Source organism: Schistocerca nitens, chromosome 2 (assembly GCF_023898315.1).
Source record: "Schistocerca nitens isolate TAMUIC-IGC-003100 chromosome 2, iqSchNite1.1, whole genome shotgun sequence".
NCBI lineage: Eukaryota > Metazoa > Arthropoda > Insecta > Orthoptera > Acrididae > Schistocerca > Schistocerca nitens.
In genome coordinates, this window is record NC_064615.1 from 915,596,119 (window position 1) to 915,668,207 (window position 72,089).

Below are 72,089 nucleotides of genomic sequence, written 5' to 3' on the forward strand. Positions count from 1 at the left end.
CGAGACCACCGCGGCCGGCGCTAGTTTGAAACTCGCAAGGAGTCCGATGACAACCTTTGTCCGTTTAGAGGCGAGAAATGGGCACTCTGAGATAATAATGTTTTGAAGTATTGAGTATATCGAACCAAGAATGAATGGTCGTGCTATTATGGAAAACTTTGAAAGAGTTCGCAAGTGTGAAATTTGGTTAATCTTCTAGTTCTTTCTGCAACTGCTGCCTTTCAGTCAGCGTGCATATGCTGGAAAGGAAAGTGCATCATATTAGACCATTGGTCCATGAGGTAGGTGGGAGTGGTGCTTTAAAGAAAATTACAGTTCTGCCGAGTTGTAATTGACGCCAGTATATTACAGTTTTTTTAATTGGAAACATTAAATGTTGTGGTTTTTGTGTACCTTTTTCCCTATTCGCTTTGAACTGCTCTCCTATTTTGATTTGAATCTGATGGTTGGCAGGTGTTGCTGTAAACCAGCTGTAGTCGGTGCAGTGACTGCGCTGTGTAAGTTTCCCAGTCTAGGGCGTACACCTAGGAGTCCTTCTGAAAGCAGTTATATTGCTACAGAGTATGTGTTAGTGGTATAGCGGCAATGATTATTTTAAACTTGTCTCACGTGTCAAAGCAAAGCTGGCGACCTTTTTGTAGACTGATTCAATGGCGTAGCAATGCTGAGGTCTAGTCCTCACCCACAAATAAACGTTTCCGAATAAATACATGGAACAATACGTCGCGTAAATTATTCTGCGAGTCGCGAAGAGTGTATGGATTCCGATTGCAAATCTATCGGAGCTGCGACGTTGAGGTGCAACGAACATTTCAGTGGCTGACGTAAAATTCGAAAATACTTTGTACCGAAACACTAATGACACTGCAGAAAAATACCTCTTCTCTTAAGTACACCTCTAGCAACAATGTAGTGTTGCTTAGCGACAAGACTCTAAGCTATTCGTTATGTAGAATGTGAAGTACTGCAAGAGGTAGCAGAAAAAAGCAGATGCTGACAGTAGTGAACACTGCCGTACAAACAGTACGTACTATTCCCGTCTCGTCAGTTTCCCCTTTACTCCTTGCGTAGGTTGCGTGGTGAGATCGTAACGTCTCGTCAGTAACTATTTTCCAAACCAAAAAGGAATATCCCAAGTTTTTAATTGTAGTTGTATGAGTAGGACTTAAAAATTGGCCCCGTGTTCCATATAAAGTTAATTACGTACACAGATAGTTCATGCAACACGGGAGTTGAGAATCTCGAAGATTTTTGCCTCTTATCGATATCGATTCTTGCAAGATGTTGGCCCCGGCAACTTCAAGACAGTATCAAAATCTCTACATTAGTTCCCGGTTCCCGATGGCTGAAAGATGTGGAGGAGAGCGTTGAAAAAAAAAAAGAGACGAGAACGGGACGAGAGAGAAAACAAAAAGATGGCGGGAAATCAGGAATAGATGGCGAGGCTTATGTTTCAAACAGACCTAGTATGGAGTTGGAAACTGTTTAAGATAGGTATGATGGTGATGATGATGATGATGATGATGATGATGATGCTGATGGTTGATGATGGTAAGTTCCTGAGACTAGCCTGGACATACAAAAAAGGAGAGAGCAGGGGATTTCAGTTTATGTATGTAGAGAGAGAAGTTTTAATAAAATATTCTTATTTGTTTATTAAAATATGACAACTATTTATATTTTATGTTAGCATGCAGTAATATTTTTCTATTATGCTTCTAATGCATGATGAATGTAATGTAAGTTCTAATGGTAAATTCCAAATTTCATAATATTGCGAAATCTCATAATCTAGATCGACGTAAAATGCCCTGTAGGCTTCAACGAGTTTGTGAAATCGAAATATGCGACATCAATCGCCGTATCTTTTGACTGCACTGATTTAGAAGCTTAGATTTTTTACAACACTTAGGGACAGTAACTGATTGTACTTGACCTAAAATTCTACTTGATACCTGTTCCTGAGAAAAAGTCATTTCAACAGATGGATGAACAGAGAGACAGTCAGATACCAAACAACCAAGAATGAATGTGACATAATTACAAATTATCCGCTATCGAATTTTGCCATTTGTTTGTACTAAGAGACGTTTCTTCTTGCCAAATGCCATAATTCTAGAGCAACGGGAAGTAATTCTAGCGTAACAGGAAGTACCCTATAGGTTTTGATGAGTGAGTTTACGAGTATCAAAATACACTGAAGAGCCAAAAAAACTGGTACACCTCCCAATATCGAGTAGGGTCCCCGCGAGCACGCAAAAGTGCCGCAGAAAGATGTGGCATGGACTCGACTAATGTCTGAAGCAGTGCTGGAGGAAATTGACACCATGAATCCTGCAGGTCTGTCCATAAATCCGTAAGAGTACGAGGATGTGGAGATCTCTTCTGAACAGCGAGTTGCAAGGCATCCCAGATATGCTCAATAATGTTCATGTCTGGGGAGTTTGGTGGGTAGCGGAAGTATTTAAACTCAGAAGAATGTTCCTCGAGCCACTCTGTGCAATTCTGGACGTATGGGGTGTCGCATTGTCCCGTTGGAATTGCCTAAGTCCGTCGGAATGTACAATGGACATGAATGGATGCAGGTAATCAGACAGGATGCTTACATACGAGTCACCTGTCAGAGTCGTATCTAGACGTACCAGGGATCCCATGTCACTCCAACTGCACACGCCCCACATCCTTACAGAGCCTCCACCAGTTTGAACAGTTCCTGCTGACATGCACGCTCCGGAAGCCCATATCGATGAAGTTTCGTTGAATGATTCGCTGGCATTTGTTGATTGCCCAGCATTGAAATCTGCAGCAATCTGTGGAAGGGTTGCACTTCTGTCACGTCGAACGATTCTCTTCAGTCGTCGCTGGTACCGTTCTTGCAGGATCTTTTTCCGATTGCAGTGATGTTGGAGATCAAATGTTTTACCGGATTCCCGATATTCACGGTACACTCGTGAAATGGTTGTGCGGGAAAGTCCCGACTTCATCGTTACCTCGGAGATGCTGTGTCCCATCGCTCGTGCTCCAACTGTAACACTACGTTCAAACTCACTTAAATCATGATAACGCGCCGTTGTAGCTGCACTAACCGGTCTAACAACTGCGTCAGACACTTGTCATATATATAAGCGCTGCCGACCGCAGCGCCGTATTTTGCCTGTTTACGTATCTCTGTATTTGAATACGCGTACCCAAACCAAATTATTTGGCGATTCAGTGTATATGACGTAAATGACTAGAGCTATTGACTGTCATGACGAAGAAGCTTCAATTTTTTTACGCCACCAAGTGGCCGTACACCATAATTTGTCACCTTAATTTCAACTTGGTACGTCTACCCGTTATTGTGAAAAAGAGTTTTGAACATTCGGACAGACTGACGGACAACAAATTGATCCTGTAAGGTTTCTGTTCTTACCGATTACGGCACGGAATATTATAAAATAATAATAAGTTCAAAGGCTTCTACGGTCGGTGTCATTTTGGACAAGATAAGTTTCGGTATTGGGCACACTTGAAGTGGATCGCAGCAAGTCGGCCGAAAGGTCAGCAATGTAGCTGTTTCAGTAGTTACAGTGACATGGACCAATAATCAAAATTATTTTATCCGAAACTAAAAATCATATTTTCCTCATCATTTAGAAAAATAATCGTTCAGTTGGTCTACGGAGCGTGTAACTAACTAACGTGTAACTAACTAACTAATCCGAGATTTGTCACCCGTTGTAACATACCAGTTCCTGGTCGCACTCGTCGGCTGTCGGTGGTTGCTACTGTGAAAGCCATCGCCGATTTTCCTGTTGCCGGGCAATATTCCCTGATGATGGGCCTGATTAATCCAACCTAATGGGGGCGATCTGGTCCGACTCTGCTGTTTAAAAAGGCGAGTGAATTTCACAGGATGACCAGTGTTTCCTAACGCTCTCTGGAAAAGGAACTTCTTAGAGTGTTGGCAGGAACTAGCACTGCACAGAAAGTACTAAGAGCGTTAGCAGGGAATGGCCACTTAACCGTAAGATCCGCATGAAAAAGCAGTTTCGCGGAGAAGTTTTGTCCCGCGAACTTGAGCATCAGCAGGCAGCCCTCACGAGGGTGTTGAGGGTCCATGGGGATGAAGTTTTAAAAGTTTTGTATGTGTGAAGACGGTAGCGAATTATTCTCAATGATCAATACAGGGTGATTCAAAAAGAATACCACAACTTTAAAAATGTGTATTTAATGAAAGAAACATAATATAACCTTCTGTTATACATCATTACAAAGAGTATTTAAAAAGGTTTTTTTTCACTCAAAAACAAGTTCAGAGATGTTCAATATGGCCCCCTCCAGACACTCGAGCAATATCAACCCGATACTCCAACTCGTTCCACACTCTCTGTAGCATATCAGGCGTAACAGTTTGGATAGCTGCTGTTATTTCTCGTTTCAAATCATCAATGGTGGCTGGGAGAGGTGGCCGAAACACCATATCCTTAACATACCCCCATAAGAAAAAATCGCAGGGGGTAAGATCAGGGCTTCTTGGAGGCCAGTGATGAAGTGCTCTGTCACAGGCTGCCTGGCGGCCGATCCATCGCCTCGGGTAGTTGACGTTCAGTTTTATACCAACGTTTAATACACCACCTATCAGGAGGTTTAACACCATACTTCGTTCGAAATGCACGCTGAACAACTGTCGTCGATTCACTTCTGCCGTACTCAATAACACAAAAAGCTTTCTGTTGAGCAGTCGCCATCTTAGCATCAACTGACGCTGACGCCTAGTCAACAGCGCCTCAAGCGAACAGATGTACAACCAAATGAAACTTTATAGCTCCCTTAATTCGCCGACAGATAGTGCTTAGCTCTGCCTTTTGTCGTTGCAGAGTTTTAAATTCCAAAAGTTGTGGTATTCTTTTTGAGTCACCCTGTATAATCCGTCTTTTACGAGAAAGGGATGTGTTAGGTCAATGGCGGCTAAGGACTCTGCACATGTGCAAAGCTCACGCTCGTACGTCACTCGCCTGTGTGCACACTTTCCCCACTACAATGTCACGCTGTCTGGGCGGGAAGACGGGGAAACTGCGAACGCCTTGCATCAGACGGCAATGCCGACTGCTCAAGGAACGTTGAACAGCTTGCGTTTGGCTTGATTTCGAATTTCCCAACAACGTAGATCAGAAACAAAACTGATTTTCACTATTATTTATTATATTGTGTCAGGGAAAAACTAACGGCACGTGAAGAGATGCAAACGATTTGCAGATTTTCGCCACTCAGGTTGTCACAAAATCAAAGAAATGTCTTTCACACATGTATGTTGATCGAAACACTGATATCACGTTTACAGCCCCATTGTGGAACCGTGGTAGCTCTTCCCAAGGAAACTTCTGCAGAACTCTTGGACAATTTTAACCTAAAAGAATTTTGCTTATAAATAGTAATTTTGTAGCAGATTGATCAGTTCCATTTTCACATGCACACAGGTGCGTTCTACTGAAGTGGCAAATATTCTCGAAAATAGGTCAACTACAGATTTAATATTGACTGCGTCCTGGAAACGAGTAAAGATGGTTCCTCCCATTCGCATTTTCTTTAACGCCAGGCATTTTAGGAAAATAGGCAGTGTTCTTTGTCAAAATTTGTCTTTCCGCATAATGATATTTTCCTTTTATACACATCAACTTCCCTCATCAAATCGGAAGTACTGGGTTACAAATATCGAACTATAAGAAAAAGTAAAAATTAGTAACAAACTACGGTGTGCACACACTTAGTTCAATATGTAAACTTTGAGAGTTGGCAATACTCTCTTAGGATTTAAAGGTTGGCTACAGCGCACATACACAAACCCTTTTCTTTAAATTAATAAGCGCGCTGGAAATTATAAAAAATATCAACTCAGTACCAAATCCTGTGTCGCTGCTGGCGGACACGGCAGTACGGCAGCTCGGCGACGACCCCTCGCCCAACACACGTTCGCACCACAGCAGGCGGGCTCCTACACTGGCTTCCGAACTGCTGCTGATTAATCCGTGCACTGCAAAGCGCGACAACAATATCAAGGTTCCATAGCTTGTGTATGCGCGCTGTAGCCAACCTTTAAATCCTAAGTGAGTATTTCCAACTGTCAACGACACTGCCGATATTCGAAAAAAATGGTTCAAATGGCTCTGAGCACTATGGGACTTAACTTCTGAGGTCATCAGTCTCCTAGAAATTAGAACTACTTAAACCTAACTAACCTAAGGACATCACACACATCCATGCCCGAGGCAGGATTCGAATCTGCGACCGTAGCGGTCGCGCATTTCCAGACTGTAGCGCCTAGAAACGCTCGGCCACACCGGCCGGCGCTGATATTCGGATTTAGGTTGACATCTTCGATATGTCTGCCACCATTGGCGATGATGTGGCGCAGACGATCAGCAAAATTCTGCATGACCCGCTCCAGTGTCGGATCATCGATACTGTCGATGACCTCCTGAATGGCTGTTTTCAGCTCAGCAATGGTTTTGGGGCTATTGCTGTACACCTTGTCTTTAATATAGCCCCACCAAAAAGACTAGCATGTGTTCACATCCGGAGAATTTAGCGGCCAATTGAAGACCAAGCCGGTGGGCTCTGGGCACCCCAGGGCCAGAATACAGTCCCCAGTGTGCTCCTCTAGGACATCAAACACTTTCCTATTACGATGAGCTCGAGCTGCCTCTTGCATGAACCACACCTTGGAGAAATCAGGGTCACTTTGAATACTGGAGATGAAATCATCTTTCACAACCTTCACGTACCATTCAGTCGTCACCGTGCCACCAAGGAATATCACTGTGATTATTCCGTGACTGGACATAGCACACCACACAGTCACCTGTTAAGGGTGAAGAGACTTCTCGGTCACGAAATGCTAATTCTCAGTCTCCCAAATGCGCCAGTTTCACTTATTGACGAACCCATCGAAATGAAAGTGGGCTTCGTTGCTAAACCAAACCATGCATGCTCATACTAATTCCCATCATCTCCCACGGCCAGCCATGCAGTTTGAATGTCCTAACGCAAACCGTTGAGAAGTTATAACGATTTTATTTCATATAGTTCAATATTTGTCACCCTGTAATTTGCTTCTCACCGTTAGTCGATAAATGGGTCCAAACATATCGCTCGACTTAATCAATGTACTGCACAGTAATACGCATGGTGAAGCGAAATTCGCGCATTTGGGCTTCGCACAGCGACTCCTCACGTGCCAGCCATAAAAAAATGTCTGTCACAAAATTTCGTGTGGCGAGTACACCCGGCAAAAAAAGGACGTTAAAAAGTGGCAATCTGGCAACACTGTAACCACATGTACAGTAACTACATCTGTCAAGACAGCTTACTAGTTCTGTACAGTTGGTGCAGTGGACAGAGTTTTGGTTTAGCATGCAGGATGTCGAGGGTTCGATCCTGGGTTCAAGCATATGTTCTTTATTTGGTAAATGTAGTCCAGGTGGTACGGTACCTGGCATCTTAATCATCAACAGCGGTTGCAGCGGGTCCTATGGGAAACATTTGCACTTACATACTACAATCATAGAAATGGAAGATTGGTCGGCTTTGAAAGAAGCCCTTTCCACGTCGGGGGCTCGAATTTATTCGCACCACTTCATATACTAGATGAAAAACCTGTTTTCAGTGTATCTTCCTCTAATGTTCCCATAGATTAGTACCAACTATTATTCTTACCTCGTTTAGGTGCACTACATTTCGTTAGGACCTTATGTTATCAGTAGGACTAGCAACATGCTTTGCAAATAATGTCCAAACTCGGTTACCATTTCTATGAGTTATCACCATGCTCCCATTAATTGTTTCAACTATTTCTTATTTGTCTAACCACGTATCTGCTGTGTTCAGCATTACAAAATGTTGTAAATTTAGGACACATGTGACATAAGAAACGGTATAAATTACAGTATGAAATCTCAGAATGAAATTAGCAAATAAAGAAAAATGCGCCTCGACATCCTGCATGCTATCCCAAAACACTATCCACTGCACCAACTGCACAGCACAAGCAAAATTTGCTGTCAGAGGTAGTTACCCTTGATTTGGTTACAGTGTTGCCAGATTGCCACTCTTTAACGTCCTTTTTCTGCCAGGTGTACTATCGGGAGGAAATTTTGTGAGAGAAATTTTTTTATCGCTGGCATGTGGGGAGTCGCGCTGCGAAGCCCGAGTGCGCGAATTTCGCTTCACCCTGTATATCGTCTCTATACTCGTCGTTCAGTTCCATCAAAAACTGTTGAAACTGACGGTATAACAGTGCATGTGACTTCGGAAAATTTACTATTGATACCGCCAATTTCATCATCTGCTCCATACCTGAAAATTTATCACAAATTTCTTCTTTATGTTGGAGAAAAGTCAGTACCATTCAAGTCGTCGGTTGACCGTCGTAATCTTGTACTCTTTAATTGTCAATTAAATCTTTAAATTCTTTGTGGATGGTGTTGTAGCTCCCTTACATAGCAAACTTTTGGTGCCGTCGATTATGCGACTGCATAATAAATACTATTCTGAGCTTTCTCTTCAAAAAATACTGTGATTCCCGTTCATCTTTAAAGGCTAGTGAAGATAGATCGATAGACTGCCTCTTTTTGAGTAACGACCACAGGGCCTATGAATTACCTTTACACCCCAGGCAAATAGCTGCGGATAAGCAGCACTGCCGCTACGATTCTGCCGAACTGAAGAAAGTCGTGCCAGGCAAAAAACGTCGACCAAATGCTGGAAGAAGCAGTGTCGCACCGAGCAGCTGCATTAACTGACGCGCTTTATCTGGTACTTCCGAAAAGAATCGATCACAATACAGACGAACCTAACGATGCCGGGATGTACCGATTAGTGGCGAGAAAGATCGAGTCCGAGACTGCACCTGTGTAGCAGATTATGCATGCATTAAGTTTTGCACCCCCCCCCTCCCCCCCCCCCCCCCCACGTAGTTGGTGCTAAGTGGATCGAGGTCTCGTATCGGAATATGGATACGTCCGCTAGCTCAAAATAGTGTTAGATGAAAAAGGGGTGAACTTGATGAGATCTTGAACAAGAAAATAAATTTCAATTGTCCCAGTACACACCTATGGTGTTGTTATATGTGTGTCCTTCTCTCTTCTAACTTTAGACTGTTACCAGTTTGGTTTATGGAAGAGATACCATAAACTGGCTGGAGACGGTGTAGTGGCCTGCTTATGATGTTCGTTTTTCAGTGCTGTCGTCGGAGCTGAGAGTCTTTTGGAAGTGTCTGGACCGCAATGGGGCGCTGATTAGTGGTAAAGAGGAATTGTCTCTTTTAACGTTATCTGATGGGTCAAAAACGAGGGCGGTAATCCTTATTAGCATAACAGTGTATGTGCAGTAGTGAATAGAAATAATCTAAAAAAGAAGGAAGATTGGGTTTAATGCTCCATCGACATCGAAATCATTAGACACGGAACACAAGCTCTTTGAACTGTCTTTCTCCCGAATACGAGTAGAGTGTGCTAACCACTGCGCCAACTCGGTAGAAGATTCTGGACTCGTCGATGGCTTGAACAGCGAACTGCTGGTAGAATACTACAAATTTCTGTACAAAGACCTGAGATATAATATAACGTAAGTTTTTCCTGAACTCAACTGAATCTACGTCCTATTTTTGGTTTAAATAAAATATACACCGATAGAAAAACAATTGCAGCAGCAAAAAGTAATTAATGTGGAGTAATGATATTTCGGGAATACGTTTGTCTGGGAAATATATTTAAGTGATTAACATCACAAGACCACAGGTTAAAGTAAGCGCTAGGAAAGCCACTGAAAACGTGATATGCTGGTACATTAATAACCGGTGTAACCAATAGAATGTCGAATGCAAGCATGTATTATGCATAAATTCCGTTGTACAGGTGCCGGATGTTAGTTTATAGACTGGCGTTCCATGTTGCACTTGATGGGTCAATACAGGAAAGCCTGATGCTGTTTGTTAATTACACTGGGGTTGTCACCCGATGATATCTCATATGTGCTCGTTTGGAGACAGATCTGCTGATCGAGCAGGCAAAGGCAACATTTAGGTACTCTGTGGAGCCTGTTGGGTTGCAACAGATGTATGTGAACGAATGCTCCTGTTGTCGTGTGAAATCGAACCCCAGACCATAACTCCAGATGTAGGTCCAGTGTGTCTAGCCCGTAAATAGCTTTATCTGCAGTCCTTTTACCAACACAAGGCCATCACTGGCGCCGAGGCAGAACCAGATTTCGGCAGAAAAGACAGCAGACCTCAACCCTGCCCTTCAATGAGCTCTCAAAGACACCACTGAAGTGGTGGAATGCCCGCTACAGGGAATCAGGCGCGCGGCTGTCCTTGAAGTAACTGATTTTTAAGGTACTGTCTTTGTATCACTGAGGTGCCAACTGATGCTCAAATTGCTGCTACAGGTGCAGTATGACGCGCCAGAGCCACATGCTGAACACGATAGTCTTTCCTGTTGGGAGTGCCACGTGATCGTCCGGGTACCGGTTTTCTTGCGACCGTACATTCCCATGACCACCGCTTCCAGCACTCATGTACAGTGGATATATTCCTGCCAAGTCTTCCAGCAGTATTGCAGAATGAATATCCAGTCTCGTAGCGCTATTACAAGATCTCGTGTAAAATCAGTGAGGTGCTACACTACTGGCCAATAAAATTGCTACACCTCGAAAATGACGTTCTACAGACGCGAAATTTAACCGACACGAAGAAGATGCTGTGATATACAAATGATTAGATTTTCAGAGAATTCACACAAGGTTGGCGCCGGTGGCGACACCTACAACGTGCTGACATGAGGAACTTTCCCAACCGATTTCTCATACACAAACTGCAGTTGACCGGCGTTGCCTGGTGAAACGCTGTTGTGATGCCTCGTTTAAGGAGGAGAAATGCGTACCATCACGTTTCCGACTTTGGTAAAGGTCGAATTGTAGCCTATCGCGATCGCGGTTTATCGTATCGCGACATTGCTGCTCGCGTTGGTCGAGATCCAATGACTGTTAGCAGAATATGGAATCAGTGGGTTCAGGAGGCGGGATCCTAACGGCCTCGTATCACTAGCAGTCGAGATGACAGGCATCTTAACCGCATGGCTGTAACGGATCGTGCAGCCACGTCTCTCTCCCTGAGTAAACAGATGGGGACGTTCACAAGACCACAACCATCTGCACGAACAATTCATCGACGTTCGCAGCAGCACGGACTATCAGCTCGAAGACCATGGCTGTGGTTACCCTTGACACTGCATCACAGACGGGAACTCCTGCGATGGTGTACTCAACGACGAACCTGGGTGCACGAATGGCAAAATGTCATGTTTTCGGATGAATCCAGGTTCTGTTTACACCATCATGATGGTCGCATCAGCGTTTGGCGACATCGCGGTGAACGCACATTGGAAGCGTGTATTCGTCATCGCCATACTGGCGTATCACCCGGCGTATTGGTATGGGCTGCCATTGTTTACACGTCTCGGTCACCTCTTGTTCGCAGTGACGGCACTTTGAACAGTGGACGTTACGTTTCAGATGTGTTATGACCGGTGGCTCTACCCTTCATTCGATCCCTGGGAGACCCTACACTTCAGCAGGATAATATATGATCGCATGTTTCAGGTCCTGTACGGGCCTTTCTGGATACAGAAAATGTTCGACAGCTGCACTGTACAGCACATTCTCCAGATCTCTCACCAATTGAAAACGTCTGGTCAATGGTGGCCGAGCAACTGGCTCGTCACAATACGCCAGTCACTACTATCGATTAACTGTGGTATCGTGTTGAAGCTGCATGGGCAGTTGTACCTGTACACGCCATCCAAGCTCTGTTTCACTCAATGCCCAGGCGTATCAAGGCCGTTAATACGGCCAGAGTTGGTTGTTATGGGTACTGATTTCTCAGGATGTATGCACTCAAATTGCGTGAAAATGTAATCACATGTCAGTTCTAGTGTAATATATTTGTCCAATGAATACCAGTTTATCATCTGCATTTCTTCTTGGTGTAGCAATTTTAATGGCCAGTAGTGTAATAAAAGCGACTTTGTCGCCATAAAGGCACTCTTGACTGACATCAACTCGCCCGCCCGGTTGGCCGTGCGGCCTAACGCACGGCTTTCCGGGCGAGAAGGAGCACCATGCCCGGCACGAATCCGCCCGGCGGATTTGTGTCGAGGTCCGGTGAGCCGGCCAGTCTGTGGATGGTTTTTAGGCGGTTTTCCATCTGCCTTGGCGAATGCGAGCTGGTTCCCCTTATCCCGCCTCAGCTACACTATATCGGCGATTTCTGCGCAAGCAAATTCTACACGTACGCGTACACCACCATTACTCTACCACGCAAACATAGCGGTTACACTCGTCTGGTGCGAGACGTTCCCTGGGGGTCCACCGGGGGCCGAACCGCACAATAACCCTGGATTCTGTGTGGGGCGGCGGAGGGGTGAAGTGGATTGCGGTAGTCGTCGTGGTGTTGTGGACCACTGCGGCAGCTGCGGGGACGGAGCCTCTCCGTCGTTTCTAGGTCCCCGGTTAACATAACATAACATAACATCAGCTCACGAAGTCCAGTCTCAAAGATAATGAATGCTCAAGATCGTTAGAGCGTGTATTTAAAGCGAACCTGATTTGCAGCCTCATTGTGGCGGTACTCATGTGCGACTGGCGCGAAGTCTTCCAGCTGTAGAAACATGTCTACCAACTTTCGGTTATGTCGCAAAACTCCTTATTGGTGGTGCCATTTTTTCCTATCATTGTGGTTAAAGTATAGTGTCAAACGTCAGTTTTCTCAAGCATAATATCCACATTCTCTATGTTTTGCATTGACTACCGTCACTCTGTAGTTATATACGTCTTCACTGTGTTTGCGTAGCAATCGCCGACATACTGTGACTGAGGCGGAATGAGGGGAAACAGCCCGCACTTGCCGAGGCAGATGGAAAACCACCTTTAAAACCATCTACGGGCTGGCTGGCACACCGGACCTCGACACTAATCCTCTGGGGCCGGGACACTTGCCGACTCGGGAAGCAGAGCGTTAGACCGCGAGCCGGCCGATGTGGCCGAGCGGTTCCAGGCGCTTCAGTCTGGAACCGCGCGACCGCTACGGTCGCAGGTTCGAATCCTGCCTCGGGCATGGATGTTTGTGATGTCCTTAGGTTGGTTAGGTTTAAGTAGTTCTAAGTTCTAGGGGACTGATGACCTCAGATGTTAAGTCCCATTGTGCTCATAGCCATTTGAACCATTTTTGTTAGACCGCGCGGTTAGCTCGGCGGGCTTCCAGTGTGTAGCTTGTAATTACTTTCTGACATAGACTGGCAGTCACGTTAATCCTCCTGGCCACTGGGAAAAACATTCCAGTCGCTGTACTTTGCAACAAGAATTGCAGCAAATACATTATTTATAACAAATAATGTCTATTTTTCAGAAAATACGTATATTAATAAGCAAGATACAGAATCTCTTAGAAAACAAAAGACGAAAGAAAATATTTGGAAAGAGGTCGACGCAAAACGTCAAGTTTTCTCTTCAAAGCTCACAACTGACGACACTAATAACTATAGTACAGCTTGAACGTGCAGCTATGCCTCTGTATTTGGCATACACTGTACTGATTGTATATAAAGAAGTTATTATCCGATATTTATTATGAAAACTGCACGAAAAAGAATGCGCTTTTGATAGGTCAGCATTGTACTGTAGAATTGAAACTGTTTATTTTCACAACACATAAATTGTAACACTAAAAACATCAACTACAGAAAGCTTTCACCTATACATATCTAGATTCGTGTCATTTTATTATAACAAATCATAGTTAAAACGACGCGCTTTCGGGAGATGCTCAATTTGTTGATGCTTTGAAACAACTAATACGCATAGCACGTACTCTGCTATGATGAAACCCCACGAAATATGTGTAACGTCATACAAAATTTCGGCTGCTTAATCCTACGTTAACGTAAAAGAAATAAAGAAAGAAAGAATGCTGTGGCCAGCCACACAAGTTTGAGAAGACTCGAGGATTGCCGAGGCACGAACATACCAGTGTGAGCGATGCAGAATAGTGTAGCAACAATGGGTTCAGAAGTGCGTATAGTTGTAGTTAGATGCGGCTCCCAATAACACATCTAGTAATATAAGCTGGAAGTTATACACTTGCAACTTCACTGCTTTTATTTTGTGTTATTTTTTAAACTAATTCTTATTTTCAATGTTCTGTTTTGTTTATACGTTGATATTACCAATGGTTGCTGTTAACATAACTTATAACTGTACACACAATATAAAATGTTTTAGGTTACAATGGTTATTGAACATATAGACTTCTGTGGAGTTTCCAGACAACAGGCCTAACTTTGGCGGCACTCAACTGAATTGAACTGACCTGTCGCACAGAAACGATGTCTCATTCACTGGTCACGTACCCTCCCTCCCCACCCCTCACCGCCCTCCCTCTTCACCACCCAGACAAAGATCTGACATGCTTGACTCTCTGTTTCACGAGGCGCAGTGTAGTGAGACGTGAAATTCCACGCTCTTGAGTCTACAACTCCTCCTCCACTTTGGTTTCCACATCCTGTGACAGGAAAGCTTAAGAGCGCGTGTACGCTGGCTGCGAGTGGTACTTCTCCTGTCACGCAAACACCGAAACGACAGACGACAAGGAACGTTTCACCGTAACAAAACACACCAGTCAGCTGAAGAACTATACTTGCTCATATCTGCAAACGATCGATCGATTTTAAATCAAATTTCGAGTAAAATAATGCAGCACTTGAGGTACTATTACTTACGACACGACATACGGAGAACAATAGAAACGGCTGTTTTCTTCACTGTTGATTAGACGTGCATCTTTATTTTCTGGAGAGCCTGCGCATTATCACGAAGCGTGTTGAAAATTCACTGTCGTTCGGTTTCTGAGTACTGTGGCAACGTAACGACGCCTGTTTTTCTTCTGGTGGAGGCGACTGTGCGACTGGGGAAATTACTCTCTCGGCGAGCAGCGGCGCTGCGAGGTAGCAATGCGAAGCGGCTGGGACAGGCAGCTAGGCAGCTACTGGGTCGTTGCCGCCGCCTCTGCCGCAGAGCGACAACACATTCATCGGCAAACAAAGGTGCGGCTGGAGCCGACAGCCTTTCAGTTACTGTGAATACACAAAGGCCCAGCCCAGGCCCGGGGAAGGCTGCGCCAGCAGCGGCTAGCAGTGGAATGGCAGACAACTGGCGCCCAGCTGGGCGGTGCTGTGTGGCGCTCATCGCGACTCACCTGCGCTGATTGGAAACCCCGCTCCAAGAAGCGGGCCGCAGTGCTTGCGATTCCGGGTACTCATTCGCTAGAAGCCTAATTCAGGTGCTGCCATTACGACGATTTAAGCTCTGGATGCTTTGTCCCAGTCACTTCGAGCGCCTTACTGGGTGGCTTACACTGATGCACGGTCCTTAACGACCGAAGCTCGGGAGGTGGACTCGTATTCAGAAGACAGACAGTTCACACCTCCGTCCGGAAACAGTTCGCTTAACTTGGATGGGCCCTTTGAAAAATATAGTCCGACATCGGGGCCAGATGGCACGTAGTGCAAATATTTTTTTGTTTTCTTTTTGCGTGATCTGTTTCCTAACTCGTTTGACGCAGATCGCTACGAATTCCTCTCTTGTGCCAGAATACCACTTGCGCCCAATCTCCTGAATTACTTATTGGACGTATTACAATTTCTGTCTTCCCCTACAGTTTTCACTCTCTGCATCTCCCTGTAGTACTGTAGTTTTTTGGTGCTGTCTTAGCATATGTCCTGTCGTCCTCTCCCTTCGTCTAACCTAACTAACCTAAGGACATCAGGCAGGTCCATGCCCGAGGCAGGATTCGAACCTGTGATCGTAGCGGTCGCGCGGTTCCAGACTGAAGCACCTAGAACCGCTCGGCCACTCCGGCCGGCGGAACAGCAATTACTCGTACTGATGTTTCTTGCATATCTAGATATCAGTCGCTGTATGGGCGTCTTAAGGTCAGTAAATGCAAATTACAACATTAATAACATTTGGTATGCACATAGTCCCACCTTTGCTATTCATGTCAAAGGGTTATTTATGTCAGAGGTGTTGAGAGTGAATTCAACCTCTGGGATGAATAAGCCAGTTGTGACCAAGTGCATGCACAAGTGTTTCTAATGTTTTAACCTGCATTTGCTGCGCTGAAGATGGTCACTCAATGACCGAAATCTACGTATGAAAAAAAAAAAAATCAGTGCGAATGATTACCGTACCTATCATACCTGCTGGGCACAACAATTTCCATATGGAATCAAACCTTAAACGACCATTTAAATGTTTCAGATCTCTTCAGTTTCGTCCGTGTTGCAAATTTAACGCCATGATTCACCGTATTTCGCCTGATAATGTGGCTTCTAGGCTCCGGAACTAGTTTTTAAATAAATTATTTACAAGAGTCGCATGTCTTCTTGTATGTTTTACACACACTACATGATTCTCTTCGACGCAATGCTGTGCTCCAAAAGTACATTCTCAAAAATATCTTCTTCAGTGGACTTCTCTTGGCGAGGAATAGCCTCTTATCCTGTACTAACGTCCTTTTTATATTCTCCTTAGTCATGTGTTATCTTGTTTACAAGGCAGCCTCGCCTTTATATAGCCGCGCTACTGGCTGTGACATCACTGGTGCTACCGTCCAAGCCAAAATTCTTCTAGGAAAATGGCTATAATCATCGCCAGGTGTCACCGGCTATTTTTGCTGAGATGTCCTCCCCCTTATCTGACGTAAGTGATCAGCGTACCTGACAGCTATGCAGCGGGCCGTTTTCCTTTCCCGGCCGGGACGGAGATTTTCTCCGATCATGGACTAGGTGATGTTTTACCCTCATCCTCACTTCATCATAATCGATACGCAAGTCGCCCATTGTGACGTCAACTGAAAAGACTTGCAACTCGACGGTCGAACTTCCCCAGATGGGGATTCCCAGCAATCAGTGCCAGACGGTCATCATCACCTGGTAAGAAGCGTAGGTGAAACAGCACCGAAGAAGAGAGCAAGAAACTTGCGTTTTTTGCCTTTTGTGTGCCAGTGGTGGGAAAGATTAAGAATTTCCTGAGGACACATAACGGTTCATCAGTGTTCAGTGAAAGTACTATAGCTCATTAGGCCTGCGGAGTAGACCTAGGGCTAAGGACTCCTGAAGTGTGCAAATACCATATATGTGTGGCTGCTACTACGTCGGCTAAGCAGTTGAGCAAGGCCGGACGAAACACGAGAGGTGCTTCCGCCTAAGCTATCCTGAAAAATCAGTTGTAGCAGACCACGCTTTAGAAAATCGACAACGGATTCTATTCGACGAAACATCTGTGATTATGAGGAGGAGGGGGTTTTGCGATAGCGTTATAAAAGATGCTGTAGGAGTAAAGATATCTGAGAATACCGTAAATAAGGAAGAAACTATCAATTTGCAGCGCAGCACGGCTTTGGACAGAACCATCGCAGGGTTCGAGGGACAAAACGTTACCATATTTGGCGAGGAAGAGAGCACCAGTGACGTCACAGCTAGCAGTGCGGCTATGTAACTTCGAGGCATGGCGACACGGCAGTCATTTACCACTTGACAGCGGCCAAGGACAGCTTGGTTGAAAGGTCGTAGAAGTCCTAAATTATTTGTTGAACATATTTTAATATATGTCCACACCTGAAGTTTTTACCCTCTCAGCTCCCTCTAGTACCATGGAGTCATTCCTTGATGTCTTGTCTATTCTTATGGTCCTACAGTCCTATTTACCTCATCGTAGTGTATGCTATTTTTCGTTCCTCGGCTTGTCTTTCCATGTGCAACGTGTATGTTAACGTTTACGTATCGGTCTACTCATCGAGCTATTGACATACTACTTGTATTTTTCTACTGCTCTGTGGTTGAACCAACTAACACTTGTCACTGGAGTAAATGTTAATGTGACGGGACATCACATTCGCCGGGCAAGGGAAGGTAAAATGAAAGAAACGATACAGTGAGTCAATGCGAAGGTCACCGGAAGGTTCCTGTACTGTCAGCGTTTTGCTGAACAGCCTTCAGCCCCACTACGGATTCTTCGGATGTAATTAGGGCTGTGGGAGGAGGCAGTGGTGGAGGAAGAGAGTTGGAATGAGGGTGGAGGGGCTCCGAGGGGTAAGGGGGAGAGATGGCGGAATATCTGAATGACGTCGCAGCAGAGGGGCTTCCTGTGTGACGTAGCACAGAGGTCGTCCGTTAGCAACCATTGTCTTCACAATGGGAAGTCACTAGTCGTTCCTTTCAGGGCACCATGTAGTCGCACAATGGCTGTCATTTTTCATTTTACAACATTTTTCTCCAAGCGCTGCTATGCTTTCTTTACCCTTGCATAAAAAAAAAAGTTTTTTCAAGTCCTCATAGCTTCTTCTCCGCGTAGGCTATATGTATGTGTATGTCTTTTACCTTCCACATTTGTTACTGTGTCTACACTGCGATTCACTGTCTGTGATATCAGACAGATTCATTTGTTACTTCATTTTAATTTCGTTTCAGAATTTGGCTTTACGGATGCCGCATGAACTGGTTACTTACCCGGACTGAAGTACACACAGTGCATGGTTCATCAATATGGCTACAAGAACGCCCGTCCTGTATTCGTTCACAGCGACACGTTCATGGAGCATTCCAATAGTCAGGCTGAAAATTCTCACTTGTATATTCGAGGCATTGTCCGTAGCTAGAGAGTAAAGTGTCAAGTTTCAATATAACTATGTCATAAAAAGTATCCGGACACCCCCAAAAACATACGTTTTTCATATTACGTGCATTGTGCTGCCACCTACTGCCAGGTACTCCATATCAGCGACCTCAGCAGTCATTAGACATCGTGGGAGAGCAGAACGGGGCGTTCCTCGTGAAACGTCCCCTTTGAACAATTCTTACACGACTGTGCTTAACCTGACACACAATATTTTTTTTGCGCAACGCAATCTGACTTTCAAAAATCTCTACAAGAGAATGGCCCTGACTAACATTAACCTGTACTTTTCACAAATCACTTACCTCACAAAAATCTTGGTTACTCCCACTACTGCAATACAGCAAGCGCCACTACTGCCAGCTAAATAAAAGATTCAAACTATGGAAGGCACTAACTACTGATAGGGATAGTTAGCAAATGAAAGATATTAATAGAGAACAAACAATGTATTTACCTTGATATCATCATATATAAATATAGCAGTTCATGACAAATTTCAAAACTCCGCCATCTCTCTCCCCACATCCACCACTGCTGGCGGCTCACCTCCAACTGCGCAACGCTACGCGCTGTTCACAGCCAGCTGCCTAACACTACAATGGCGAGTATTACAACAATGCAAAACAGCCACAGACTGCACACAGCACAGCCAGTGATTTTCATACAGAGGTGGCGTTACCAATAAAAAAACCTAAACAGCCTACTTACACTCGGAAGTCACCGACTTCGAACGTGGTCAGGAGATTGGGTTGGGTGTCACTTGTGTCACACGTCTGTAAGCGAGATTTCCACACTAATAAACACCCCTATGTCCGCTGTTTCCGATGTGATAGTCAAGTGGAAACATGAAGGGACACGTACAGCACAAAAGCGTACAGACCGACCTCGGCTGTTGACTGACAGAGACAGAAAGAGGGTCGTAATGTATAATAATCAGACATCTGTCCAGACCATCACACAGGAATTCCAAACTGCATCAAGATCCATTGCAAGTGCTATGACAGTTAGGCGGGAGGTGAGGAAACTTGAATTTCATGGTCGTGCGGCTACTCATAAGCCACACATCACGCCGGTAAATGTCAAACGACGCCTCACTTGGTGTAAGGAGCGTAAACGTTGGACGACTGAACAGCGGAAAAATGTTGTGTGGTGTGACGAATCACGGTGTATAAACTGGCAATCCGATGGCAGCGTGTGGGTATGACGAATGCCCGGTGAACGTCATCTGCCAGAGGGTGTAATGCAAACAGTAAACTTCGGAGGCGGTAGTGTTATGGTGTGGTCGTGTTTTTCATGGAGGGGGCTCTCACCCCTAGATGTTTTGCGTGGCACTATCACAGCACAGGCCTACATTGATGTTTTAAGCACCTTCTTGCTTCCCGCTGTTGAAGAGCAATTCGGGGATGGCGATTCCATCTTTCAACACGATCTAGCTCTTGTTCATAATGCACTGCCTATGGCGGAGTGGTTACACGACAATAACATCCCTGTAATGGACTGACCTGCACAGAGTCCTGATCTGAATCGTATAGAACATCTTTGGGATATTTTGGAACAGCGACTTTGTGCCAGGCTTCACCGACCAACACCGATACCTCTCCTCCGTGCAGCACTCCGTGAAGAATCGGCTGCCATTCCCCGAGAAACCTTCAGCACCTGATTGAACGTATGCCTGCAAGAGTGGAAGCTGTCATAAAGGCTAAGGGTGGACCAACAGCATACTGAATTCCAGTATTACCGATGGAGGGCGCCACGAACTTGTAAGTCATTTTCAGCCAGGTGTCTGAATACTTTTGATCACATAGTATAGCAGTTGTTTGTACAACAACGATAATTACGTAGAGAATGAAACCACACGTTGGTATAATGTCTGAGAAAAGATAACTAAGCAAAGAATTTTGGAAATTACGTAATTTTATTGCAAAGCGTCACTCTCTAATAAGAATATTACTGTTCTTAGAGGACAGTATTTTGTGAAATTACTGTGCCATTTGAAACTACATAGCAATTAGATATTTTCGGGCCGAATGAGAAATGTTTTGTCTAGCACCGTTTGCCTCACACGCACATAATGTTTACATATTACAGACAAAGAAGCGAGAACGTGGAGGAGTTCGCGTGCCTCAAGAAATAGCAGCTCTCGGCGGATTTACGTCCCACTAAGGAGATTATTTTCTTTCGCCTTTGTTCTTTATGACTCGGAGGTTGCTATCTCTGGATAAACAAGGAGAAGATAAACAGCTCTCTGCTGTAAAGAAAATGAGCAATCTGTAAGCAGGAAATTAACGCAGCATGTCCTCACAGTGGAGTGCGCAGAAACAAAGACGGAACGGCGTTTACCGGTGCAGAGTGAAACGAGCGTGAATCATTTCCGGCGCTTACTCCGCTCAGACCCATTTATTTGTGTCGAATGACAAACTTCGTCCAGACTGGACTTCGCAGCAAATTGAAAGCTTTATGTGGCTCAAGGTAGAAGAAGAAGAAGAAGAAGAAGAGACTCTTGACTCGCACCATTACCAATTTTGTTACTGTCGCAGTGCAATGACGTACGGCGCATGGTGCGAAAACATTTTAAAAAGTTCTTTTTGTAACAGATGAAAGTTCTCCTTGCACTGGCATTGCCAGTATTCAGACAACTATTCCAGCGTCTTATTACGGAAGAAAGAAGATTTGTTACGTCCAAATAACCAGTCGACGACGATGGCATTAGAGACAGACCACAAGCTCGTGATCGAGAAGAAAAGCGGCAGTACTCTTACCAAAGGAAACATCCTGACATTTGTCTTAAACGGTTTACGGAAACCACGGAAAACCGAAATTTGCGTGGTCTGTCAGCGAAATGAACGCCGATCCTTCTGAATACGATTACAGTGTGTTAATAATTCGTTACCTCTCTCGGTGGCACCTGCACAGTTGAAATAATATACGCAGCGGTGGTGTGTTCAGACATACAGAGAAACAGATATTTACTATCCGTTTCGGCTATGAAATAATTTGCGTAGCAAACTAAATTCGTGGTTGCAAAAGAGTGGGTCTATACTAGTCCCTGTTGCCTCCATCACAGATGTTTGTAGTATGCTTGGCTTATACGATATACACTCCTGGAAATGGAAAAAAGAACACATTGACACCGGTGTGTCAGACCCACCATACTTGCTCCGGACACTGCGAGAGGGCTGTACAAGCAATGATCACACGCACGGCACAGCGGACACACCAGGAACCGCGGTGTTGGCCGTCGAATGGCGCTAGCTGCGCAGCATTTGTGCACCGCCGCCGTCAGTGTCAGCCAGTTCGCCGTGGCATACGGAGCTCCATCGCAGTCTTTAACACTGGTAGCATGCCGCGACAGCGTGGACGTGAACCGTATGTGCAGTTGACGGACTTTGAGCGAGGGCGTATAGTGGGCATGCGGGAGGCCGGGTGGACGTACCGCCGAATTGCTCAACACGTGGGGCGTGAGGTCTCCACAGTACATCGATGTTGTCGCCAGTGGTCGGCGGAAGGTGCACGTGCCCGTCGACCTGGGACCGGACCGCAGCGACGCACGGATGCACGCCAAGACCGTAGGATCCTACGCAGTGCCGTAGGGGACCGCACCGCCACTTCCCAGCAAATTAGGGACACTGTTGCTCCTGGGGTATCGGCGAGGACCATTCGCAACCGTCTCCATGAAGCTGGGCTACGGTCCCGCACACCGTTAGGCCGTCTTCCGCTCACGCCCCAACATCGTGCAGCCCGCCTCCAGTGGTGTCGCGACAGGCGTGAATGGAGGGACGAATGAAGACGTGTCGTCTTCAGCGATGAGAGTCGCTTCTGCCTTGGTGCCAATGATGGTCGTATGCGTGTTTGGCGCCGTGCAGGTGAGCGCCACAATCAGGACTGCATACGACCGAGGCACACAGGGCCAACACCCGGCATCATGGTGTGGGTAGCGATCTCCTACACTGGCCGTACACCACTGGTGATCGTCGAGGGGACACTGAATAGTGCACGGTACATCCAAACCGTCATCGAACCCATCGTTCTACCATTCCTAGACCGGCAAGGGAACTTGCTGTTCCAACAGGACAATGCACGTCCGCATGTATCCCGTGCCACCCAACGTGCTCTAGAAGGTGTAAGTCAACTACCCTGGCCAGCAAGATCTCCGGATCTGTCCCCCATTGAGCATGTTTGGGACTGGATGAAGCGTCGTCTCAAGCGGTCTGCACGTCCAGCACGAACGCTGGTCCAACTGAGGCGCCAGGTGGAAATGGCATGGCAAGCCGTTCCACAGGACTACATCCAGCATCTCTACGATCGTCTCCATGGGAGAATAGCAGCCTGCATTGCTGCGAAAGGTGGATATACACTGTACTAGTGCCGACATTGTGCATGCTCTGTTGCCTGTGTCTATGTGCCTGTGGTTCTGTCAGTGTGATCATGTGATGTATCTGACCCCAGGAATGTGTCAATAAAGTTTCCCCTTCCTGGGACAATGAATTCACGGTGTTCTTATTTCAATTTCCAGGAGTGTATTTACTCGTCAGGGAATTCCGTATAGTCTCCACTTACTCCTTTAACGTTTTCACCGAGCGAGATGGCATTAATTAAATCATATTCAGAAGGCAAAGGTTTCGGAAAGACGTCAGGTCATGCTGATATCGAATTCCTTCACTTTCCCTGAATAATTTTGGACAAATGCCGGGATATTTCTTCGAAACGTCCATTCTTTTTCCTGGTCCGTCATTGTTTGGCTTTGTTCTCCGACGATAACAATAGTGACGCTGACGTGACGCCATGTTTGAATTTCCCTTCCTACCGTCCTTCTTTCGTTACTGTTAGTGACTTAAGTAATTTACTCATCAGTAGAATTAAAGAATTGCTGGATTTCAGGTCCACCCGTAGACAGAACTATTTATAATACACAAACTTGTTTCAGCTCCTTCATGTCGTCTTCAGTGGGTACTTTTATTCAGTTCTGAAAAATGTTAATATATTTCAGGGAACACTTACTCCAACGAAATTACGACTGAAAACAGTTTTTGTCTGACGTTATTGCCGATACTTTCATTTCTTCTACATTTTTGGGTTCTGTAGGCCCTTGTTTATTGTGGTGTCACCGCCAGACACCACACTTGCTAGGTGGTAGCCTTTAAATCGGCCGCGGTCCGTTAGTATACGTCGGACCCGCGTGTCGCCACTGTCAGTGATAGCAGACCGAGCGCCACCACACGGCAGGTCTAGAGAGACGTACTGGCACTCGCCCCAGTTGTACAGCCGACTTTGCCTGAGATGGATTACTGACAAATACGCTCTCATTTGCCGAGACGATAGTTAGCATAGCCTTCAGCTACATTTGCTACGACCTAGCAAGGCGCCGTATTCAATTGATATTGAGATTCTATTAATGTATCATCAAGAGCGATGTTCTACAAATGTGGATTAAAGTTAAGTATTCCAGAAGCTAGCATTCATTACGTATCCTGTTTCAGACCTCACGCCAGCCTGCGTGAGTTTAAGCGCGTGCCTTTCGGCTTCCTCTCATTGTGCCTAGGCTGTCTTGTCTAGACACAACATTTATATTGCTATATTAGTCGCTTTTGATTTGTAATTAAATGATGTTACTGTGAGTTTATTTGGCAAGTTAACGTATTCCTTGAAAAACGTGGATCAATGTCTTACACAGAAATCCAATGTGTGTGTGTGTGTGTGTGTGTGTGTGTGTGTGTGTGTGTGTGTGTGTGTGTGTGTGCGTATGTGTGTGTGTTTGTGTGTGTGAGAGAGAGATAGGGACAGAGAGGGAGGGAGGGAGGGAGAGAGGGAAAGAGGGAGGGAGAAGGGGAGATAGTGAATTTGTATCAGAACAGACATAAATGTCATGCATATATGAAGAACGCCTGGAAAAGAGATGGGAAAAACACCAGCACCGTAAGAAGACAACGCAAGATCTCAGGTGAACAACATTTCGCAAAGTGGGGAGAGTTTCAAGAGAAGCTCATAAATAACGAACGAAAATTATTGCGGAATAGTCTACACTTTTGAAAGTTAAGAACGAGAAAACATCAAGTGTTTAACATTATTTCCCCTGTCCAAAGCTGGATACTGACAATCAAAGAGAGATCACATCAAGGACTTGTGAGCAATGAACTAGACGGTAAATGGGTACTGTATCTGCCGTGTAAACTCTCTAATAGTGACGCAGACTTCTTGAAGAGTCTAAGGTTCTAGCATCTAGTTCACAACTAAAGTAAACACAGACCAAATGTGGGTGTATTCGTTCTAATAGATCGAACACTGAGTCGTTCGTCGCGTAGTACGGGCTCTTTAACCGCCTCTTCTAGTGCCGAAGCCTTCTAGTCGTTCTGGGTCTTGTATTATATTGTATTGCATGGAACTGGGGACCTAGAAACGACGGAGAGCCCTCGTTCCCGCCGTAGCCCACAGTGGGACACAACCCAACAACAGGCTACAGCTGTCCATTCACCCCACCGCCGCCCGACACCGAACCCAGGGTGATTGTGCGGTTCGGTCGCCAGTGGACCCCCCCCCCCTTTGTTTTCTTTGTGTTCCGTATTTTCGTTTCATTTATATGATTTACTCAGGGTCAAGTTTGTATTTTGGTCTTCATATAGTGAATAATGCATTGTCAAAAAATGGTTCAAATAGCTCTGAGCACTATCGGACTTAACATCTGTGGTTATCAGTCCCATAGAACTTAGAACTACTTAAACCTAACTAACCTAAGGACATCACACACATCCATGCCCGAGGCAGGATTCGAACCTGCGACCGTAGCGAAAGCATTGTCCTTCTTTCAGGAAATATGTGTTGTTTTTATACGGATGACTCAGTGGATCAAACGCAGTTAGTCTTGGGATTATCTCTTATTTCACCCAAGGAAATAATCTCTTATTGTGAACCGTGTCCACGTTAAACTGTAGGTCCTCCTATAACCGCTCTCGTAAGTCATTAAGAGAAATGTCACATCACTAATAGGGCTGTACAAAGAACTTCCGTATTCTGACGAATCCTGGGGTTCGCGACAACTTCAACTTCACAACAGGCATTCAGAAAGTAAAGAGTGTCACAAAAAGAATCATCCGATTTCACAACACACTATTTTTTTACGTGAATGAAGACAAGATCTTGGGCGAATATTGAATTACGCACAGAAACGGAGAGTTTATCATGGCGCCAGTTGTAAGTTGCCTGCTAAAGTGTTTGCTTCTAGAAGTCCCCCTACTGCAGTTAGCGCGCTTGCTCACTCTTCGTTCGTTATTCATTACTCAATATGCTTCGGGCTTAATGGAAATCACGCAGCAGCAAAGAGTGTTTTGTATTTTCCGTTCCAACAGTTGCAATTCAATAACAACAGCGTAATGTGATTTTCGTCGGGAGTTCGATACTGCTTCAGCTTAAGTGGATCTCGTGTATCACTCCAGTGGTCTCCGAGGTTGCCAGGCGCCAGGGCATGTGACATTTATTTATTGTGGGTTTCTGGAAGGCTGCATCTTTGTACCTCCCTTCCCAACAGTTTTGTATGAACTAAGACGCGACATTTCAACAACAGAAAACTCCAGACATGATCGCAAAGTTATGGGGTAAGTTTGGCTATCGCTTGGACGCTTCCGAGCGTGCGGTGGAGAGTAAATGAAAACGCATATCCTAAAGGTAATAATAAAAAGTGTCCCAAAGGAAATTTGTGGTAAGTTCTATGGGACCAAACTGCTGAAGTCATAGGTCCGTAGGCTTACTCATTACATAACCTAACTTACGCTAGGGACAACACACACACACACACACACACACACACACCCATGCCCAAGGGAGGATTCGAAACTCCGAAGGATTCGAACCTCCGACGGGGTGAGCCGCGAGAACCGTGGCACGGTGCAAGGCGCCTGAGACCGCACGGCTACCCCGCCCTCGCGGAAAAAAAAGTGTCCCAATTCTGGGTGTGCATGAATGTAACATCGGGTAGTTTTCCTGAAAGTAAGACTTTGTGGAGCTATGCGTGAGTTAAGAATCATCCCACTCTCATTCATGTAGACGATACAGTTTTCTAAAAATAGATTTTTTTCTGGGAACATCTTGTACATGTAAATATGATGCGCAAGCAACATAAATGTTGGATTGCTGCACGTTGCGTCTCGAGGAAAGAGGGTACTGTAGAAGAACACAAAAAAGTATTGTTTTGTTTTTAATGGATATGTTGTTGTGTTCTGTTATGAACGTCAAGTGGTATGCTTTAATTGTGTGTACATGTGCAGTTCATTAAACTGTGTTATTTGTAGGCACATACGCGTGTAGATACCCATCAAATAACGCCACACACACTAAAGTGACAGTACAGTTTATCGCGGGCAAATTACACTGTCGTTTTTATGGAAATATTATTTGAAGGTTTAATCACCACAATATCAAAAACGTAAACTGCGGTGTGAAGCGCCGTACTAGCTCATATGTTAACAAAATATATCAGGTTATTTATTTACATTGCAATTTCGTTGGAATTAATACTGCTTTAATGTCATAGGTTCGCATAGAGAAATATTATTGTGTGGCATATTTATCACTGATTATTTTGGAGTACGTTACTTCTTGTGAATTTCAGTAGCTGAGACAAAAGATAGCCTTTATGCGGAACCACAAGAATTTACTGAAAACTGCTATTAGTCTTTGCAAATAAATTAAAATTACACTAAAGTGAAATAATATAATTGAAAAGGAGACTTTGTAAGTTATTTCCGCGACTCTGTGCAGTTTAATATTGGCAGCATTCAAATAAAACTTTGCGACAATGCAAATGGCCAGCAATCAATCATAGGCTCGTGCTGTATTGCGCGTTCTGATACTCTGAAAAATATTGTCATTAGACTTCTAACATGCAGAGGTGCTAAAGGAGCGTAAATAAGGGTTTTAAGAGCAAATAAACACATGTATTTAACCAAAATGTAACATGAGTAGACTTACAATGTCTCTCACATCCGCATCCAAGATCAAGACTAGAGTAAGTAATTACAGAAAATCATTCGAATGTTTCACAGTTATTAATATTTTTAACATAGGCTGAAGAGCCATAGAAACTGGTACACCTGCCTAATATTGTGACGTGACGTGGACTCGACTAATGTCTGAAGTAGTACTGGAGGTAACTGACACCATGAATCCTGCAGGACTGTCCATAAATCCTTAAGAGAACCAGGGGGTGGGGTAGAGATCTCTTCTGAAAAGCACATTGCAAGGCATCCCAGATATGCTCAATATTTTTCATGTCTGAGGAGTTTGGTGGCCAGCGGAAGGGTTTAAACTCAGAAAAGTGTTCCTGGAGTCATTCTGTAGCAATTCTGGACGTGTGCGGTGTCGCATTGTCCTGGTGGAATTGCCCAAGTCCGTCGGAATGCACAATAGACTTGAATGGATGCACGAGATCAGACAGGATGCTCATATGCGTGTCACCTGTTAGAGTCGTATCTAGACGTATCAGGGGTCTCATATCACTTCAACTGCACACGCCCCACATCATTACAAAGCCTTCACCAGACTGAACAGTCCCCAGCTGACATACATGGTCCATGAATTCATGAGGTTGTCTCCATACCCGTACACGTCCATCCACTCGATACAATTTGAAATGAGACTGGTCCGACCAGGCAACATGTTTCCAGTCATCAACAGTCCAATGTCGGTGTTGAGTGGTGCAGGCGATGCATAAAGCTTTGTGTTGTGCTGTCGTCAATGGTACACGAATGGTACCTTCGGCTCCAAAATCGCGTATGAATGATGTTTCGTTGAACGGTTCGCACACTGACACTTGTTGATGGCCTAGCATTGAAGTCTGTAGCAATTTGCGTAAGGGTTGCACTTCTGTCACGTTGAACGATTCTCTTCAGACGTCGTTGGTCCCGTTCTTGTAGGATCCTCTTCCTGCCGCAGCGGTGTCGGTGATATGATGTTTTACCTGATTCCTGATATTCACGGTACACTCGTGAAATGGTCGTACGGGAAACTGCCCACTTCATCGCTACCTCGGAAATGCTGCGTCCCATGACTCGCGCGCCAACTATAACACCACTTTAAAACTCACTTAAATCATGATAACCTGCTATTGTAGCAGCAGTAAGCGACCTGTCAACGGACCCAGACACTTGTTGTGCTACATAGGCTTTACCGACCGCAGCGCCGTGTTCTGTCTGTTTACATATCTCTGTATTTGAATAGGCAGGCCTATACCAGTTTCTTTGGCGCTTCAGTGTAGAACAAAGAATAAATGAACCATTTTAGGTGGTTCGAGATTATCGTTGGCATCGATTGACTGGTTTGTCTTCATAGCATGTCTTTGGTGATATGGATCTGGCGTGCGAGGCCATCTTCTGTAGAATGACAGTATGTCGCTTTTGGATCTCCTGAAACTTATGGTCTCTGAAAACGAGGGGACTGGTTTCGGTTTCACCCGATGAAGAATCTTGTTCTAGAACCTCGTAGAATTGTGTTGTGAAGTCGATTTTTAAGAGGGGGAGAAATATGGACAGCGTCGATAACGAATAAGTTGATTTGAAACTTCCTGACGGATTAAAACTGTGTGCCGGACTGAGACTTGTACTCGGGACCTTTGCCTTTGGCGGGCAAGTGCTCTACCAAATGAGCAACCGAAGCACGACTCACGCCCCGTCCTCACAGATTTACTTCTGCCAGTACCTCGTCTCCTACCTTCCAAACTTTAGAGAAGCTCTCCTGCGAACCTTGCAGAACTAGCACTCCTGAAAGAAAGGATATTGCGGAGACATGGCTTAGCCACAGCCTGGGGGATGTTTCCAGAATGAGATTTTCACTCTGCAGCGGAGTTTGCGCTGATATGAAACTTCCTGGCAGATTAAAACTGTGTGCCGGACCGAGACTCGAACTCGGGACCTTTGCCTTTCGCGGGCAAGTGCTTTACCAACTGAGCTACCCTGACACGACTCACGCCCCGTCCTCACAGCTTTACTTCTGCCAGTACCTCGTCTCCTACCTTCCAAACTTGGGTAGCTCAGTTGGTAGAACACTTGCCCGCGAAAGTCAAAGGTCCCGCGTTCGAGTCTCGGTCCGGCACACAATTTTAATCTGCCAGGAAGTTTCATATCAGCGCACACTCCGCCTCAGAGTGAAAATCTCATTCTAGAAGTTGATTCGGTTTGGTGGAAATAAGGCACGAACAGTAACCTGCTGTAGTGGTCGAGAAGGACCTGTTGTTCTGGTAGTCTGTCCTGAGAGGTGTGGTACGAACAGTACAAAGGCACGACCGGTCCAGGGGGTAGGTAGATGTTGAGTAATTTTAATTACAGTTAGTCCGTACATAGTACTTTGATAGAACGCTGTCTTCTTTGTTATTGTACAGTTATATAGTACACTGGAATTTTCCTTGTTTGAGGACTGTGTGTACTTACACAGTGTAGTAATTACCGGAAATATTGGAGTGCTCTAAGGTTAATATGTTGGAAACTGTTCTTAGGAAACCGAATTTTATATTTTTTTTTCTTTGGATTAACTAATGGTGAATAATAGCGTGAGAACTTAAGCTGACCATTTTCTGCGTAAGCTTTGGTTAAATTATTTGTTATCAAGTACTCTCGTAAATGCTTTTGGTAGGCTGATTTAACTTGTGGAAATTTAATGGCAAGTGTGCTCTGGAATTGTTACTTTGTAGATTATTATAAAAGAACTGTGTCCTGGTATTGTCTTTTTGTAATTTCAACTTAAGGTATTGAAAAGCAACTTCTTTCAATGGAGGTTGTTTTAAACATGTTTCAGTATTTTTGTTTAAAATTTTGGGGTATTGTCTTTGCATAAGCTATTGTACGTGTATGTTAAAGAAACAAAACAATAGAATTTCGCTCTAAACTGGAACTGATCAAATAATTGTTGGATTGCTATAAACGAAGAGACTAACACTTGCCGTTAGCAAAAGAAGTGATATGGTAGGGCACGCTTTTGAATGTTCAGCCAGTGCATAAGAAAGGTCGTTGGGCTACTGAAAATTAATAATTTTTTTTTAATAAGGAGTGTTCCACTTTCAGTGCACAACGAGTCCGCTCCACTTCCCCGCTAAATCCCTGTCTCTGCTTTTCTGTAAGAGACATAATAAATCGATATTGTTTTTAAATGCAATTACGTTGAATGATAAATGTTCTTCTCTGTGCATTTTGAAGCTCGTCTCTCAGGAATCAGAAAAGTCTTAATTCATTGCACTGTTCGTAATTCCATATGAATAAATATTGTTCTCCCCAGGGCTACGAGTACACCATTCTGTATCGTGAAACTGAGGGGCGTATCGTGTAATACGAGAGCAACGGGGTGCACACGAGAGTATATAAAAACCTGTCGCAGCTAGCGGTGCTGCACGTGGCTTCGTTTGGGTGCGTCGTACCAGTCAGATACCTCCTTCGCGTCTGCGCCTGCCAACGGGATTCCTGACGTCGCAGCGAGCCTGAAGGTTGATTGGTGCGTAACAACAGCCTGGCTGGGACGTGATTCGCATGGGAGCGGCGGGCCGCCTGGGATGGGGTTGGGACAGGCAGGAGTGGAGTGGATGGGCGAACGCTGCTGGACTGCGCTGAGCCGCGGCGGCGGCGGCTTGCATAACCGCGTCACGCTCGCGCACTAAGTAATCCAATTTGGACCGTGGTAGGGGAGCGGGGGTGGAGGGGGCAGGGGGCGGGGGTGCGACGCGGTGCGGTCGTCATTTATCCAGATTAGGGCCCGGTGATTCGAAGAACTTAATGCGGGGAGCACTTACCTTATAAAGCTGACGACTTCCTCTGCTGCGGCGGGGAGTCCTCTGGAACGCGTCGCGGTCTCAAACAAAACCGTGAGTCACTCACTGTTTGTGATGTACTCTAGGCTAGGGTAAGGTGGTGGCCACAACAACTAAATCTGGGAGTTCAGCAGACGACATCGGGATTTAAGGAAAAGGCTACCCATTAAAACTACAACGTCATGAAGAAGGTGTGCAACAGAACTGTGGTAGCGTGAAGTGTACTACACGCTTAGAAGTGCAAATGATTAGCATTTCAGCCCAACCACACAGATTAAGTAGAACTCACGTCAGATTCATCTCCTAAGTACGAGGGCCATCCAAACAGTTCACTAAAAAAATGTGTTGCTGTTGTTGTTATGGTCTTCAGTCCAGAGACTGGTTTGATGCAGCTCTCCATGCTACTCTATCCTGTGCAAGCTTCTTCATCTCCAAGTGCCTACTGCAGCCTACACCATTCTGAATCTGCTTAGTGCATTCATCTCTTGGTCTCCCTCTACGATTTTTACACTCCACGCTGCCCTCCAGTACTAAATTGGTGATCCCTTGATGCCTCAAAACATGTCCTACCAACCGATCTCTTCTTCTTGTCAAGTTGTGCCACAAACTCCTCTTCTCCCCAATCCTATTCAACACCTCCTCATTAGTTATGTGATCTACCCATCTAATCTTCAGCAATCTTCTATAGCACCACATTTAGAAAGCTTCTATTCTCTTCTTGTCTGAACTATTTATCGTCCATGTTTCACTTCCATACATGGCTACACTCCATACAAATACTTTCAGAAACGACTTCCTGACACTTAAATCTATACTCGATGTTAACAAATTTCTCTTCTTCAGAAACGCTTTCCTTGCCATTGCCAGTCTACATTTCATATCCTCTCTACTTCGACCATCATCGGTTATTTTGCTCCCCAAATAGCAAAACTCCTTTACCACTCTAAGTGTCTCATTTCCTAATCTAATTCCCTCAGTATCACCCGACTTAATTCGACTACATTCCATTATCCTCGTTTTGCTTTTGTTGATGTTCATCTTATACCCTCCATTCACGACAATGTCTATTCCGTTCAACTGCTCTTCCAAGTCCTTTGCTGCCTCTGACAGAATTACAATGTATAAAAATCAAATTTTATTTCACAAGATGTTTCACAATTTCTGTTACACAATTCTACAGGCTGTAGAGAGGACTTCATAGACGAAGTTTCACATAGGAACCCATGTCCGGAAAGGTCATTCAACGACGTTACAGAGCGTCAAAGTCATAGGCGTCGGTCCTGTTAATGTATGTATGAATGGGGTGATTCCACGATGATGTTACAGACTTTCTAGGATGATGGAGACTGATAAATGTATCAACTGGAGGTAAGGGTCTCTGTACCGGAATCAAACGTGTAGGAGGTTTTGTAACATGGCAAGAACTATGCCCCTTACATGAAGCCATTAAAGATCACCGAACTCACGTTGACCGAACAGTAGGTCTGAACAAAAAAGACTGACAAGGCACACTGCATCTTGTAGAGGGTACAGTATGGACATATTAGAATAATTAATGTTGGGTGATGGGTTTAAAGGTTTAGCGTTTGGAAGGTAGGAGACGAGATACCGGCAGAAGTAAAGCTGTGAGTACCAGCCGTGAGTCGTGCTTCGGTACCTCAGTTGGTAGAGCACTTGCCCGCGAAAGGCAAAGGTCCCGAGTTCGAGTCTCGGTCGGGCACACAGTTTTAATCTCCCAGGAAGTTTCATATCAGCGCACACTCCGCTGCAGAGTGAAAATCTCATTCTGGAAACATCCCCCACGCTGTGGCTAAGCCATGTCTCCGCTATATCCTTTCTTTCAGGAGTGCTAGTTCTGCAAGGTTCGCAGGAGAGCTTCTGTAAAGTTTGGAAGGTAGGAGACGAGATACCGGCAGAAGTAAAGCTGTGAGTACCGGGCATGAGTCGTGCTTCGGTAGCTCAGTTGGTAGAGCACTTGCCCGCGAAAGGCAAAGGTCCCGAGTTCGAGTCTCGGTCGGGCACACAGTTTTAATCTCCCAGGAAGTTTCATATCAGCGCACACTCCGCTGCAGAGTGAAAATCTCATTCTGGAAACATCCCCCAGGCTGTGGCTAAGCCATGTCTCCGCTATATCCTTTCTTTCAGGAGTGCTAGTTCTGCAAGGTTCGCAGGAGAGCTTCTGTAAAGTTTGGAAGGTAGGAGACGAGATACCGGCAGAAGTAAAGCTGTGAGTACCGGGCGTGAGTCATGCTTCGGTAGCTCAGTTGGTAGAGCTGTTGATAAATGTCCGTTATCCTGTTTTCAGTGAAACATGCGAGAAAGCTGCGCAAAGCTACGGTGGAACGGTCAACAGAGGCCAAAATATGAATCGTCGTGACTATAGCAACTTCACGCTGAATTAATGGTCCGCAGAGTCTGAAGTAAATCAGGTGAAGAGCGACAGAATGAAATACTCCAGCCTCCAAAGTGAACGTATGACCAAGGAATTTGAAGTACTCTCCTGGGATTCAGAATTTCGGAAAAATTTGTGTTTTATGCAGACGCTAACCTTGATGGGTGGCCTGGGAGGAGCTAAATAGCAGAAGTTGAGAGGAAGGGAATTTGTTCACTTCCGAGCAGGCATTGGTCGGCGCTGGGAAGCGACACGTAATTAACATGACTGGCGCTGCAATTTGCGTAAGTGCTTTTGCTGGAGGCGAAACCGAGGCGAAGAGTGGACTGGCAGAATTCTCTGTAGAGGACTTCCGTTCCTAGCTTGCCTAGAGTGTGGAAGTGGTGTTCTTTACTCAGCTTGCCTGAGAGGGAGTGAGCATCTCTGCAGTTTATGATTTAGCAAACGAAACGATTGAGCTTGGAGATGGAATGTTTTCGTTCAGCTATGTACTGAACAAGATAGCTAGGAGTGAATAGACGAGCGCAGCCTTGCAGCACTACGAGGCCAGCCGACGTCCGCACAACGATGCCGCCATGCCACGCTGAATTCGGTGATACTGCGCCCGCTCTGGCATGAATTAGGCCACTGATTAATTTGTTGGATCATGGCCACTGATTAATTTGTTGGATCACGCCGGCAAAGTTTCCACGAGGGTTTCATGGGCCGTGTATTGTAGTATTCTTCTCGCACCTTACATTACGCCTGGGTCAGTCGATAGGAATTAATTTTGATTTATCGCGTTTTACTCCACGTAAACGCAATTTATTCCCACTGCCTATTAGAAGAGTCATGTAATGTGATGACTGAAGGTCGTGAGTCAAAATAAATTTGTGCTAATCGACTGCATCTGTTTGAATCAAAAGTTGAAATCCCAAGTCACTTTCTTAATTAAATTTATGCTCAACATTTGCATCTGGTGTTCAATAGCTGAATATAACATCATTGTGCATCCCTTTTTAATTAAAAGGGATAAATTCTGAATCAATTAATGTCAACACTGCCACCGCAGTTCAGTCAGGAGTCCCAGGGCCTTATTACTTTCTTTGCGTTATCCGATATTGCGGCAGTTTTGCACTCTCTGTTGATCTGTTAGTCAATTAGCTGGGGTGAACACACGCCAAAACTAGATAAGTGACGGGTGGGGTTTTAAAGTTTCAAGTGAAAATCATTCTGATGCCTCTGATAGTGGAATACATGTACCGGTAGTGTTCTTGCTAAGAATGTAGGTTATACAACTTTCAGAGGTAGTAGTACAGACGGTGACTAAAAAAAGTCTAATAAACTTGGATTCTAAAACGCATACCTGTGGAGCTATATGCACTTGTTCATCTTGTCTAGTGTTAAATACATCTCCCTTACTGAACAAGTGCTCACAGCTCGTAAAGTATGCATTTTAGTGCCAATATTTACTAAATTTTTTCATATTTTGGTCCATACTACCACCTCTGAATGTTGTCTACCCTCCTATCTTAAGCAGCAACATTACCAGTACATGCATTCCACTGTCAGAGGTATCACAACGCTTTTCGCTTGTAACTTTCGACTCGTTCGTTTGCGGTACAGCGACCATACCTCAAATTGATACAGTTATCCTTCTCCATCATCCTTTAAAGTCTGTAACATCACTACGGAATCATCCTGCGTATACATACATTAACAGGCGCCGGCGCCTATAACTGTGACGCTCTTTACCGTCGTTGGATGACGTAGGTTCCTATGTGAAACTTGATGTACTAAGTCCGCTCTACAACAGCTAGAAGTGTGTAACGTGAATTCTGAAACAACCTTTATACCTTTTAAAGTACGCATAATTTTCTACGTAATACCGTGACACAGGTTTTTCAGTATCGCCTCTGTATGAATCTGCCGCCAGTGACTGCAATCACTGCTTTATACTGGCATGCAGTTCAGCGTCAGTATCAAAGCATTGTGTAGCGACCCATGTCTTCACTGTTGGGAAGAGGTGCTGGTTGCTCGACGCCCATTCCGGGCTGCATGATAGATGGTCAAACACCTCCGTTCCAAAGACCGTAGGAGCTTCCAGGTACGATTGGCCATTTGTGGACATGCGTTGTCATCAAAAAACAAAACTCATGCCCAGAGCTTTCCCGGCGTCTGTTTCGTATCTCCTGCTTTAACTTCGCCATTACCTTAATCGTGAATCGACGATTTTCACTATTACTGTCGCTGATTTCCGTCACCAATTCGTCAGTCACAAGGCTGGGCCTTCGTCTGTAGTCGTCATCGTGAACATCGGTGCGGCCATTTTTAAAATGTATACACCATTGTTTCACTCCGCTTTCACGCATTATTCCTTTTCTGTACACATCACAAAGGTCGCGATAAATTTCAACTGGTTTGCAGAATTTAGCCAACAGAAACATGATCACGGAGCGCCTCACAAGTGGCGGGATTTTCTACTGCGGCGCACATTTTGACACGTCACAAAAATCGAAGTAGCAGAGACACACCCCACACGCTACCGCCGCTGACTGCATTCTGGGTGTAGAAATGTTACGGCACCAAGATGGCGGCTGTAGCGCCGCCCACCGCAGCGTAGACCAAGACGTCTGTTACCTTCTTGATAGCCCTAGTATAAAAGGAAATGTTCTGACCAAGAAATATTTGCCTGTGCCAAGTACTCGGCAGTACAGGCAGTGTTATACCAAGAATTGGTTACGAGGAGCAGCCCTCTCCCTACAAGAGTAATTGCTTTACTTCACCTGCTCGATATATATATTATTTGCTTGCTAACTATTTCAAAGACGACGGCCCCTGCTTTGATCTGCAATCAGTGTGGATTCTGTCCTCCCCTGGAACCAGCCCGATTTGAAAACTGGGACGTCTGTGTGCGTTTTTACTTTGCATTAAGAAATTATCTTTGTATATGACGCCGTTGTCCAGCTGTCAATTGTAATATTACGTGGATGTCAGTCTCCACTGGAGCCGGCCCAGTTCGAACTCATGGTCGTCATTTTTTGATTTTTAAATTTATGTAACGAACGTATCTTCACACTCTTATCATCGGAATATTGTGAACATTGCAGTATGTCAACTTGACACTGCAATAACTACTGCTGGCTGTCTGGTTTTCATCTTTTAGTGTTATTAATTTACTAAAAACTTATGTTTGCACACCGAACTCTTTTAATTGTCCTACAGTGGCCATTGCAGTTATGTTAATATGGTACTTTTGAAAAGATTGCTGGCTATATGATCTTTGTTGCCCAAAGCTAAAAATGAAAACAAGTCCTGAGTGAATGACTGACTAACTCATCATCTCAGCCCAAACCGCTAAGAATAAAACTTGAAATTTGAAGAGGATGTAGATTTCATACAGTAGTCATCGTTTAGTAAGGCACTGCTCGAAATTCCTTCTCTAAGAGGGTGAAATACTAAATGAAAAAGTTTTTGAAAATATGATTGTCTTAAGACAATGTTGAAGCAAAACTACGAATATTGGTATCTGGTTTCTCGTACGAAAAAAGAAAAGTACAAGCTTCACAATTTTTGCAAATTTTACCACTCAGGGGATAAAAGAGTGGGCGAAAGTTTATTCTGAAAATAAATCATGTTTAAAGTACAAAATCATTTTTAAAGCTACATCTATGAAACTGCTATTTGACTTCTCGGCTAGAAATAAAGTTCTACGTTTTTCAGTGTTTTTTGAAATTCAACGCTTAGGGGGGTGAAACAGTAATGATTAATTTACGTAGAAACTGCAACAAAAATAATTTTATAAACTTATATTAAGCCTACTGAAAACTTAATGTATTAAAGATTTGTTTCTTTTTCTATGCAAGTCTATCAAAGCAGATTTGTCATGTTGACTGTTTTAATTTTCGAAATTCGCTTTCGGTAAGCCAGGGAAACCACGAGAAACCTAAGCAGAGTTTCTCCTCTCATGTGGTGAGAGTCTTACCCACAGGGACATTTCACTCTGTCGTATTCGCATTCGAGTATTGTATATGTGACATATTGCAAACATAGCGTTAAGATAGTTGTGCAAGAGGAATTGAAAAAAAAACACAGTACTAGTCTGTAACTACAAAAAGAAGTTCATTTGGGCTGAAAAGTAACCAGTACTGACGCCAGGAAAATTTGAGTGTCGTATAATCTGACAGTATGAGCTCTGGGGAAATAGTTACTCTCGTTCTCCTACAAAATATCTAAAATAACTTTAGGCCCCCACAAGGTGTATTCCATCGTAAGACTGTTGTTATGACAGAACTATTAATCACGATCATGTACCCCACGACAGTCAAATAGTTTTCACTGTAATTATAGTGGTATCACAGCGAGCTTAAGAAAATGTTGGCTAGCTGCGACGTGAAGTCGTATTGTAACGTAATTTTTAACGAACCGGTACACAGATTAATGTCGTGGAAAAGAATTTCATTAATTTATCACAACATATTTCATGTTAAATGCAAACTTTTGCATTTAGCATTCGTGATAAGAAATTTCTTCTGTCAAAAAATTAAACGGATATCTAATGGTAAACATAAAATAAGTAAAATAGAGTACCCACAGGTTCCTTTCGCTGTCTACTGCACGTGGGCTCTAAAATGCATACCTTAAGGACTATGAGCACGTGTTCATCTTCGCTGCTTTGAAACACATCTCTTCTACTGAACAAGTGTCCATAGCTCTTAACGTGTGCATTTTAGAGCCCATGTTTACTAGACTATTTCTTTTTGTGATGGTGCATACTACCTCCTCTTAAAATATGGAGAGCAAAGAGCTTACAGTAGAAGAGATTTGTTTCAAAGTATCAAAGATCAAGGAGTGCTCATAGCGTACGTATTTTAGATCCAATGTTGATTGTTTTGCTTCGGATGATCATCATATTCCTGAATACTGACGCTTTCTCCTGGGCATGCTGTATAGAGAACAAGAATGGTCCTGGGGCGTTTCTGACGATACCCATGTGTCTGATGAACACTCACCATCCAGGACTACGTAATGGGTTCTATTACTTCTTCGATTCACTCACATAACTGAGAAATTCTTCCTAATGCTCCCACTTAGATAACCGTTCAGAGCGTGGCAATCTGTCAAATGCTTTCCGGAAATCTAGGAATATGGAAGCTACCTACTCTTCTCGGATAGTCTCCAGCGTCCGGCCGAGCTTACCGTCTCCATCCGATACACACTGATCACCCTCAATAGTGTCACGGGCGCCCACTTCATGAGACACCGTGGAGAGAGTCGGAAATTAATCCAGGACGGTCGTACGAAGTCCGGTACTCCGGAGCTTTACGCTGCCATCTCTCCTCCACTAGTCTATCTGACGGTGAAAGTACACCACAGTACTCGAACGGGCTACCTCAAGGAGAGTGCCAACTTATAGACAGATACGGAGGCGGATATTTATCCCGCTAATTTCAGTTTAATAACAAAATAATTTTTCGTTTCCATTCCTAATTTTTCATTTAATTTTGTTTCCTCCAGTAGTACGCTATGTCAAAGAAACAAAAATATAGCACACAATCGTTATAAATTTTCACGTATGTACCAGAGCCCACTGAAGATAATGAATTCGATATCAGAAGTGACAATATAAAAAAAAGAAGTTGGTTTGAATGTATTTACATATACAACCCGCTTCGTGACTGGTAGCTGTTTCAGAATAATTCATCTAATAAGGCAAAGAAGTTACCCCATGTTATTCATTGACTAAATACCATTACGTTCGTTTTCATGACCAAAAAATTGTGTTTCCGATGATAACGGGTAAAATGTGTGAAAGCCGTGTAAATCGCAACTGAGAACACCGAACAAAGTTTTTGTTACAAAAATTCGCCGGCTCTGTTCAGGAACATTCAGAGTTCCGTGCGAGGCCACTTCGCTTCGTTAATAGCAGTCGCATACTCATGCTTCCCTTGTACCATTCCGTGCGCAAGACCACTAGTTTCCGCTCATTCGTTTAACATTCATGAGTCGGTCGGTTGACCTCCCCACCCATGTCCCAGTAATTACGAAACAGGACGCTCCGGGAACAAATATAAATGCACTCCGCTTCCACTCCTCGCGTGGAAATCAAGAGAACACGCCCTGTTGTTTATTCATTTATTTCTTCCGTAAGAGAAACGCGCTTGTTTGAGGTACAGTGCAGGGTTACTCAATTTCATTGTCAGACTAAAAGAAAATAATAATGAGAAAGTAAAGACTTAAAGTATGTCATACGAAGCTGCAAAATGTTCAGATCGTAGATGTTACAAGATCTCTAAAATATAACAACTCCTTCATACACGGATAATAATGAGAAGAAATAAGTAACAAAGAGAACGTATCTACCGTTACTAATGGAAAGAAATACAATGTAGTACATAAAGCGGAAGACTAACTGTTGCTGTTGTTGTTGCTGTTATTGTTGTTGTGATCCTCTGTTCCAAATGCACTATTGTTTGTTTTACATTAATTTATCACAACATATTTCATGTTAATAGCAAACTTTTCAGTTTCTACCAGAAAAGAAAAATTAAATTCTTTTCCACGACATTAATCTGTGTACCGGTTCGTTAAAAATTACGTTACAATACGACTTCACGTCGCTGCTAGCCAACATTTTCTTAAGCTCGCTGTGATACCACTATAATTACAGTGAAAAATATTTGACTATCGTGGGGTACATGATCGTGATTAATAGTTCTGTCATAACAACAGTCTTACGATGGAATACACCTTGTGGGGGCCTAATGTTATTTTAGATATTTTGTAGGAGAACGAGAGTAACTATTTCCCCAGAGCTAATACTGTCAGATTATACGACACTCAAATTTTCCTGGCGTCAGTACTGGTTACTTTTCAGCCCAAATGAACTTCTTTTTGTAGTTACAGACTAGTACTGTGTTTTTTTTTTTCAATTCCTCTTGCACAACTATCTTAACGCTATGTTTGCAATATGTCACATATACAGTACTCGAATGCGAATACGACAGAGTGAAATGCCGCTGTGGGTAAGACTCTCACCACATGAGAGGAGAAACTCTGCTTAGGTTTCTCGTGGTTTCCCCGGATTACCGAAAGCGAATTTCGAAAATGTTCCTTAAACAAACCTCCTTATCCCTCTCCCAACATTCATCACCGAAAACATTAATGTCTAATCAGATCAGGGTAGACGGGACGAAACAATCTAATTTTTAAGACTATCCGATATAACTTCCGTACGTGGAAACCTCAACAACTTTCAATTTTTGCTTTTGTGACATGTGGCGACTGTTATTTGCCGTTTCAGTGTCATTTCTACTCCTCCGATTTCTTATCACGAATGCTACATGCAAGGAAAATGTGAGAAACATACCCGCTCCGTCATATCACGTTTAAGTATTTTGTATAGTAAATACATGCGATTATTCGGATATTGAAGTCAGAGACTGATGTCCAACACTGGAAATAGCGAAAGACAGTCGATACTTACATGGGATTCACTTCCCAACTGACCTCGAAACGAAGCAAAACATGGAAGTAGCGCGTATTTATGGCAGTGTAATAATGGTATTACGACTAATTGTTATTTTTGATGGAGAGTAGGCTGTAGTACCAACGTTAATCCTAGCAATACCAATGCTTTTTCTGTAACCCGTATTACCAACTTTATGCCCATCCAAAAAAAACTAATTTCCTTATTGAATGGTCCCCCGGAACAAAGCGGTCATCAATTTTTGGCCAAGTAGAACTATACACATAGTAATGTTGAACATTACCTCTGGAAACGATTGTTGCTATCATAACGTGACTGCTACACCTGTGGGCTGTTTCAAAAACTTTGGAAAATACACCCCCCTGGAATAACGTTGTATATCGTAACAAGATGTAAGACGCAGTTGCAAGAGTATTTCTCCTCGTCCTTTAAATGCAACAAACAAGGGAAGAAAGCGAAAAAATCAACCCAGATAAATGGTCAAACAACGCGAGAAAGAAGATGCGGATTGCTGAAAAACCATACACAACTGCAAAAGGTGATAACATACTCGTAGATGGGAAATCACCTTCAGATACGACAAGCATAAAACGTCGTATATCACTTGTAGGCATGTTCGTATCACTACTGAAACCTGAGTGGAACGTATTTTCACGTTCAAAACTATGCTTTGACCTCTACATGTCATTTATTGTAAACGTGTTAAATCTTGAGAGGGTGACATGCAATGGAGGTAAATTTACGTTGTGTCACAAGAGTAACAGATTATATTTACAACCTGATTGTTATGAAGCTCATGACAGCGTAAATCTAATACCGGACAAAAAACTAGCCTAATGTGATACGTTAATATGTATTATAGGGTATAATTGTGGTTGTCATTATTTCAGGATCGTGCATGTAAACCTAAAAGATGTTTCAAACAGGGCTGAGCCAAAATCGCCATTAAACAACAGATGACCTTCTTTCACGAGTTCTGTGGGGCTCATGACATTGGACAGTCGCAGGTACTTTACAAGTGCACACGCGTTAATGAACCAGAAAAACGACAAGGCAACAATACAGATACATCATCGCGAAGGAAATATCATTTCAGGGATTTCATCACAATTGACAATAAAGAAATAGAAATCTACATGAAAACACTATGATACTCCTCTGTGACACCGCGAAGGCTGCAGGTACTGCAAAATAAAATGGTGTCCAGTTTCTTACTGATTTATATAGAAAACATGCTATCTCAGCTAACGTAAATCAGTCATTACAGAGTGTACATATATACTCTAAATACCAATCCGCGGAACTGAGCTTATGTGCAATGTATAGGCTGTTTAGGGAAAAATACCCGTAAGGTAATACAAGGAAGCACTTGTATGAAGATTTTTCAGATCAGAGTACAATCTCAACTTTGATCTCCTAGAGCAGCCACTTGTCAATCCTGTGATGAGCTATGTATTAAAATGATTGCTGCTGATAATGACCAGAGCCGAACTTCATCATCGAAGTCCAGACGATGGTTATGCAACGATGAAAACCGCTTCTACAAAAGCGCAGGCAAATAATGTTGTTGTAGAGATCTACAGCAGATCTTGTCTTGTCCCACATTAAAACATTCTAGTATCTACTAGCAACGGCAACTCTCCTGTTAGAACTTGGGCATTAAGACTCTTGGAAGAGGAGAGACAACAATACACGTATGGCATGAATGCCAGTGAGAAAGTTGTTTCCTGCATGGTTCAAACGGTTCAAATGACTCTAAGCACTATGGGTTTCCTGAATGTTTAAATGTATAACAGACATTTACACGCCATTAGAGTGTGGCAAACAACTTCAGCTTATTGTCTGGTCTGACCCGTGTCGGCCAAAATAATAAGTGGATAGTGTTAGCAGCATACAGGAACTTCATACAGGATACTTTCCTCAGACGGACCAAATACTTCTTGTATCAGGACGGACAGCTTTTTGCTCTGCGACAGATATTTCACTCTAATCTATAAAGAAAAAAAAATAGATGTGATGATTTCTTCTGCGTGGAAATGTATTGTAGCAGATGTTTGCGACAAAAAGCCACTTCTCATCAAAGCAATGTCCTGAGTAGATTTTGTCGATTTTTCACAGATAAAGGCAAACGTATCAAGCGAGATCCTGAACTAAACATTACCAAAGTCACTTGATTAAAATTTATGTCTGATGATCCAGACGAAGTTTTTGTAAGGAGAAGCCACTGTGTCCTACAACCTCGACATCGTTCTGTGTTTTCAAGAAGAAAAGAGTACACCAACCGCGTCGTGTGTTTCCAGTACCACTACAAAAAAAAAAAAAATAAAAAAATAAAAAAATAAAATAAAAATAAAAATAAAAAAAAAAAGTGTGTAAAATCTTATGGAACTGAACTGCTAAGCTCATCAGTCCCTAAGCTTACACACTACTTAACCTAAATTATCCTAAGGACAAAGACACACACCCATGCCCGAGGGAGGACTCGAACCTCCGCCGCGACCAGCCGCACATTCCATGACTGCAGCGCCTCAGACCGCTCGGCTAATCCTACGCGGCCCACTACAACAGTTCGCACCATTATACAAGGAGATGATGCCTTTTTCACCAGAAAAAAGAAGCATTTAGTCTCTATGTTGCGGTACTTAAAAACATTCTGTAGAGAATTTCACATATCATTCCCTTAGTGTACCGAATTACAAGCTTTTTCTCTAAGACTGACTACATTTTAAACTTTTGAGACTGTTCATTGTGTTGATGTTCGTGATATACAAAAACCTCTGTTTCCCAACGTATTTCTTTACCGTGTTATTGAAACTCCATAAAATTCAACTATCAATAAAAATATTTATAAAAATGGTAATTATTGATATACAACATTTTATAGCATTGTGTAACATATAACATTACTCCATGGAAAGTAAGGGTTTTTCTTACAGTAGAGTGTGTGCCAATTTATGAAGGCAGCGCCTCTACATTGCATAATTCATAATACTGTTTTTTTCTACACATATGAACATTTTTATCAGACCAAATACGTTGGACATGTGTTTCGTCAATGCTAAAATGTGGCAAAAAGTGATATACAACATTGTTCTGTGGGACCATTCAGTTGTTTGTTATAAACAACATACATTTTAAAGAGGTGTTTCCAGTACCACCAGATGTTTAAGTAGGTTCCAGAACCCAAAAATATTTTTTAGCGCACTCGTTAACTGTTGTTGACAACATAATTTTTGAAGAGATATAAATGTCTGCGAGTGGTTCTATGGTCCTGAAGCTGAAAGTTTTGGATGTGACATTTATTGTGAAAAGTCACATTCACTCAAATTTAAATTTCTGGGTTAAGTTTAACTGAAAAGTTCAAAACATTTTAGAATCTGGTAGAAGACTTCATTGAAAGCAGCAAATATTTTATTCAAAATTTTAAAATATGAAATAGCTGACTAGATTAAAATATTTTCAAAACGTGAGCTTAAAATACCCTCTCAACCCGACCCCCAACCCTCTTGGATTGTGACGGGTATTGCGACTGTTAATACACTCCTGGAAATGGAAAAAAGAACACATTGACACCGGTGTGTCAGACTCACCATACTTGCTCCGGACACTACGAGAGGGCTGTACAAGCAATGATCACACGCACGGCACAGCGGACACACCAGGAACCGCGGTGTTGGCCGTCGAATGGCGCTAGCTGCGCAGCATTTGTGCACCGCCGCCGTCAGTGTCAGCCAGTTTGCCGTGGCATACGGAGCTCCATCGCAGTCTTTAACACTGGTAGCATGCCGCGACAGCGTGGACGTGAACCGTATGTGCAGTTGACGGACTTTGAGCGAGGGCTTACAGTGGGCATGCGGGAGGCCGGGTGGACGTACCGCCGAATTGCTCAACACGTGGGGCGTGAGGTCTCCACAGTACATCGATGTTGTCGCCGGTGGTCGGCGGAAGGCACACGTGCCCGTCGACCTGGGACCGGACCGCAGCGACGCACGGATGCACGCCAAGACCGTAGGATCCTACGCAGTGCCGTAGGGGACCGCACCGCCACTTCCCAGCAAATTAGGGACACTGTTGCTCCTGGGGTATCGGCGAGGACCATTCGCAACCGTCTCCATGAAGCTGGGCTACGGTCCCGCACACCGTTAGGCCGTCTTCCGCTCACGCCCCAACATCGTGCAGCCCGCCTCCAGTGGTGTCGCGACAGGCGTGAATGGAGGGACGAATGGAGACGTGTCGTCTTCAGCGATGAGAGTCGCTTCTGCCTTGGTGCCAATGATGGTCGTATGCGTGTTTGGCGCCGTGCAGGTGAGCGCCACAATCAGGACTGCATACGACCGAGGCACACAGGGCCAACACCCGGCATCATGGTGTGGGGAGCGATCTCCTACACTGGCCGTACACCACTGGTGATCGTCGAGGGGACACTGAATAGTGCACGGTACATCCAAACCGTCATCGAACCCATCGTTCTACCATTCCTAGACCGGCAAGGGAACTTGCTGTTCCAACAGGACAATGCACGTCCGCATGTATCCCGTGCCACCCAACGTGCTCTAGAAGGTGTAAGTCAACTACCCTGGCCAGCAAGATCTCCGGATCTGTCCCCCATTGAGCATGTTTGGGACTGGATGAAGCGTCGTCTCACGCGGTCTGCACGTCCAGCACGAACGCTGGTCCAACTGAGGCGCCAGGTGGAAATGGCATGGCAAGCCGTTCCACAGGACTACATCCAGCATCTCTACGATCGTCTCCATGGGAGAATAGCAGCCTGCATTGCTGCGAAAGGTGGATATACACTGTACTAGTGCCGACATTGTGCATGCTCTGTTGCCTGTGTCTATGTGCCTGTGGCTCTGTCAGTGTGATCATGTGATGTATCTGACCCCAGGAATGTGTCAATAAAGTTTCCCCTTCCTGGGACAATGAATTCACGGTGTTCTTATTTCAATTTCCAGGAGTGTAGTTTTTAGCATACCCCATATTTCGTCGGACATGTATCTGCGGATACTTATATAATGTCTCCGTTGATCCATCGTGGATATGTGACAGCCGCCGTGCAGATTTTTGGAGTGTTACTTTGAAGATTAGTTGTCAAGACTTTGAAGTACACACTGCACAAAAATATCACGGATCCCGGTATACACGGCTGCGATGAATGCATCGATGTATCTGATTCTCTTTGCATGGAGTGTAAAAGGGGCCTGGAGATGCAATTTATGATATGCTGAAAAAAGTTGCGTACACAAAATACACACATAAAAAAGTTTTGGATCACCCAGGTTCCCAGAACTACTGAAGATAGACGTAGACTGAGGATATTGTACCAGAGACACAGCCCCTTGACTGTTCAGAGATGTCACTAAACCCGCCCATTGATGTAAGCAACCATGCATGAGCAGCACCTATTAGACGGAGGGGTTCCGACAGCCGATCAGTTCCAGTCATTCCACCAGGAAGGAGGTACAACGCTCGTGTTGTCTGCAGTTCAACCATGCCTAGACGGTCAATACCGCGGTTCTATCGCATCGGCATTGTTACTTCGTGCCAGGAAGGGCTCTCAACAAGGGAAGTGTCCAGGCGTCTCGGAGTGAACCAAAGCGATGTTGTTCGCACATGGAGGAGATACAGAGAGACAGTAACTGTCGATGACATGCCTCGCTCAGGTCGCCCAAGAGCTACTACTGCAGTGGATGACCACTACCTAAGGATTATGGCTCGGAGGAACCCTGCCAGCAACGCCACCATGTTGAATAATTGTTTTTTTGCCGCTGGAGGACGTCGTGTTACGACTCAAACTGTGCGCAACAGGCTGCATGATACGCAACTTCACTCTCGACGTCCATGGCGAGGTCCATCTTTGCAACCACGACATCATGCAGCGTGGTACAGATGGGCCCAACAACATGCCGAATGGACCGCTCAGGATTGGCATCACGTTCTCTTCCCCGATGAGGGTCGCATGTGCCTGCAACCAGACAATCGTCGGAGCCGTGTTTGTAGGCAACCCGGTTAGACTGAACGCCTTAGACATACTGTCCAGCGAGTGGAGTAAGGTGGAGGTTCCCTGCTGTTTTGGGGTGGCATTATGTGGAGCCGACGTGCTCCGCTTGTGGTCATAGAAGTCTCTGTAACGCCTGTACGATACGTGAATGGCATCGCTCGGTCAATAGTGCAACCAAATCGGCAGCATATTGGCGAGGCATTCGTTTTCATGGACGACAGTTCGCGCACCCATCGTGCACATCTTGTAAATGACTTCCTTCAGGATAACGACATCGCTCGACTGGAGTGGGCAGCATGTTCTTCAGACATGAACCCTATTGAAGATGTCTAGGATAGATTGAAAAGGGCGTTTATGGACGACGTGACACACTAACCACTCTGAGGGATTTATGTCGAATCGCCGTTGAGGAGTGGAAAAACCTGGGCCATGAACTTGGGGATAGTATGCCACGACGAATACAGGCGTGCATCAATGCAAGGGGACGTGCTCTTGTGTACTAGAAAAAAATGTTCAAATGTGTGTGAAATCTTATGGGACATGACTGCTAAGGTCATCAGTCCCTAAGCTTACACACTACTTAGCCTAAATTATCCTACGGACAAACACACACACCCATGCCCGAGGGAGGACTCGAACCTCCGCCGGGACCAGCCGCACAGTCCATGACTGCAGCGCCTCAGACCGCTCGGCTAATCCTGCGCGGCTCTTGTGTACTAGAGGTACCGGTGTGTCAAGCAGTCTCTGAAGGTCTCCCTTTATGGTGGTACAACATGCAATGTGTGGTTTTCATGATCAATAAGACGGTCAGTTTTCTGTACAGGTTCCGGAACTCTCGGAACCGAGGTGATGCAAAACTTTTTTGATGTGTCTAATAATTTCTGAGAACATACTGCTATTTGGCGACATTTCTTTGGTAAAGGTACATAAAGAGTGGGAAAAATAAAATTAAAATATTTCTAAAACGGGTGCGGAACTGAGCCTTGTTAATAAACAGGACAGCTGCCCCTCACTGAAAATTCTGGAAACCGTGATTTCATGGAGTTGTCGGTTGCTGTCAGATGTCTGCTCATTCGTATTTGCGGAATACGCTGTACCGAGTTAAGTCGCTGTGTCGTTACGTTGGAGTGAGTGAGAGGAGCACGCATGATTAGCGACAAGCTGAACGCAGCCCTAAGTGGTGTTCACGGGAAAACAGCTTATGTTAAAGGGAGAGTACTCTGCGAAGCACAGTTCGTCAAAAATGCGTGCGCAATATTTGATAATCGCATCGCAATATGAGATTTTCTCGAAACTACCTGTTAATGCCGACTGACATGTCCATAAACTGTTTGATCCAAATGTGGATCATTTCACAGGAGATTACAGACCCTGTGGATATTTTCAGCAAAATGGTGCGCCAGCACACGTTTGAGGTGACCAGTGGGGAGAGCACAATCGGCAAAGGCAGGGCAGTCTCCTGGCCACTTCGATCGCCTGATATTTCCGCATGCGACTTTTACCTCTGGGGCAAACTAAAGGAGCAGGTGTACTCAAATAATCGTCAGACAATGGTAGAGCTACAAGAGAACACTGGAAACGCTACTGCTCCTACTCGTCAGGCAGAGCTGCCACTCTGGTCACAGTTTGATAAGTCGAACAGCGCTGCGTCGATGTCAGTGGTGACCATTTTCACCATCTTCTGTGATGTTCATTCACGTGATTTAATCCCACGTCAGTCCTAATGAAAATATTTCCCGAGTTAGTTTATTTTGCCCATCCGGTATAAATCCAATAACTATCGCAACTGTTTTACTTAATTGCTCTAGAAAACAACGTTATTTACCGCCCCCTCTCCCTCATAACATCTTAATAGCAACCACAACCCCAGTGTGACTTTGCTCCCAGCTCTGTAGTAATGTTACAACTTTACATTGTTGCCAATGTTTTCTGGTATAATGCAACACATATGAACGTGCCATTAAAATTTATACGAAGTTCGTTAAAGTACTACAACGACTACACAGCTTCACAAATTTATCAGTTTTCAGGAATCACCGGGAGTTTTCAGATGTAATGAGAATAATTTAAAAAGATTTTTTACTAAGCAAAGTATGAGGTACTACTACATACACAGATGAAGAAAAAGCCGCAACACCATGAAAGCGTTGTGCAACACGGACGAAAGCTGGTAGGTGTGTTCCTATATCTGAACGATGACGTCTATTCAGATTTCGTGCTAGACGCATAATACTGGCGCAAGTAGCGCCACTGCGAGGACAAATCAGATTTGAAACTTCCTGGCAGATTAAAACTGTGTGCCGGACCGAGACTCGAACTCGAGACCTTTGCCTTTCACGGGCAAGTGCTCTGCCAACTGAGTTACCCAAGCAAACTCTCGACCCGTTCTCACAGCTGCAACTTCTGCCAATATCTCGTCTCCTACCTTCCAAACTTTACAGAAGCTCTCCTGCGAACCATGCAGAACTAGCACTCTTGAAAGAAAGGATATTGCGGAGACATGGCTTAGCCACAGCCTTGGGGACGTTCCCAGAATGAGATTTTCACTCTGCAGCGGAGTGTGCGCTGATATGAAACTTCCTGGCAGATTAAAACTGTGTGCCGGACCGAGACTCGAACTCAGAACCTTTGCCTTTTGCGGGCAAGTGCTCTGCCAACTGAGCTACCCAAGCACAACTCACGCCCCGTCCTCACAGCTTTACTTCTGCCAGTATCTGGTCTCCTACCTTTTAAACTTTACAGAAGCTCTCCTGCGAACCATGCAGAACTAGCACTCCTGAAAGAAAGGATATTGCGGAGACATGGCTTAGCCACAGCCTTGGGGACGAGATACTGGCGGAAGTAAAGCTGTGAGGACGGGGCGTGAGTCGTGCTTGGGTAGCTCAGTTGGCAGAGGACTTTCCCGCGAAAGGCAAAGGTCCCGATTTCGAGTCTCGGTCCGGCAGACAGTTTTAATCTACCAGGACGTTTCATGTCAGCGCACACTCCGCTGCAGAGTGAAAATCTCATTCTGAAATCAGATTTGCTTTAAGTACAAGCTGCAACGGTCTTGAGCGTTAGTTACCTTCGATATTGGACGTAGTGAGTTGATGTTAGTCAAAAACGCCTTTAAGGCGGTAAAGACGCCATTATAAACACCTCACTGAGTTTGAACACGGCTATGGAATATGGATGCGAAAAGGTGGATGTTGCTTCTGTGGTGTTGCGGAAAAATTTCGCAGGTATGAAGCCCCGTGCGCGTTTCTGGCAGCAGTGGTCATGGGTATATACGATCGGAAGAAGACCGGTCTCCGGTCTACCGAGAGGGAAGACCATTGTGTTTGGCGTATGGCTCTTCCGCATCGTACTGCATCTGCAGCAGCAGTTGGCACCACAGTGACACAACGAAATGTTTAAATCGGTTACTTCAAGGACAACAGCGAGCCAGACGCTCTGTAGCGTGCAATCCATTTATCCCAAACCACCGCCATTCGCAACTTCAATGGTATTAAGCGAGAGCTCTTTGGAGGGCAAGGTGGGGGTCTGTTGTGAATTCTGATGAAAACTGTTTCTGCCTCGATCCCAGTGATGTCCGTGTGTTGGCTAGGAGGAGACCAGTTGAGAGCCTGCAAACAAATGTCTGCGTGCTCGGTACACTTGACCTACGCCTTTGGTCTGGGGTGCGCAGCGGGAGAGCTGTCGAGGTTTTCTCATGCACACTGGCTGCAGATTTGAACGCCAGTATGGTGATTCGACGGGTTCTGCTGCCATTCATGAACAGCACTGCAGTGGGTGTTTTCCAACAGGATAACGCTCACCTGCATACCACTGTTGTAACCCAGCATCCTCTACAAAGTGTTGACATGTGCCTTGATCTGCTCGATCAGCAGATCTGTCCCCAATCGATCACATATGGGACATCATCGTACTACAGCTCCAACGCCATGCACAAACAGCGTTAACCGTCCCTGTATTAGCCGACCAAGAACAACAGGCATGGAACTTCATCCGACAAACTGACATCCGGCAACTGTGCAACACAATACATGCACGTTTACGTGCTTGCATTCAACATTCTTGCCGTTACTCCGGTTTTTAATGTGCTAGCATTTCACGTCTGCTGTGGCTTATCTCGCACATACATTAACCTGTGATCTTGTAATGTTAATCACTTAAATATGTCACCCACTCAAATGTATTCCCGAAATTTCATTACTCTACATTAACTATTTTATGGCACTGCGATTTGTTTTTTCGTCAGTGTATTATAGTAAGTGAAGCAGAAAAACTGAACATCTTTTATTTATAACATTTGTGCTTTGTCAGTTGATCTGAGAGAACAGAATCTCCTGAATGTATTCATAAAGTAGGTGGTCGACACGTACTTTTTTACGGTTCAGAGGGAGCTATGAGATGCTTTTTATGGCCAGTGAACCAACCAGTCTCCGTCCAGGTCGAGGATCATTAGACTGGCTTGCGTTAGCGATTGCAGTCGCGAAGTTTTACCTGTAATACACGCTATCAATTCTCATAATGAGTAAATAAATGACGCGTCGCATAGCTCTTCTTTATAGGTTCTCTAGTTCTTCAGTCTACTGTCTCGTTGAACCCTGTGAAGAAAACTGACTTCATTTAGCGCTCAGTTCTCATAATTCATGTAGCTGATCTACGTTCTGAAATGAAAATATGTCTTGAGATTTATTCATAACTAAATTTCACCACAAGAGTGAAACTTTGTACTAATTTGTTGCGTTTGCAACAGTTTACAAATGAGGTTTTATTGCAAACGTAATGACGGCAAAGGAGACAACTAAAAGGTATGCTAGAACAGCTACTATACAGCACAGAGAGGGTAGAATTTTACAACTTTGGTGTGGGCGGCCTTGTGAACGCCAGCTGACTAGCGTAAAACCTGCCCTTTGCAGCAGTCAAATTTTGTTCGCATTTCATTTTCTGGACTCTGGTACTGAAATTAAAGGCAAAGTAACATTCGCGGAATAGGATAATTGCTTCCACGAAAGCAAAATATTTCTTGTGTTGCATTCTCGGTGCAAAGATAGTATACCGGTAAGATCGTCAAAGTTAGGAGAGCATTAACGTGCGGAACAGTATTTTTTTAACGTCTAGCGAACAACTGCGCTTCAGTGAATATCACTCTAGGCTTCTGTCAAATTTACGTGCTTCTTTCCATAACATCCACAGAGATAACTAAAAAAAACAACAAAAATTAAGAAAACAGAATAACAAATAACCCTCGCCTCCACTTATTAAGCCGGCCGGAGTGGCCGTGCGGTTCTAGGCGCTACAGTCTGGAGCCGAGCGACCGCTACGGTCGCAGGTTCGAATTCTGCCTCGGGCATGGATGTGTGTGATGTCCTTAGGTTAGTTAGGTTTAATTAGTTCTAAGTTCTAGGCGACTGATGACCTCATAAGTTAAGTCGCATAGTGCTCAGAGCCATTTGAACCATCCACTTATTAATTTGGATAGTGTGTTACATTGACAGTGAATAAGGTTGTATTTATCAGACCAGACACAAGGAGTGATTGTAGCAGGCCATACAAATGGCCACCGTCGCCCATTCCACAGTGCACCTGCGTCCACAGCAGTTCATATCACTCTGTTGTCTATTGTCAGAATGGTGATATATTGTCTGTATAAAGAAGAATGTCTGTACTTTTGTTATAAAATTATACACTTTTATTGCTCAGTTGCGTAGCAATTTGTATTCTTGATCATTAAGAAAATGGAAGTCCACGGACTATGTAACATTTCGAATCCCACCCCACTCCCCATCAATCTTTTGTAGCTGTTTAAGCAAATTACATAAGAGGGAATATTTGCTTGCAGTAGCAATTTGTTTCAGTTTTGTATTCGGCTATTGATAATAATTTTCGACACACGTAATCACGTAAATTTTGAAAGTTGTATGCGTCTTCGTCTTCGATCGGGAGGACAGTGTGCCCTTGACATGCTTTACGATCATGACGTAATGTTGTCGTTCATTATGTCTGAGTACTGAGAAGTCGTTATTTAAATTATCGTGCAACAACACAAAACAAAGTCGTAATCCTATGGGAAATCGCTACAACTCTCCCTAACCAATAAATACATCTGTAGTCGTATATGATCAAGTGCAGTGCTCGTTATCTTAACTGATTAATCAGTAGTTCATGAGTATGGACACTGCGCACAACGATAATACAACACAGTGAGAACATGAAACTTAGACGGATCAGATAGTGGTACCGAAAGTATCCTCCACCACACATCATTAGTTGGCTTCCTGAGTATAATGTAGATGTAGATTAGACAGGTAATATTTGTTATTTGTGGAAAAGTTGTAGGACAACTAAAGGAACTTAAAATGTAAGTCAAATCTGCTTATAACAGAGTTTTACTTGCTGTAATTAATGGACAAAATTCACAAGAAGACGAAGAGTGCCAAAGTCTCTAAAATCTCAATCGAATAACAGACGCTAATACTGTGGAGGGATACCAAATTATATAGAACACTGCAGGGACGAAACGCAAGCTATCTTTGCCTGGGATGTTCGAGAATTCAAAGTTCATGAGACAAAATCACGAATGTAAAAGTCAAATGGGCAACTCAAAATGTGTAGCCGAATAAGTAAGCTGCAAGCTGCTCAGAATATGGATCACACAGCCGCGGATTGCGACACTTAAATTTCACCAATGTCAGCAAAGCGTGCTCCCATCAGCACCAGACGATGATTGGTAGACGAATAGCCACGAATCTCAGTTCTCCCTCCTAAGCTCTCTGCTTTCAAGAAAAAACTCTACATGAATGAGACGGCAAGGCTGTTGCCAATGTGATGAATGAGAATATCACTTATTTCATGAAAAACCAGGAGAAAACAGCAAAAACATTCCACTATTGGCGCACAAAAAGCACATTAACGAACAAACATGTCGTTGGTACCAGCCTGGATCCGTGTCACCTAAGTTGGTTGGCTACAACGTATCAATCTTGCAGTGGCGACCCATTTGAAGGGATGTACCAAAATTTTTGGGCCGGCAGCAGCCAACTTTCTTACGCTGATTAGATAGCACCACAGCATCTGGTACTTTGATGTTCGTGTACAAAAGGCAAAAGTGTCACGTTCAGTTATTCTCTGGGGGCGGCAGTGGCAGCATCACTTCCTGTGCCTTCATTAGGGACGAGTGTCTGCTCTGTCCAGAAAAGCACAGAGCAGACCACTGTCCAGCTTCGACGAGAACTGTCTACCTCCCCAGGCCAGGGCAGTTAATCCTTCTAAAAGTACCGAACACTGAAAAGTCACTAAAAAACTTGCGGCGTGTGATGAAAATTACATATATGTAGGATTCATGAACAATAACGAAAATCCTCAGTGTATTCTGTGGCGCAAATGTCTTCCAAATCGCTCTATTGCTCCTGCTGAAATGCATCGTCATTTGGAATCTGTTCACAATGAGCTTACTGAGGCCGTATGATTTTCTTGAGGAAACATGTTAACTCGTATTTTTGAGCAGTGGGACAAGCTACTTGCTTTCTTTTTAAAACAGTTTCGAATTTAAAGTTCAAGTATCTGATAGATATTCAGTCCCTCAAATTGGCTAGTTAAGGACATTTTTACAACGGTCAGTGAACTAAATTTAACCCTTGAAGACAAGCAAGTAAATGTCTTTATTGTAAATGTCTTTATTGTTAAAGACAAAAACAAGTTATTGATTTAATGAATTTTGTAACCATATGAATGCGCTTTCATGTGTGCGATTGTTTCCAGAAAATAAGAGGATTTTTAGAAGAAAGGTATTATTTTGGAGATAAAGTTATTGAAATTATTCAGCATCCAAAAGGTTTGAATGAAAATTGCAATTAGTATATTCCAAATGAGCACCATATTACATACTAAAAAGTAGTGGAGATTGAAAACTTATTTGTTGTCAAAATGTAGGACCTTCAGACATTTCAGCGGAAGAATACAAAACTTTTATTGAACTGATTTTTGGTTCATCGTCGGAAGAAAAGTTTAAAGTAGTACATTCTGGTGCAGATTCAAACATGAATGTCCTCAAGGCCGTATTGGTTCTTTTACCATTTGCAGCTGCATGTTTGTGCGAAATAGGGTTCACGGGGTATTTGTCTCGACAAAAAATTTAATGCCACAACAGACTTGATGTGAAACATGTAACAAGAATTCAATTTCCATCCAAAAAATTTAATTTTTGATCTATCTGAGAAAATAATAGCCAAATCAGTAATACAAATCTCTTCAAAATTTAAGTTTGAAACTCCTGTTTTCTTACATTATTTCAGATTTAACTTACATTAAAAACTTGTTGGTTTATTTTGATTTTACTTTTCTAAGAAAATAAATATTATTTGAAATTTTTATCTTTCTGTATCAATTAATCCATTTACAGAATGTTGCATTAAAAACAAGGGTCCCTAGATAAAAGTGAACATTGAAAAGGATTCAGCCTATCGAATAGATTAAGGAACGCTGATTTAGAGCGCGAAGTGGCCTTCTGGTGGGCGACGCTGGCCAGAAAATGTGAGAATGTGGGATGAGCCCATGCTGTATGCTCTTTTTCTTTCTCCTGTATTTTGTATTTCAGTTGCTTCTATCGGAGCCTTACTGCGTGGGGACTGATCTCTGTTATTCTGGCAGATGGATTTTAAATTACACAGTTCTCTACTTTTGAAACCTGGTGAATATATTACGAAGGATCAATGATGAACCTGTGACCTGTTTAGGATAACAGATTCTATGCTAATCAAGGTACGAATCTGACGTGATTTAACAATTTTCTTAGAAGTACCTTGATGGTCCACAATATTAAAAACATGATGAAAACGACATCCTTTACTAATAGCAAGTTCCGACTGCCTTCCTACTGAAAGCTGAAGTGAAGTATCGTGACATATCAGATGAGGTGTACGAGTGAGGAAGTCATTTTATCAATTACTCTAATATGATGCGTTGGTCTCTGAAGAAAGTCTTCACCTTCGTTCTTTGGACTAGATCGAAAGTCTCTCGAAAATGATAAATTGAGTCTTTGTCTGTGTAGCAAGACGGAGCTTTTATAAAGAACCTTTTACTGTGAAGTGGAACGGCCTTGCCGCAGTGGGTACACCGGTTCTAGTCAGATCAGCGAAGTTAAGCGCTGTCGAGCGTGGCCGGCACTTGGATAGGTGACCATCCGGGCCGCCATGCTCTATTGCCATTTTTTGGGGTGCACTCAGCCTCGTGAATCCAATTGAAGAACTGCTCGACCGAATATCAGTGGCTCCGGTCAAAGAAAACCTCCATAACGACCGGGAGAGCGGTGTGCTGACCACACGCCCGTCCTATCCGCATCCTCATCTGAGGATGACACGGCGGTCGGATGGTCCCGAAGGGCCACTTGAGGCCTGAAGACAGAGTGAGTGTGCTTTACTGAGGAAGATGTTTCTTTCTAACGAAATTAATACTTTCAGTAATACCTTCTGTGTATGCCGGAAAATTTTCGTTTTATGGCAGGCTTCTTTCTTCAGTGTGGAAGTCGCTAACCATGTGAGATTTAGGCAATTTTACTTTGTACGTAGTGACATCCAGATCGATAGGTAATAGCGTGGGGATTTAAGCAAGCCGACGTGACCTTTTAAGCCAGATCGAGTTACGAGTAACGCTAATCCAGAGTTGCTTTGCGCTAATTTCATGCCGCAACTAGGCGCGTCGGTGATTTGTGATGCTGCAGGATATTACACAGATGCCATGCATGACTAGAAGATTACAGAATAATCGAGTACTACCATTAGAGTGGCCTAAGAGAAGCAACTATCTGACCCCATTTCATACCCGATACGGTTTACACAACGCACAGAAAATCTAAATTGTGACTGCTGGTTCCTTTCGAACCTGAGTCAAGTTCCATAACAACGGTGACACGTAAATCTGTGTATTCTTTTCCTGGTTGTCGGGTGATGTTGGGGACGATCCAGTAACGTAGCATTCTCATCGTGTCGAAGCAAGTGTCCCGTAAATACATGGGAAGTTTATCCGCTAAATTCTGAAAGGATTTGTGTGTATTTAAAATATCTAATATCTACACTGAAGAAATTTGCCATTCCAATTACCCACAATAAGCCCATTGCTAGTTCATCATTAACAGAATTCTCACTGGGTTGAGAGAAGAACCTGGGGATGTGAACACAGATAGATACTCTGTTGTAAGAGTTCGCAGCCGTGTCTGAAGGTGCAATACAGTGCATTTCAGTGTTTCCTTCACCTCTGACGTTCTTGTCTACATGTCTTCCACCATTTGCTAGTTGCATTGTATAAATTCATTATCCTATAATAAAGAATACATTTTCGAACCGCTTTAACTACCAATGGAGATAAGAGGTTTATCCCAGACGTCACACCTCCCGAGACTTACGTACAACAGATCGATCCAATAGCTACGAGTATTCTAATTAGACGCATGAATTACGTTGCATGTTTTAGTAGTACACAGCTGTAAATACGAACAGAACCAACTACGGCTCTTTGGCTTCATACATCCGCAAGTCAACAAGGCGCTTCATTAATTTGCCCCTATTAGTCACCTGCAGCACAGGAGCATGATGTGATTCAAACGTATTTCCAGCAGTACTTCAGCACAACGAGAATGTATCTCAACGTAATTTTTACTGTTTTGTGACATGAAATCTGTGATGAACAGGTAGCGTAGTCAGGGCTCTGATTGGCTCATAGGAGCACCATTTTGATTTACGTGACTGTGAAGCTAAAATGCCGTAATTGGTGGTTTCAGTATTCACACTTGTGTACTACAAAAACGTGCAGTTCATGCGGGACGGTTCTCTTGCAGCGTCAACCATCTGAGAAAGCTGATGATCTCCGTGACGCTTTTGCTCTTACTAAATGAACCTGTAACGAATCGTGCTCCTCTTCTTCGGATTTTCTTTGTTTCCTCTATCAGGATCCCTGAACGACGAACAATATTCAAGTATTGGTCGAACGAGTGTTTTGTACAATACTTCCTTTGTTGATGGAGCACATTTTATGAAGATTCTTTCACTGTGTCTCAGTCTGTCATCTGCCGTCAGTCTGTCATCTGCCTTTCATGCAATTAATTTTATTTGGTCGTTTCTCTTCAAATCGCTCCGTAAGCATACTCCTATGTATAGCTCGGAATTAACTGCGTCCAGTGACTGTTCTGGAATCGTGTGATCAATAAAGGGCCATTCCATCTACTTATATGAAATACATTTATTTACACTGACTGAAAAAAAATACCATGGCCAAGAAGGAGTTGTGGGAGTTGACGAAAGTTGGTAGGCGTGTTTCTACGTCTGAAAGACGACGTCTATTCAGATTTCACGCCAGTAGCAACGCCATGAGTGTGCGTATCAGATTTTCTGTTACGGTCGTGAACGTTAGTTATCTTTGAGATTGGACGTAGAGAGTTGATGTTAGTCAAGCATGTCTTTAAGACGTCTAAGTTGCCATTATCAGCAGCTTACTGAGTTTGAATGAGGTTGTGCAAGCTGGATGTTCCTTCCGCGATATTGGACAGGAATGTAGCCACTGAACATGATTGCTGGTCACGAGAAGGTACGATCGCCAGGTGAGTGGCCCCTTGGCGGCTACGTGGCATTACGGAGAGGGAATGGTTCAAATGGCTCTGAGAACTATGGGACTTAACTTCTGAGGTCATCAGTCCCCTAGAACTTAGAACTACTTACATCTAAGTAACCTAAGGACATCACACACAGCCATGCCCGAGGTAGGATTCGAACCTGCAACCTTAGCGGTCGCGCGGTTGCAGACTGTAGCGCCTAGAACCGCTCGGCCACCCCGGCCGGGACGGAGAGGGAAGGACGTCGTGTTCGGCGTATGATTCTGGCGCTTTGCACTGCATTTCCAGCAGCAATCTGAGCAGCAGTTGGCACCACAGTGACACACGAACTGTTACAAATCGGTTACTTCCAGGACAGTTTCCAGTCGGATGCCCTGTTGCCTGAATTCCACTGACCTCAAGCCACCACTACTTATGGCTTCAATGGAGTCAAGCGAGAGCTCTTTGATGGACAGAGCGGAAGTCTGTTGTGTCTCCTGATGACAGCTGGTTCCGCCTCGGTGTCAGTGGTAGCTATTTGTTGGTTGGTAGGAGGCCAGGTGAGAGCTGCGACCAACCCATCTGTGGTCTAGACACACTGGGCGTACACCTGGAGTTATGATCTGAGGTGCGATTCTGTATGACAGCAGAAGTATCCTGCTGTTATCGCACACACTCGACTGCAAAATTGTACGTCAGTGTAGTGATTCGCCCTATTATGCTGCTAATCATGAACAGCATAGCAGGGAGTGTTTTCCGAAAGGATAACGCTCGCCTGTATTCCACTGTTGAGACCAACATGCTCTACAGAGTGTCGACATATTGCCTTGGTCTTCTTGATCACAAAGTCTGTCTCAAATCGAGCACGTATGGGACATCGTCGGACGAAAATCCGGCGTCATCCACAGCGAGCATTAACAGTCCCTACATTGACCGACCAAGTGTAACAGGCATGGAACTCCATCCCACAAACTGACATCCGGCACCTGTACGACACAATGCTTTTACGTTTGCATGCTTGTACTCAACATTCTGGCGATTAAACCGGTTATTAATGTACCAGCATTTCAAATTTGCAACGACTTTCCTCGCTCTTACTAACCTGTGAACTTACAATGTTAATCACTTAAATATTTTACTTAGACAAACATATTTCCCAATTTTTATTACTCAACAATAATTATTTCTTGGTACTGGTCTTTTTTTTCGTCTGAGTGTTGAGTATCAATTGCCACCGTGCAAGAAGTGTCAATTTTCTGCAAGTCTTCCTGCATTTAGCTACAATTTTCTAGCGTTGCGACGTCTGTGCATACAACAGCTTCATCCGCGAAAGACATCACGGAACGGCCGACGTGATGTGCTAGGTCATTTATACATACTGTGAAAAGCAGTGGTCGTGTGACTCTCCCTTGGGGCGCTACCGAAGTTACTTTTACGTATGAAGACTCCTCTCCGTGCAGACTGACTTGCTGTGTGCCGTTTGCTAGTAACTCCATTCACATAGTTGTTTTAATATTTCATGTGCTCGTATTTCGTTCATTAGGCAGCAGTGCGGAACTGTATGGAATTCATTCACGACGTCAAGGAGCACGGCATCCACCTAGCGTATGGGACGAACAGAGCGAGCTAGGTTTCACAGTTTCAAGATATTGAAAATGCATGGGAAAATAGGGAGATATACGCTTAATCTGCAAGAGACAATGCTAGTGTTCCTTTTACGACAGTTGGAACTTTAATAGTAGCAACTATTTATTTACAGGTAGTACAAAATAGATAGGTGTTTCAAAGTTTTACTGACCTTCAAAGTAGTCACCAGCATTGTGTATAACCCACTGCCAACGATATGGAAGTCGTAGGACACTCTTAACAGTGACAATTGTGTTGACAATTCGAGCGGCGCTGTCTATTACCCGACGATCTAGTAGCAGTTCTGAAGCGAATGCCGTGAAGTGTTTTCTTCAGTGTAGAAATCGAGTTGAACTTGCGAGGGCTTAAGTCAGCGGAGTGCAGTAGGTGGTGTAGCACTTAGCAGCCCAATCAGTCAAACAAATCGCTAAAAGCTTGCACTGTACGTGCTTGAGCGTTGTCCTGCAAAATGATGGTCAGGCCCTGCAGTAAGTGTCATCACTTCTGTCTCTATGCTGTTCAGTTTTGGAACGCAACTGACGGCCAGCTTAGAGACGAAAGTGATTATACTTTCTGCAGGACCTGATCATCATTTTGCAGGACCATGCTCAAGCACGTACAGTGCAAGCTGTTACTGATTTGTTTGACTGATGGTGCTGTTAAGTGCTATACCACCTACTGCACTCCCCTGACTTAAGCCCTCGTAAGTTCAACTCGATTTCTAAACTGAAGGAAACACTTGACGGCATTCGCTTCACAACTGCTACAAATTCGTCAGGCAATAGACCGCGCCTCTCGAACTGTCAACACAACTGGCACTGCTAAGAGTATCCTGCGACTTCCACATCGCTGGAAACGGGTTCCACTCAATGCTGGTAACTACTTTGGAGGTCAGTAAAACTTTGAAACACGAATCTATCTTGTACGAGCTGTAAATTAATAGTTGCCACTATTAAAGTTCGAACCCTCGTATGTGTCATACTGCAAACTATTTCAGGAATTGAAGAAAGAGGTGTTGTTTGCTGGGAAAAACAGCAAAGCAAAGGCTCTGACCACACACGTAGACGGCAAGGCGTCAAATTGTGTACCGTCCCCAGCTGGTTTCTCAGTATCTTATGTTGTCCCCGAGGAAATAGAAACGCACCGTCCACACTTTTCAAGATGACGCGCCTTCACTCAGCTAGCGAATCCGCGGCGTGAATCCGAAAATACTAAGAATTTGCTAGTGTCACTTTATGAAGTGTATAGTGCATTTTAACAGCATAGTTAACGCATTGATTTATACTCTCTGTTGTATATGTTGCTATTAGAAGGGTGTAAGTAAGAACAACAAGAAGTTGCAGGAAGGGACCGGCGTCTTCCTACTGGCTGGAATAGCTTATCGTCGTTACAGTTGTCTCATCTGATGGAATCTCTCTTATCGCGCAACATTCGAAGATTGAGGCCGAATCTCCAGGAGAACTCCAGAGCTCTGAGTAGAACAAAGAATCTATAACCCGGGGAGTATAACATGATTTTCATGCTAAGCTACTTCTTTGAGCATTGGGATCTCCAGTTGTATTACCAAGAATTTAATTCCTTTTATCAAACATTTGCAGCTTCAGGGGTATTCACTTTTAGGTTAAGCACTTTTTTTATATGTACAGGAGAAACTGCTTAGTTATTGTCATGATTAAGATGTTAGAAGTAAGTAGAATTCAAGTAAACTTTGTGTGATACCTATTTACTGTACGTATATCCTCTGGTGACTTTTTTCGTGAGACAGAATGTACCGTGATCTGGCTGGTTGTTTCAGAATCTTTGATGCAGCTGAGGTGCGTTGCACAACAGCATGATATGAGACGAAAGAGCGGCCGTGGATCGTATATTCTCAAAACTACACACTTCAAAAAATTTTGTATCACCCCTGTTCCCAGAAGTCCTGAAGGTAGACGTTGACTGTGGATATTGTATCACAGACACAGTCCCTTTGACTGCTCTTAGATGTCACTAAACTCACCCAAAGATGTAAACAACCATGCATGAGCAGCACCTATTAGACGGAGGGGGTCCAACAGCCGATCAGTTATAGTCATTCCACCAGGAAAGCGGTGTACGGCTCTTGTGTAGTTCAACCATGCCTAGAGGGCCGCCGGCCGCGGTGGTCTGGCGGTTCTAGGCGCGCAGTCCGGAACCGTGCGACTGCTACGGTCGCAGGTTCGAATCCTGTCTCGGGCATGGATGTGTGTGATGTCCTTAGGTTAGTTAGGTTTAAGTAGTTCTAAGTTCTAGGGGACTTATGACCACAGCAGTTGAGTCCCACAGTGCTCAGAGCCATTTGAACCATTTTGAACCTAGAGGGCCAATACCGCGGTTCGTTCGCGTCCGCATTGTTACTTTGTGCCAGGAAGGGCTCTAAACAAAGGAAATGTCCAGGCTTCTCGGAGTGAAGCAAAGCGATGTTGTTCGGACATGGAGGAGAAACAGAGAGACAGGAACTGTCGATGACATGCCTCGCTCAGGCCGCTCTTCATCGATGAGTTTAGCATATTGCTTCAACCAGACAATCGTCGGAGACGTGTTTGTAGGTACCCCGGACAGGCTGAACGTCTTAGACACTGTCTCGCGTGTGCAGCAATGTGGTGGTTCCCTGCTGTTTTGGGTTGGCATTATGTGGGGCGGACGTACGCCGCTGGTGGTCATGGAAGGCGCCGTAACGGCTGTACGATACATGAATGCCATCCCCCGACCGATAGTGCAACCATATTGGCAGCATATAGGCGAGGCATTCGTCTTCATGGACGGCAGTTCGCGGCCCCATCGTGCACATCTTGTGAATGACTTCCTTCAGAATAACGACATGGCTCAACCAGCGTGGCCGACATGTTCTCCAGACATGAACCCTATCGAACATGCCTGCGATAGATTGAAAACGGCTGTTTATGGACGATGTGACTCACCAACCACTCGTAGGTGTCTTCGCCGAGGAGTGGGACAATCTGGACCAACTGTGCCTTGATGGACTTGTGGATAGTATGCCACGACGAATACTGGCATGCATCAATGCAAGAGGACGTGCTGCTGGCTATTAGGAGTCACGCTGTATGGTGGTACAACATGCAGTGTGTGGTTTTCATGAGCAATAAAAAGGGCGGAAATGATGTTTATGGTGATCTCTATTCCAATTTTCTGTACAGGTTCCGGAACTCTCAGAACCGAGGTGATGCAAAACTATTTTATGTGTGTATATTTATGGCAAACGTTCGTACGCAAGGGCGTGAATGTTTTTCTTTGTTGCTAATACTTATAGTTTTTATATCTATCCAAACACTGTAGTTAAGAAAGTAAATTTATTTATTTTTGTAACGGAAGTGCTCTCGAATAAAGCTGCGATACACCTAGTAAATAATCAGGATAGTTATCAGTCACTATATATGGGATGGGTACTGACTTATGCAATAGGTTCTTTGGACCATCCTATTCGATCGACTGTTCTCAGTTGCATTCTATCGCAATTTAGCGGTTTGGCCAACAGGAACGTTAAAAGATATTAAACGGAGGAGACAAAAATAAAATTTATGAACGTGAGCGTTATACAGCTTTGGCATTGTGAACTACGTATATTTCTCAGACGCTTCCTTGTTTTCCTTTCCACAGATGTGTAAGAACACAAATTAATGCAATCGCGTTAATGGAAACGGTCACGTATTTTATTTTTGCAACAGCAGAAAATATTATGTCTGTTTGGGGAATTACAGCAGGTTACGCACCAAATGCAACACATGTAATCCAGTCGTTTGCATGAGCACTTCGGTCGTGCCATTTTTGCAGATGACGTAGTCTGTAAGCACAAACAATAAACACTTCGGTAACTGCCAGGAATACAAGCAACTTTTATTGTTTTGTGTTTTATGTAACAACATGACGAATTTCTGTTGATTCCATCCTGGACACATCGCAACGTTATTTCCCTCATTTACATATTGAGTGTATGCAGCGCAGCTCGATGCAAACTTATGACACAATGCAGACAAACATTCGACACGAGTGTAAAATGTTGACAATAAGCATAAATAACTCGCAGACGAGAAATGGGCTTGACTAATGTTTACGTGGAAGACGGAAAGCGTGCCGCCTGTATTTGTGTTCATTATCTATTAACAGCAGTGACAACTCTGACTAAACGGCGTACACGCAGCATACTGAATTATACATTGCGAGAATATTAAATGGCGAAATTTGAAATAGAAATACTAGGTTTTCTGCATTTTCCAATCTGGAGAAAACTGTCGACAACAGTTGAAACATCAACTTAGAAAAATTTATTAATGACTGTGCTGATAAACCCCTTGCGTTATTTGATTTTCAAACAGCTGAGCAGAACTGAACGCACTCAGACATTTCGCTCTTTACTTATTCTGATCAACACTAAACTGACACACAATATTTTTAGTGCAACGCAATCAGACTTTCAATAATCCCTACAAAAGGATGGCCCTGGCTAACAATAACCTATACTTTTCATGAATCACTTACCTCACAAAAATCTTCGTTACTCGAACTACTGCAACACAGCGAGCGCCAATACTGCCAGCTAAATAAAAGATTCTAACTACAGAAGGCACTAACTACCGATAGGCATAGTTAGCAATTTAGATTTTGATAGGGAACAAACAATGTATTTACCTTAATAATGTTCAAGAGTCATCATATATATATATATATATATATATATATATATATATATATATATATATATATCAGTTCATGATATCCAATACTACAAATTTACTCTTTCTGATGGACACACGTCCAGATCGTCCGCTCTAAAAATTCTGCCATCTCTCTCCCCACATCCACCACTGCCGGCGGCTCACCTCCAACTGCGCAACGCTACGCGCTGTTAGCAGTCAACTGCTCAACACTACAATAGCGAATATTTCAACAATGCCAACCAACCAAATACTGCACACAGCACAGTCAGTGATTTTCATTCAGAGCGCTACGTGGCGTTACCAACATAAAAACCTAAACAGCCTACTTACATCTAAACAGCCTACTTACACAGTTATCAGTAGGACTGCAAAATTGTGCCCCTGTGCAAATGTTAAATATTCACATCTGAAATAAGTTACATTTGAACAAAGAAGATTGGATTATCGTTAAGTCGACGTCCGAAGGACACGCAACAGGAAGAAGATAGACAGTCTCTCATTTAGCTGAGCACTACTTTTGGCTACATCAAATTTAGCCAGATTTTCTATCCAAAACTAAAGAACGCAGAAGCAGGCCAAGAATGTCAGCCAAGGATGATTATACAAACACAGTATAGCAGTGCTCTGAAATTAAATGGTTTGAATTTTTGTAATAATTGCTCAATCTGTAAAACAACTTATATACTGAACGAAATGATCAATATTTCTGTGGTGACCTGTAGACCCATTGCCTATTCTGCGCTCTCATTAAAGCCGGATCACAAGCTAAATCGCTCAATTTATCAGGGAATCCTTAATGTAGGACCTTTAGATAACTTCACAATGAGTCTTTTAAAGTAATATCGCGCATCACATGGTAAAGAGCCTGGACGCAAATTTCCCGATCCTTCTCACAAACGACGATAAATGTGTCGCATCTCATCTCAACACGCAGTGTTCCATTATATTTCTTGCTGTTGTAGCAAGTGGTCAACGGGTAGCGACGGTACTACAAACCAGACGTCATCCCACTGCATTCCACACATTCTAAACATGGAACAGTTCTAGTGGTGGTGTTCGACAAGGGCGCTGGTGAGCATGTGATGGAGCGCGTTTCTCATTGCCAGATGTAATCAGATGGACGCTGTACTGCTGGAAGAGAATATCCTTCTCAGGTTGCAATAACGGCAACGGAATATGGAGGAACTGTGGCTTAAGTTTAAAACATTAGTTGGCCAAACAATAGTTGGGTGTAGTTGAGAGGGGTAGGGACCGTTTATTGCAAACTGTCTAGGAAAAGCAATGGAGATTGAAGGGTTATAACTTTTTATTCATAATATGCAGATCCCAACATTCAGTCGGATCAAATCACTAACGCTGCAAGAAAACTGCAAGTTGGTTGGTTGGTTTTAGGGAAGGAGACCAGACAGCGAGGTCATCGGTCTCATCGGATTAGGGAAGGACGGGGAAGGAAGTCGGCCGTGCCCTTTGAAAACTGCAAGTAATATTCATTACTGCATATGATTGCGTTTTAATTACTTCTATGTCTTGTTAGTATTTAAGTATCTTCAAACTGCTTTTCACTGAAAAAGTTCTTATGAATCGGTGGGATTCACAGTGAATGAAGTCTTTTCGAGCCGCTTTAATTGCTGTGTAGTCCATTGTTTGAAACACTACCGGTTTCGCACCGTTACAGGTGCATTCTCAGGAGTTGCAATGATTAATCCTCAAAACTGGGATGTCCCATAATTCAGCTGCAAATCGAAAATTTTGATCCATCATAGACTATTGTCAACAGTAAAATTGGCTTTAAGCACCATGTCAGACCGACCACAGGGGGGAGAAGACAATTACACAAAGGTGAAAACAGCAAGTGTTTATTGTGCCAATGCTATGGGCTGCTAATTGGTGGTGTTGTACTAGAAGCTTATATTGGCAGACATTCACCTAGAGTTTGATACCATTCACGAACTCAAGATGAATGTTAGCCAACATGAGCTTCTAGCACAACACAGAGTCGCCGTTTTCACATTTTCTTCATCGTTTTATTATCCCTCCCCCCCTCCCCCCTCCCACCCCCCCCCCCCACCCTCCCACCCGTGTTCAGCTTGACATTCACTTTTTTTTTGAGTCATCTGTCTTCTAATTGGTTTGATGCAGTCCGCCATGAATTCCTTTTCTGTGCCAACCTCTTCATCTCAGAGCAGCACTTGCAACCTACGACCTCAATTATTTGGTGAATGTATCCCAATCTCTGTCTTCCTCTACAGTTTTTACCCCCTACAGCTACGTCTAGTAGAATGGAAATTATTCCGTGATATGTTAACAGATGACCTGTCATCCTTGTTCCTTTATCTTTGTAGTGTTTACCTTATATTCCTTTCCTCGCCGACTCTACGAAAAGCCTCCTCATTACTTACTTCAACAGTCCACATAATTTCAAAATTCTGCTATAGCACCACCTCTCAAATTCAACTCTCTTCTCCTCTGGATTTCCCACAGTCCATGTTTCACTACCATAAAACGCTGTGTTTCAAACGTACATTCTCATAAATTTCTTCCTCAAATTAAGAACTATTTATGACAAAAGTAGACTTCTCTTGATCGGGAAAAGGAAGGAGAATATAAAAAGAGTTTTATATTCTCCTTCCTTTGTCCATTATAGGTTACTCTGCTACCTAGGTAGTAGAATTCCTTAACTTCATCTACTTTTGATCACCAATCCTGACGTTAAGTTTCTTGCTGTTCTCATTTTTGCTAATTGTCATTTCTTACATCTTTCTTCGCTCCATTTTCTGTAGTCATTAAATTGTTCATTCCATTCAACAGGTCCTGTAATTCTTATCCACTTTCATTGAGGTCATCACAGAATAACAGTACTGATACCCTTTCACCTTGAATTTTAATATCACTCTTGTACCTTCCTTTTATTTCCGTCACCTACTGGTGCTTCAATCAAGTTTTGCTGTTGACAACAGCCTATTATGAATCAACTTTTTCGATTTGCAACTGAGCTATAGGTCATTGTAGTCCCCCAGTTGTTCGAGATTCAATCATTGCATCATCTGAGGATGCACCTGTAATGGCCGAATCCGGTAGTGTTTTCAATATAGGACTACACAACAGAGAAAGCTGCTTGAAAAGTATTCATTCACTGTGAATCCCATCAGTTCATAAGAACCTTTTTAGTAAAAAATGCAGTTTAAAGATTCTTAAACTGTAACAATGTTCGTTTTTTAGCTGTGGTTGTCCTACGTGCAAAAAGTAGCGGGTGAATAAGACAGCCAACCAGTTGCAATAAATTGTGGTTTTCAATTAACTTTAACCTGTTTTCAAGGCAAGAAACAAACTTAACATTAGCAAATAATCAATCAGTAAAGGCATCTAACATCTACACATGAAATTTGTCGGTAACGACCTGTACATCCATTTGTAAAAGTTAAGGCCTCTAAAATCAAGGGCTTATCACATCAGTAAAATCAATGACATAAAGTGCCAGACCATGTTAAGAGCCACTCGCCATGGTAATACGCATCTCTCAGGAGTCATTATGTAGTGCAGGGTTAGAGCAAACTGTGCGCCCCTTTTGAAGGAATGTTCGTGTGTTACGTTCACCGTAGCCATAGAGTCAAGCATATATATTCGTACTTAATGGCGTAGTGGAGTGCTGTTATTTGTAAATCGACGAAAACGACCACTACGACCGTGTTAAGAACCTCAAAACAAAGTAAGGCACACCAATATCAGTTTGCAAGATGTCTGTGCAGGATGGCTAGCTACATTTATAACTTACAAATCTACAGGGTCGCAATCAGTTAAATTTCGTAATAAAGTAAGTCTTGTAAACTCCTGTAAGAATTTCCCTCGTCAAAATTTCTATTGCTTAACAACAATGCAGGTACGATTATGTCAATGTTTGGACCTAAGTAACTGTGCGAGCGACTTTCTTCTGCAGTGAAGAGACTGAAATCCAGCCACGGAAGCTGACTCATAGAATGCAGCTTAAAAGCTCATCGTCTAATTAGCAATTGTCAGAAAGAGCTTCCCGACATTGATGCTTTAGTGCAAAGTAAAACAGCTAGAATTCATTGACATCCAGGTTTTTATGTTTAATTTGTGTGAATAAAAGTGTGATATCATGTATCGAACTACCTAATATATAGAGGTAAAGGTGGATAAATGGGCCCCCACTCTGTTTTTTTATATAACACCTTTCATTTTTAGTATAATCACCTGAAATTAACATAAAACATATCTCTAGTATGTCCTGCAATAGTTACGACATGTTTTGGTCCAACTTTTTAATATTTAAAACAAAATTTTATTTTTTTCCTGATACTCGGCATTTTGTTGCGTCAAGAATTTGTGCTGGTAATATGGGCCCCAAGGTAGTTTGAAATAAAAAGAAACAAAAATTTTAAAAATATAATTTTATTTAATTTTTCTGTATAATGAAAGAAAGATTCACTCTGAATATTGTTAATTAGTCTACTGGTGGGATGATTTTCACAGCCTAAGCCTAGCCTATTTACAATAGTCACACACATAAGCATCTTTTTCGCATCCACAAAATTGACATACAGCGTCGTCAACATCAGGGACATAAACACCAACTTTTTATTTCTTGAGCAAAGCTGGTAGGCCATGCGCCTGACGTCATTTCTGGTAAGGCTGTAGAATTTGGATTCCATAATGAGAAGATATTTAACCAGTACGTCCTCAAGTCCCTGTGGTAAAACCGGTGGAAAGCGTTTGGAGCGTAGAACAAGGGACAGAGTACACTTTAAACTCTTTTTGCAACCCCATTTTTTTCTCTTTAATAGCTACAATAGCATTTGCCATATTTGCTTTGTCCCACGATTGCCATTTCGATTTTTTTGGGGGTACAAGATGTGTTCGAGGCGTCTGAAACATAAAGAGTAACAATATCTGATTGATTTTACTGGGCCCATAATACCAGCAACAAAAGGGGCCCATATAACCACCCTCGCCATCTTGGGAAAAACGATCTTGCCTACGGTTAGTTCGGTTCGCAACCGACGTTAATTAACGTAAAACGGTATCCCAACAGCAAGCCAAATACGTACCTTACCTTAGTTCTACTAAGAACATGTTAGAAATTTGAGTTTTATTCAAGTACACACAAACCTTTCAAACTTTTGATGACAGCGAAAAAATTCACAGCACAACTACTCACAAACCATGACAGCTACTACGTCTGCGCACTGTACAGTGAAGTTTGGCAACTAGTTTTAGTAGTTCATGTGCTCTCCGCTAGAATTCATGGCCTGTACTTCCAAATACACTCCTGGAAATTGAAATAAGAACACCGTGAATTCATTGTCCCAGGAAGGGGAAACTTTATTGACACATTCCTGGGGTCAGATACATCACATGATCACACTGACAGAACCACAGGCACATAGACACAGGCAACAGAGCATGCACAATGTCGGCACTAGTACAGTGTATATCCACCTTTCGCAGCAATGCAGGCTGCTATTCTCCCATGGAGACGATCGTAGAGATGCTGGATGTAGTCCTGTGGAACGGCTTGCCATGCCATTTCCACCTGGCGCCTCAGTTGGACCAGCGTTCGTGCTGGACGTGCAGACCGCGTGAGACGACGCTTCATCCAGTCCCAAACATGCTCAATGGGGGACAGATCCGGAGATCTTGCTGGCCAGGGTAGTTGACTTACACCTTCTAGAGCACGTTGGGTGGCACGGGATACATGCGGACGTGCATTGACCTGTTGGAACAGCAAGTTCCCTTGCCGGTCTAGGAATGGTAGAACGATGGGTTCGATGACGGTTTGGATGTACCGTGCACTATTCAGTGTCCCCTCGACGATCACCAGTGGTGTACGGCCAGTGTAGGAGATCGCTCCCCACACCATGATGCCGGGTGTTGGCCCTGTGTGCCTCGGTCGTATGCAGTCCTGATTGTGGCGCTCACCTGCACGGCGCCAAACACGCATACGACCATCATTGGCACCAAGGCAGAAGCGACTCTCATCGCGGAAGACGACACGTCTCCATTCGTCCCTCCATTCACGCCTGTCGCGACACCACTGGAGGCGGGCTGCACGATGTTGGGGCGTGAGCGGAAGACGGCCTAACGGTGCGCGGGACCGTAGCCCAGCTTCATGGAGACGGTTGCGAATGGTCCTCGCCGATTCCCCCAGGAGCAACAGTGTCCCTAATTTGCTGGGAAGTGGCGGTGCGGTCCCCTACGGCACTGCGTAGGATCCTACGGTCTTGGCGTGCATCCGTGCGTCGCTGCGGTCCGGTCCCAGGTCGACGGGCACGTGCACCTTCCGCCGACCACTGGCGACAACATCGATGTACTGTGGAGACCTCACGCCCCACGTGTTGAGCAATTCGGCGGTACGTCCACCCGGCCTCCCGCATGCCCACTATACGCCCTCGCTCAAAGTCCGTCAACTGCACATACGGTTCACGTCCACGCTGTCGCACCATTTTCATCATCATAGTGACTTTTTTATTTGCTCTTATTTTTCTTCATATCATTCATTCTTCGTTTGGAATCTGCCTGTGTCGCCTATAAGCTGTAAATCGGTTCCGATCAGCAATGCTTATTTGTCACTATCGTGTCAGCTCGCGAACAAAATTTTTTCTGCCTTGACTTTGCTCGTACAGGTCCGCTTTAATCGCGAGTAAAGCGAGCGTGATTAATAGGTCCGCCGCAGACTTGTGACCGCCATTTTGTCGGATACATTGCATACAGAGAGGTTGTGGTTAGATTAGGAGACAGGTGTAAATTCAGGGTTACAAAAGGCGTTGTCTTCCAC